This window comes from Triticum urartu, chromosome 2 (genome assembly GCF_003073215.2).
Source record: "Triticum urartu cultivar G1812 chromosome 2, Tu2.1, whole genome shotgun sequence".
Taxonomy (NCBI): Eukaryota; Viridiplantae; Streptophyta; class Magnoliopsida; order Poales; family Poaceae; genus Triticum; species Triticum urartu.
In genome coordinates, this window is record NC_053023.1 from 735,792,521 (window position 1) to 735,864,609 (window position 72,089).

General features: G+C 43.6%; 2 protein-coding genes across 2 annotated transcripts in view; both read right to left on the reverse strand.

The window, feature by feature from the left end:
- Positions 1–26,831: 26,831 nt before the first annotated feature.
- On the reverse strand, positions 26,832–32,353 carry LOC125534518 (trimethyltridecatetraene synthase-like). The gene is made up of 2 exons (XM_048697722.1): positions 31,249–32,353; positions 26,832–27,705 (listed from the first exon to the last, which is right to left on the reverse strand). The coding sequence occupies exons 1-2, from the start codon at positions 32,167–32,169 to the stop codon at positions 27,070–27,072; spliced, it is 1,557 nt and encodes a 518-aa protein (XP_048553679.1). The 5' UTR covers positions 32,170–32,353; the 3' UTR covers positions 26,832–27,069.
- Positions 32,354–68,709: 36,356 nt separating this feature from the next.
- Positions 68,710–72,089, reverse strand: part of LOC125540312 (WD repeat-containing protein 44-like) — a 6,443-nt gene continuing 3,063 nt past the window's right edge. The window contains exons 2-7 of the mRNA XM_048703917.1: positions 70,665–70,755; positions 70,397–70,554; positions 70,257–70,308; positions 70,057–70,139; positions 69,724–69,817; positions 68,710–69,502 (exon numbers count right to left, since the gene is read on the reverse strand). Coding sequence (XP_048559874.1) covers positions 68,910–69,502; positions 69,724–69,817; positions 70,057–70,139; positions 70,257–70,308; positions 70,397–70,554; positions 70,665–70,755 — 1,071 coding nt within the window. The 3' untranslated portion in view covers positions 68,710–68,909. The remainder of the gene's footprint in view (positions 69,503–69,723; positions 69,818–70,056; positions 70,140–70,256; positions 70,309–70,396; positions 70,555–70,664; positions 70,756–72,089) is intronic.

Sequence of the window (72,089 nt, forward strand, 5' to 3'; positions counted from 1 at the left end):
TGATCCACTTGATGTATGTTTTGGTGATCAACTTGCGGGTTCCGCCCATGAACCTATGCATAGGGGTTGGCACACGTTTTCATCTTGACTCTCCGGTAGAAACTTTGGGGCACTCTTTGAGGTTCTATGTGTTGGTTGAATAGATGAATCTGAGATTGTGTGATGCATATCGTATAATCATACCCACGGATACTTGAGGTGACATTAGGGTTTTGGTTGATTTGTTTCTTAAGGTGTTATTCTAGTATGAACTCTAGGGCTGTTTGTGACACTTATAGGAATAGCCCAACAGATTGATTGGAAAGAATAGCTTTGAGGTGGTTTCATACCCTACCATAATCTCTTCGTTTGTTCTCCGCTATTAGTGACTTTGGAGTGACTCTTTGTTGCATGTTGAGGGATAGTTATGTGATCCAATTATGTTATTATTATTGAGAGAACTTGCACTAGTGAAAGTATGAACCCTAGGCCTTGTTTCAACGCATTGCAATACCGTTTGTGCTCACTTTTATCATTAGTTACCTTGTTGTTTTTATATTTTCAGATTACAAAAACCTTTATCTACTATCCATATACCACTTGTATCACCATCTCTTCGCCGAACTAGTGCACCTATACAATTTACCATTGTATTGGGTGTGTTGGGGACACAAGACACTCTTTGTTATTTGGTTGCAGGGTTGTTTGAGAGAGACCATCTTCAACCTACGCCTCCTACGGATTGATAAACCTTAGGTCATCCACTTGAGGGAAATTTGCTACTGTCCTACAAGCCTCTGCACTTGGAGGCCCAACAACGTGTACAAGAAGAAGGTTGTGTAGTAGACATCAAGCCATCGTTCATAATTCTTTCATACATGTCACTCTTGATTCATTGCATATCCCGGTACACCGCCGGAGGCATTCACATAGAGTCATATTTTATTCGAAGTATTGAGTTGTAATTGTTGAGTTGTAAGCAAATAAAAGTGTGATGATCATCATTTTTAGAGCATTGTCCCAAGTCAGGGAAGGATGATGGAGACTATGATCCCCCCACAAGTCGGGATGAGACTCCGAACGAAAAATAAAATAAAATAAAAAGAGGCCAAAGAAGCCCAAATAAAAAAAGAGGCCATAGAAAAGGCCCAAATAAAAAAATGAGAGAAAAAGAGAGAAGGGACAATGCTACTATCCTTTTACCACACTTGTGCTTCAAAGTAGCACCATGATCTTCATAATAGAGAGTCTCCTATGTTATCACTTCCATATACTAGTGGGAATTATTCATTATCGAACTTGGCTTGTATAATCCAATGATGGGCTTCCTCAAATTTCCCTAGGTCTTCGTGAGCAAGCGAGTTGGATGCACACCCACTTAGTTCCTTTTGTTGAGCTTTCATATACTTATAGCTCTAGTGCATCTGTTGCATGGCAATCCCTACTCACTCACATTGATATCTATTGATGAGCATCTCAATAGCCCATTGATACGCCTAGTTGATGTGAGACTATCTTCCCTTTTTCGTCTCCTCCACAACCACCATTCTAGTCCACCTAAAGTGATATATCCATGGCTCACGCTCATGTATTACATGAAGATTGAAAAAGTTTGAGAACACCAAAAGTATGAAACAATTGCTTGGCTTGTCATCAGGGTTGTGCATGATTTAAATACTTTGTGTGGTGAAGATAGAGCATAGCCAGACTATATGATTTTGTAGGGATAACTTTCTTTGACCATGTTATTTTGAGAAGACATAATTGCTTAGTTAGTATGCTTGAAGTATTATTATTTCTATGTCAACATTAATCTTTTTTCTTGAATCTTTCGGATCTGAATATTCATACCATAATTAAGAAGAATTACATTGAAAATATGCCAAGTAGCATTCCACATCAAAAATTCTGTTTTTATCATTTACCTACTCAAGGACGAGCAGGAATTAAGCTTGGGGATGCTTGATACGTCTCCAACATATCTATAATTTTTTATTGTTCCATGCTATATTATATTCTGTTTTGGACATTATTGGGCTTTATTATACACTTTTATATTATTTTTGGGACTAACCTACTAACCGGAGGCCCAGCCCAGAATTGTTGTTTTTTTGCCTATTTTAGGGTTTCGAAGAAAAGGAATATCAAACGGGGTCCAAACGGAATGAAACCTTCGGGAACGTGTTTTTTGGAACGAACAAGATCCAGGAGACTTGGACCCTACGTCAAGCAATCAACAGGGAAGCCACGAGGTAGGGGCGCGCATACCCCCCTAGGCGCGCCCTCCACCCTCGTGGGCCCCCTGTTGCTCCACCGACGTACTCCTTCCTCCTATATATACTTACGTACCCCCAAACGATCAAATACGGAGGCAAAACCCTAATTCCCCGCAGTAACTTTCTGTATCCACGAGATCCCATCTTGGGGCCTGTTCCGGAGCTCCATCGGAGGGGGCATCGATCACGGAGGGCTTCTACATCAACACCATAGCCTCCCCGGATGAAGTGTGAGTAGTTTACCTCAGACCTTCGGGTCCATTGTTATTAGCTAGATGGCTTCTTCTCTCTTTTTGGATCTCAATACAAAGTTCTCCCCCTCTCTTGTGGAGATCTATTCGATGTAATCTTCTTTTGCGGTGTGTTTGTTGAGACCGATGAATTGTGGGTTTATGATCAAGTTTATATATGAACAATATTTGAATCTTCTCTGAATTCTTTTATGTATGATGGGTTATCTTTGCAAGTCTCTTCGAATTATTAGTTTGGTTTGGCCTACTAGATTGATCTTTCTTGCAATGGGAGAAGTGCTTAGCTTTGGGTTCAATCTTGCAGTGTCCTTTCCCAGTGACAGTAGGGGCAGCAAGGCACGTATTGTATTGTTGCCATCGAGGATAACAAGATGTTTTTTTTATCATATTGCATGAATTTATCCCTCTACATCATGTCATCTTGCTTAAGGCGTTACTCTGTTCTCTTGAACTTAATACTCTAGATGCATGCTGGATAGCGGTCGATGTGTGGAGTAATAGTAGTAGATGCAGGCAGGAGTCGGTCTACTTGTCTCGGACGTGATGCCTATATACATGATCATACCTATATATTCTCATAACTATGCTCAATTCCGTCAATTGCTCAACAGTAATTTGTTCACCCACCGTAAAATACTTATGCTCTTGAGAAAAGCCACTAGTGAAACCTATGGCCCCCGGGTCTATCTTCCATCATATTAATCTTCCAATACTTAGTTATTTTCATTGCCTTTTATTTTACTTTGCATCTTTATCATAAAAATACCAAAAATATTATCTTATCATATCTATCAGATCTCACTCTCGTAAGTGACCGTGTAGGGATTAACAACCCCTTATCGCGTTGGTTGCGAGGATTATTTGTTCTGTGTAGGTGCGAGGGACTCGCACATACCCTCCTACTGGATTGATACCTTGGTTCTCAAAAACCGAGGGAAATACTTACGCTACTTTGCTACATCACCCTTTCCTCCTCAAGGGAAAACCAACGCAGTGCTCAAGAGGTAGCATTGAGGCATACTAGTGACACTCTGTTTGTCTATGTATTCACACATGTACTAAGTTTCCGGTTAATTCAATTCTAGCATGAATAATAAACATTTACCATGATATAAGGAAATATAAATAACAACTTTATTATTGCCTCTAGGGCATATTTTCTTCAATAGATGCTACATTATTTGTTCACCCAACCCAACAAATGGACTATAGATTGTAAAAAAATGTGTTGAATATCTGCCACATTTCTGGGGGCTGACATGTGTGCCAATAGGTCGAAGCCTATGCAAAGCGTTGTCAACTTAGTCAACAAATGATTCTGACATCCATATCATTAAATAAATATTTAATACCACTAAAAATGTATTCATCTATGTTTTAAGCTCTAAACTCTAGTACCTTTTGCAAATCTCCGCTTCCCTCTATGAAGCAATTTTCTATTTACTTTCACATTATTTATTTTTATTATCGAGTCACCACCTTCTTATTCAAGCACCAACGTGGAGATTGCTATTGTCATTCTTATTTTAACATGCATTGAGTCTAGTTAATGTTGGATGTGAGCATGACTCGATCTCTTCTACTATGAATTATAATGTTTAGTCGTTGCTTGAACTTCAGAGATGCTCTGCATTTATGTTTTGCAGTCCCAGAAAGGCTAGCGAGATACCATATTATCATATTATATCAACATTATTTTGATAAGTTGTTGACATCTGATATATGTTATTATTGCTTACTAGTTGTGTTGGGGAACGTAGTAATTTCAAAATTTTCCTACGCACACGCAAGATCATGGTGATGCATAGCAACGAGAGGGGAGAGTGTCATCCACGTACCCTCGTAGACCGTAAGCGGAAGCGTTATGAGAACGCGGTTGATGTAGTCGTACGTCTTCACGATCTTACCGATCCAAGTACCGAACGTACGGCACCTCCGAGTTCAGCACACGTTCAGCTCGGTGACGTCCCACGAACTCCGATCCAGCAGACCTTCGAGGGAGGGTTCCCTCAGCACGACAGCGTGATGACGGTGATGATGATGCTACCGACGCAGGGCTTTGCCTAAGCACCGCTACGATATGACCGAGGTGGATTATGGTGGAGGGGGGCACCGCACACGGCTAAAATATCAACTGATCAACTTATGTCTCTATGGGGTGCCCCCCTCCTCGTATATAAAGGAGTGGAGGAGGCAGAGAGGCCGGCCCTCCTAGGCGCGCCCTAAGGGGAGTCCTACTCCCAGCGGGAGTAGGAGTCCAACCCTTCCAAGAGTAGGAGTAGGAGAGAGGGAAGGAGGAGAGAGGGGAAAGCAAAGGGGGGCGCCGCCCCCTCCTTGTCCAATTCGGACTAGAGAGAGGGGGCGCGGCCTGCCCTGGCCGCCCCTCCTCTTCTCCACTAAGGCCCAATAAGCCCATTACACTCCCCGAGGGGTTCCGGTAACCCCCGGTACTCCTGTATTTACCCGAACTTGCCCGAAACCCTTCTGAAGTCCAAATATAGTAATCCAATATATCGATCTTTATGTATCGACCATTTCGAGACTCCTCGTCATGTCCGTGATCAAATCCGGGAATCCGAACTACCTTTGGTACATCAAAACACATAAACTCATATTACCGATCATCACCAAACATTAAGCGTGCGGACACTAGGGGTTCGAGGACTATGTAGACATGACCGAGACTCGTCTCCGGTCGATAACAAATAGCGGAACCTGGATGCTCATATTGGTTCCTACATATTCTATGAAGGTCTTTATCGGTCAGACCGCATAACAACATACGTTGTTCCCTTTGTCATCAGTATGTTACTTGCCTGAGATTCGATCATCGGTATCTCAATACCTAGTTCAATCTCGTTACCGGCAAGTCTCTTTACTCGTTCCATAATGCTACATCCCGTAACTAACTCATTAGCTACATTTCTTGCAAGGCTTATTATGATGTGCATTACTGAGAGGGCCCAGAGATACCTCTTTGACAATCGGAGTAACAAATCCTAATCTCGATCTATGCCAATATTGGGGAACGCTATAATTTCAAAAAAATCCTACACACACGCAAGAGTCGTCTACGTACCCTCGTAGACCGTAAGTGGAAGCGTTATGACAACGCGGTTGATGTAGTCGTACGTCTTCACGATTGACCGATCCTAGTACAGAACGTACGACACCTCCGTGATCTACACACATTCAGCTCGGTGACGTCCCGCGAACTCACGATCCAGTAGAGCTTCGAGGGAGAGTTTCGTCAGCACGACGGCTGATGACGGTGATGATGATGCTACCGGAACAGGGCTTCGCCTAAGCACCGCTACGATTTAACCGAGGTTGATTATGGTGGAGGGGGGCACCACACACGGCTAAAAGATCAATGATCAACTTGTGTGTCCATGGGGTGCCCCCTCACCCGTATATAAAGGAGTGGAGGAGGGGGGGCGGCCCTCTCGATGGCGCGCCCCAGGGGAGTCCTACTCTCTCCGGGAGTAGGATTCCCCCCTTCCAAGTAGGAGTAGGAGAGGAAGGAAGGAGGAGAGAGGGAGGAAGGAAAGGGGGGCGGCCCCCTTCCCACTTCGGATTGGACTTGGGGGGGCGCACCTCTCAACTTTCCCTTCCCTCTCCTCTATTCCACTAAGGCCCAATAAGGCCAATATACTCCCCGGGGGGTTCCGGTAACCTCCCAGTCCTCCGGAAAAATGCCTGAACCACTCAGAACAATTCCGATGTCCAAATATAGGCTTCCAATATATCGATCTTTACGTCTCGACCATTCCGAGACTCCTCGTAATGTCCGCGATCAAGTCCGAGACTCCAAACTAACTTCGGTACATCAAAACACAAAAACTCATAATACCGATGGTCACCAAACGTTAAGCGTGCGGACCCTATGGGTTCGAGAACTATGTAGACATGACCGAGACTCACTTCCGGTCAATAACTAATAGCGGAACCTGGATGATCATATTGGTTCCTACATATTCTACGAAGATCTTTATCGGTCAAACCGCATAACGGTATACGTTGTTCCCTTTGTCATCGGTATGTTACTTGCCCGAGATTCGATCATCGGTATCTCAATACCTAGTTCAATCTCGTTACCGGCAAGTCTCTTTACTCATTCCATAATGCTACATCTCGTAACTAACTCATTCGCTACATTGCTTGCAAGGCTTATAGTGATGTACATTACCGAGAGGGCCCAAAGATACCTCTCCGACAATCGGAGTGACAAATCCTAATCTCGATCTATGCCAACTCAACAAGTACCATCGGAGACACCTGTAGAGCACCTTTATAATCACACAGTTACGTTGTGACGTTTGGTAGCACACAAAGTGTTCCTCCGGTATTCGGGAGTTGCAAGATCTCATAGTCATAGGAACATGTATAGTTATGGAGAAAGCAATAGCAACAAACTAAACAATCATCGTGCTAAGATAATGGATGGGTCAAGTCAATCACATCATTCTCTAATGATGTGATCCCGTTAATCAAATGAAAACTCATGTCTATGGTTAGGAAACATAACCATCATTGATTCAACGAGCTAGTCAAGTAGAGGCAAACTAGTGACACTCTGTTTGTCTATGTATTCACACATGTACTAAGTTTCCAGTTAATACAATTCTAGCATGAATAATAAAAATTTATCGTGATATAAGGAAATATATAAATAACAACTTTATTATTGCCTCTAGGGCATATTTCCTTCAGTCTGCCACTTGCACTAGAGTTAATAATCTGGATTACATTGTAATGATTCTAACACCCATGGAGTCTTGGTGTTGATCATGATTTGCTCATGAGAGAGGCTTAGTCAACGGGTCTACAACATTCAGATCTGTATGTATCTTGCAAATTTCTATGTCTCCCTCCTTGACTTGATCACGGATGGAATTGAAGCGTCTCTTGATGTGCTTGGTTCTCTTGTGAAATCTAGATTACTTTGCCAAGGCAATTGCTCCAGTATTGTCACAAAAGATTTTCATTGGACCCGATGCACTAGGTATGACACCTAGATCGGATATGAACTCCTTCATCCAGACTCATTCATTTGTTGCTTCCGAAGCAGCCATGTATTCCGCTTCACACATAGATCCCGCCACGATGCTCTGCTTGGAACTGCACCAACTGACAGCTCCACCATTTAATAAAAACACGTATCCGGTTTGTGTCTTAGAGTCATCTGGATCAGTGTCAAAGCTTGCATCGACGTAACCGTTTACGACGAGCTCTTTGTCACCTCCATATACGAGAAACATATCCTTAGTCCTTTTCAGGTATTTCAGGATGTTCTTGACCGCTGTCCAGTGATCCACTCCTGGATTACTTTGGTACCTCCCTGCTAAACTTATAGAAAGGAACACATCAGGTCTGGTACACAGCATTGCATACATGATAGAGCCTATGGCTGAAGCATAGGGAACACATTTCATTTTCTCTCTATCTTCTGCAGTGGTCGGGCATTGAGTCTGACTCAACTTCACACCTTGTAACATAGGCAAGAACCCTTTCTATGCCTGATCCATTTTGAACTTCTTCAAAACTTTATCAAGGTATGTGCTTTGTAAGAATCCAATCGAGCATCTTGATCTATCTATATAGATCTTGATGCCCAATATATAAGCAACTTCACCGAGGTCTTTCATTGAAAAATTCTTATTCAAGTATCCTTTTATGCTATTCAGAAATTCAGTATCATTTCCGATCAATAATATGTCATCTACATATAATATCAGAAATGCTACGGAGCTCCCACTCACTTTCTTGTAAATACAGGCTTCTCGAAAAGTCTGTATAAAACCATATGCTTTGATCACACTATCAAAACATATATTCCAACTCCGAGAGGCTTGCACCAGTCCATAAATGGATCGCTGGAGCTTGCACACTTTGTTAGCACCTTTTGGATCGACAAAACCTTTTGGTTGCATCATATACAACTCTTCTTTAAGATATCCATTAAGGAATGCAGTTTTGACACCCATTTGCCAAATTTCATAATCATAAAATGCGGCAATTGCTAACGTGATTCAGACGGACTTAAGCATCGCTACGGGTGAGAAAGTCTCATCATAGTCAACTCCTTGAACTTGTCGAAAACCTTTCGCAACAAGTCAAGCTTTGTAGACAGTAACATTACCATCAGCGTCAGTCTTCTTCTTGAAGATCCATTTATTCTCTATGGCCTGCCGATCATCGGGCAAGTCAACCAAAGTCCACACTTTGTTCTCATACATGGATCCCATCTCAGATTTCATGGCTTCAAGCCATTTTGCGGATTCTGGGCTCATCATCGCTTCCTCATAGTTCGTAGGCTCGTCATGGTCAAGTAACATGACTTCCAGAACAGGATTACCGTACCACTCTGGTGTGGATCTTACTCTGGTTGACCTATGAGGTTCGGTAGTAACTTGATCAGAATTTTCATGATCATCATCATTAGCTTCCTCACTTAATGGTGTAGGAATCACTGGAACTGGTTTCAGTGATGAACTACTTTCCAATAAGGGAGAAGGTACATTACCTCATCAAGTTCTACTTTCCTCCCACTCACTTCTTTCGACAGAAACTCCTTCTCTAGAAAGGATCCATTCTTAGAAACGAATACCTTGCCTTCGGATCTGTGATAGAAGGTGTACCCAACAGTCTCCTTCGGGTATCCTATGAACACACATTTCTCTGATTTGGGTTCGAGCTTATCAGGTTGAAGCTTTTTCACATAAGCATCACAGCCCCAAACTTTAAGAAACGACAACTTGGGTTTCTTGCCAAACCAAAGTTCATAAGGTGTCGTCCCGACGGATTTAGATGGTGCCCTATTTAACGTGAATGCAGCTTCTCTAAAGCGTAACCCCAAAACGATAGCGGTAAATCAGTGAGAGACATCATAGATCGCACCATATCTAGTAAAGTACGATTACGACGTTCGGGCACACCATTACGCTGTGGTGTTCCAGGTGACGTGAGTTGCGAAACTATTCCGCATTGTTTCAAATGAAGTCCAAACTCATAACTCAAATATTCGCCTCCACGATCAGATTGTAGAAACTTGATTTTCTTGTTACGATGATTTTCCACTTCACTCTGAAATTCTTTGAACTTTTCAAATGTTTCAGACTTATGTTTCATTAAGTAGATATATCCATATCTGCTTAAATCATCTGTGAAGGTGAGAAAATAACGATATCCGCCGCGAGCTTCAATGTTCATTGGACCACATACATCAGTATGTATGCTTTCCAATAACTCTGTTCCTCGCTCCATTCTTCCGGAGAATGGAGTTTTAGTCATCTTGCCCATGAGGCATGGTTCGCAAGTACCAAGTGATTCATAATCAAGTGATTCCAGAAGTCCATCAGAATGGAGTTTCTTCATGCGCTTTACACCAATATGACCTAAACGGCAGTGCCACAAATAAGTTGCACTATCATTATCAACTCTGCATCTTTTGGCTTCAACACTATGTACATGTGTATCACTACTATCAAGATTTAGTAAAAATATACCACTCATCAGGGGTGCATGACCATAAAAGATAGTACTCATATAAGTAGAACAACCATTATTCTCTGATTTAAATGAATAACCGTCTCGCATCAAACAAGATCCAAATATAATGTTCATGCTCAACGCTGGCACCAAATAACAATTATTTAGGTCTAATACTAATCCCGAAGGTAGATGTAGAGGTAGCATTCCGACGGCGATCACATCGACTTTGGAACCATTTCCCACGCGCATCGTCACCTCGTCCTTAGCCAATCTTCGCTTAATCTGTAGCCCCCGTTTCGAGTTGCAAATGTTAGAAACTGAACCAATATCAAATACCCAGGCACTACTGTGAGCATTAGTAAGGTACACATCAATAACATGTATATCAAATATACCTTTCACTTTGCCATCCTTCTCCGCCAAATACTTGGGGCAGTTCAGCTTCCAGTGACCAGTTCCTTTGCAGTAGAAGCACTCAGTCTCAGGCTTAGGTCCAGACTTGGGTTTCTTCACTTGAGCAGCAACTGGCTTGTTGTTCTTCTTGAAGTTCCCCTTCTTCCCTTCACCCTTTTTCTTGAAACTGGTGGTCTTGTTGACCATCAACACTTGATGCTCCTTCTTGATTTCTACCTCCACAGCCTTTAGCATTGCGAAGAGCTCGGGAATCATCTTATCCATCCCTTGCATATTATAGTTCATCATGAAGCTCTTGTAGCTTGGTGGCAGTGATTGAAGAACTCTGTCCATGGCACTATCATCAGGAAGATTAACTCCCAGTTGAGTCAAGTGGTTGTGGTACCCAGACATTCTGAGTATATGTTCACTGACAGAACTATTCTCTTCCATCTTGCAGCTGTAGAACTTATTGGAGACTTCATATCTCTCAATTCGGGCATTTGCTTGAAATATTAACTTCAACTCCTGGAACATCTCATATGCTCCATGACGTTCAAAACGTTGTTAAAGTCCCGATTCTAAGCCGTAAAGCATGGCACACTGAACTATTGAGTAGCCATCAGCTTTGCTCTGCCAGGTGTTCATAACATCTGGCATTGCTCCTGCAGCGGGTTTGTCACCTAGCGGTGCTTCCAGGACATAATTCTTCTATGCAGCAATGAGGATAATCCTCAAGTTATGGACCCATTCCGTGTAATTTCTACCATCATCTTTCAACTTATCTTTCTCTAGGAACGCATTAAAATTCAACGGAACAACAGCACGGGCCATCTATCTACAACAACATAGACATGCAAAATACTATCAGGTACTAAGTTCATGATAAATTAAAGTTCAATTAATCAAATTACTTAAGAACTCCCACTTATATAGACATCTCTCTAATCATCTATGTGATCACGTGATCCATATCAACTAAACCATGTCCGATCATAACGTGAGATGGAGTAGTTTTCAATGGTGAACATCACTATGTTGATCATATCTACTATATGATTCACGCTCGACCTTTCGGTCTCCAGTGTTCCGAGGCCATATCTGCATATGCTAGGCTCGTCAAGTTTAACCCGAGCATTCTGCTTGTGCAAAACTGGCTTGCACCCGTTGTATGTGAACATAGAGTTTATCACACCCGATCATCATGTGGTGTCTCGGCACGACGAACTGTGGCAACGGTGCATACTCAGGGAGAACACTTATACCTTGAAATTTAGTGAGAGATCATCTTATAATGCTACCACCGAACTAAGCAAAATAAGATGCATAAAGGATAAACATCACATGCAATCAACATAAGTGATATGATATGGCCATCATCATCTTGTGCTTTTGATCTCCATCTCCAAAGCACTGTCATGATCACCATCGTCACCGGCTTGACACCTTGATCTCCATCGAAGCATCATTGTCGTCTCGCCAACTATTTCTTCTACTATTATCGCTACCGCTTAGTGATAAAGTAAAGCAATTACATGGCGATTGCATTTCATACAATAAAGCGACAACCATATGGCTCCTGCCAGTTGCCGATAACTATGTTACAAAACATGATCATCTCATACAGTAAAATTTACCATCATATCTTGACCATATCACATCACAACATGCCCTACAAAAACAAGTTAGACATCCTCTACTTTGTTGTTGCAAGTTTTACGTGGCTGCTACGGGCTGAGCAAGAACCGTTCTTACCTACGCATCAGAAAGCACAACGCGGTATAGTGATTGCTTTTTGATCTTCAGAAAGAACCCTGTTCATTGAATCCGGTTCAACTAAAGCTGGAGAAACAGACACCCACTAGCCACCTGTGTGCGAAGCACGTCAGTAGAACTAGTCTTGCGTAAGCGTACACGTAATATCGGTCTAGGCCGCTTCATCCAACAATGCCGCTGAATCAAGAATTAACTAGTGACGGCAAGCAATATGTATATACCCACACCCACAACTCCTTTGTGTTCTACTCATGCATATAACATCTACGCATAAACCTGGCTCGGATGCCACTGTTGGGGAACGCAGTAATTTCAAAAAAATTCCTACGCACACGCAAGATCATGGTGATGCATAGCAACGAGAGGGAAGAGTGTCATCTAGGTACCCTCATAGACCGTAAGTGGAAGCGTTATGACAACGCGGTTGATGTAGTCGTACGTCTTCACGATCGACCGGTCCTAGGACCGAACGTACGGCACCTCCGCGATCAACACACGTTCAGCTCGGTGACGTCCCGCGAACTCACGATCCGGTAGAGCTTCGAGAGAGAGTTTCATCAGCACGACGGCGTGATGACGGTGATGATGATGCTACCGGAACAGGGCTTCATCTAAGCATCGCTACGATATAACCGAGGTGGATTATGGTGGAGGGGGGCACCGCACACGGCTAAAAGATCAATGATCAACTTGTGTGCACATGGGGTGCCCCCCTCCTCCGTATATAAAGGAGTGGATGAGGGGGAGGGTCGGCCCTCTCTATGGCGCGCCCTAGGGGAGTCATACTCCCTCCGGGAGTAGGATTCCCCATTCCAAGTAGGAGTAGGAGAGGAAGGAAGGAGGAGAGAGGGAGGAAGGAAAGGGGGGCCGACCCCCTTCCCAATTAGGATTGGGCTTGGGGGCGCGCCTCCCTCCTTTCCCTTCCCTCTCCTCTATTCCACTAAGGCCCATATACTCCCCGGGGGGTTCCAGTAACCTCCCGGTACTCCGAAAAAATGCCCAAACCACTCGGAACCATTCCGATGTCCAAATATAGGCTTCCAATATATCGTTCTTTACGTCTCGACCATTCTGAGACTCCTCTTTATGTCCGTGATCAAATCCGGGACTCCAAACTACCTTCGGTACATCAAAACACAAAAACTCATAATACCGATCGTCACCAAACATTAAGCGTGAGGACCCTATGGGTTCGAGAACTATGTAGACATGACCGAGACTCACTTTCGATCAATAAGCAATAGCGGAATGTGGATGCTCATATTGGTTTCTACATATTCTACAAAGATCTTTATCGGTCAAACCGCATAACAGTATACGTTGTTCCTTTTGTCATCGGTATGTTACTTGCCCGAGATTCGATCATCGGTATCTCAATACCTAGTTCAATCTCGTTACCAGCAAGTCACTTTTACTTGTTCCGTAATGCTACATCCCATAACTAACTCATTAACTACATTGCTTGCGAGGCTTATAGTGATGTACATTACCGAGAGGGCCCAGAGATACCTCTTCGACAATCGGAGTGACAAATCCTAATCTCGATCTATGCCAACTCAACAAGTACCATCGGAGACACATGTAGAGCACCTTTATAATCACCCAGTTACGTTGTGACGTTTGGTAGCACACAAAGTGTTCCTTCGGTATTCGGGAGTGGCATGATCTCATAGTCATAGGAACATGTATAGTTATGGAGAAAGCAATAGCAACAAACTAAACGATCATCGTGGTAAGCTAACGGATGGGTCAAGTAAATCACATCATTCTCTAATGATGTGATCCCGTTAATCAAATGACAACTCATGTCTATGGTTAGGGAACATAACCATCATTGATTCAACGAGCTAGTCAAGTAGAGGCAAACTAGTGACACTCTTTTTGTCTATGTATTCACACATGTACTAAGTTTCCGGTTAATACAATTCTAGCATGAATAATAAACATTTATCATGATATAAGGAAACATATAAATAACAACTTTATTATTGCCTCTAGGGCATATTTCCTTCAGCCAACTCAACAAGCACCATCGGAGACACATGTGGAGCACCTTTATAATCACTCAGTTACGTTGTGACGTTTGGTTGCACACAAAGTGTCCCTCTGGTACTCGGGAGTTGCATAATCTCATAGTCATAGGAACATGTATAAGTCATGAAGAAAGCAATAGCAACAAACTAAACGATCATCGTGCTAAGCTAACGGATGGTTCAAGTCAATCACATGATTCTCTAATAATGTGATCCCGTTAATCAAATGACAACTCATGTCTATGGTTAGGAAACATAACCATCATAGATTCAACGAGCTAGTCAAGTAGAGGCAAACTAGTGACACTCTATTTGTCTATGTATTCACACATGTACTAAGTTTTCGGTTAATACAATTCTAGCATGAATAATAAACATTTATCATGTTTTGAGGAAATATAAATAACAACTTTATTATTGCCTCTAGGGCATATTTCCTTCAAGTTGATTATGTCATTGATATGAGTAATGTGAGTTCTAAGTGTTATCATTCAAATGGTTAGTTCATGATCTTTGCTGGAAACTTGGTTAATAGTTAAGTTTATATACGGTAACAAAAATAAAAGAGTTTGTAAAAGTTTTCTTTATCACTTTCAGTTTATCAACTGAATTACTTGAGGACAAGCAATGGGTTAAGTTTGGGGGAGTTGATACGTCTCCATCGTATCTACTTTTCCAAACACTTTTGCTCTTGTTTTGAACTTTAATTTGCATGATTTGAATGAAACTAACGAGGACTGGCGTTATTTTCAGAAACACTACGAATTTGTTGTTTTTGTGCAAAAATAAAAGTTCTCAGAATCGGACAAAACTTTGAGGGAATTTTTTATTGAATAAATAAAAATACTGGAACGAAGATCCATCGAAGGGGGCCACCAGCTGTCCATGAGACAACAGGGCACACCCTGATGTTTTGTGGGGTCCACAAGGCTCCGCCTAACCTAATTCAAAGCCTATAAAATTTGTCTTCCTGAGAAAAAAATAAGAGAAGAAGTTTCATCGCGCTTTATGATACGGAGCCACCGCCACCCCATGTTCTTCATCGAGAGGGTTGTTCTGGAATCTGGTCGGGGCTCCGGAGAGGGTGATTCGTGGCGGTCTTCATCATCAACCCTTCTTCATCAACATTTTCATTATGCTCACCGCCGAGAGTAAGTAATTCCTTCATAGGCTTGCTAGACGGTGATGGAGTTGGATGAGATTTGTCGCGTAATCGAGTTAATTTGTTAGGGCTTGATCCTTAGTATCCACTATGTTCTGAGAATGATGTTGTTTTGACTTTGCTATACTTAATGCTTATCACTAGGGCCCGAGTGCCATTATTTCATATCTGAACCCTCTATGTTATCATCAATATATCTGAGTTCTTGATCTGATCTGCTAGTTGTATGCACTTGTTATTGTTCTGAACCATAGACCCCAAGGTGACAATAATTGGGATACTCTCTAGGATTGACTATATTTCGAGGAGTTCATGTATTCACCATGTATTAATGCTTTGTTTCAATTCCCTATTAAAAGGATGCCTTAATATCCCTTAGAGTTTCTTATGGACCCCACTGCCACATGAGGGTAGGACAAAATATGTCATGCAGGTTCTAATTATAAGCACGCATGACTATATATGTAATACATGCCTACATTGAATTGATGAATTGGAGCTACTGTGTATCGCTCTAGATTGTGACTGTTACATGATGAATGGCATCCAAACGAATATTCGTCGTTGATCCAATGTCTATGCTTTTCTCATATTGTTTTTGCTAAGTTACTATTGTTGTTGGTGTTGTTGCAATCACTACAAAACGGTTATTGTCACACTGTTACTGCTACTATCAAACTATCATATTACTATGCTACTAAACACTTAGTTGCGGAGAATTAACTTTCCATGTGTGGTTGAATTGACAACTCAACTACTAAGACTCATAAATATTCTTTGGCTCCCCTTGTGTCGAATCAATAAATTTGGGTGAAATACTACCCTTGAAGACTGTTGCAATCCCCTATACTTGTGGGTCATCAAGACTATTTTCTGGCACCGTTGTCGGGGAGCATAGCTCTATTTGTTGAGTGCACTTGGGAATTAAATCTCTGTTGATCACTATGAAGAATTTGGAAGACTCTAAAACCAAGATTGTACCGTCTAAGATGAGGGAAGTAAGGAACTGCCATCTAGCTCTGCACTTGATTCAATTTCTGTTTTCAGTCGACTTGTGACACCACCACCTGCTATTCAATCTGATGTCGCAAGTAATTGATGATAAATGCTTATGCTACGAATGATACTCATGATTATGCTACTACTTTGCTTGATGAAACTGTGCCACTAGGTGAATTTCTTGAGGAACAAATTGCTAAAGCTAAAGAACTTGAGAATGATGAAACTGATGAAAACTATTATTCACCTGTTATGCCTAGCTCTCCTACTAGAATCAAAATGCCTAATGTACATGAGGGTTATGTCATGTATGGGGAGATTGCTAAGGAATTTCTTGCTTGTAATGATAGGGAGGATCTAAAGAAATTACTGAGTAAGCTGAAAGAAAAGGATATGGCAGAAAGAATGAAATGTTGTCCTAAGTTTGCAACATCTCCTATCTTTGTTACTAATAAGGATTATTAATCCTATGTTGATCCTGAACTTATTACTTTGGTAGAATCCGGTCCATTTCATGGTTATGAATCTGAAACTGTTGTTGCACATCTTACTAAATTAAATGACATTGCCACCCTATTTGCTCAAGAGGAAAAAATCGCTACTACTATATTCTTAAGTTGTTTCCTTTCTCATTAAAGGGTGACGCTAAAGAATGTTATAATACCCTTGCTTCTAGTTGTGTGTGTAGTCCCCAGGATATGATATATTACTTCACCGGAAAATATTTTCCTGCTCATAAGAGACAAACTGCTTCACAACAAATTTATAACTTTGTGCAATTTGAGGAAGAGCATCTCCCTCAAGCTTGGGGGAGGCTTCTTTAATTATTAAATGCTTTGGCTGATTGTCCTCTTAAGAATAATGAAATACTTGATATCTTTTAGAATGGACCAAACCGATAATTCTAGGGACTACCTAGATAGTTGTGTTGGCTGTATTTTTAGGGAACGAACTATTGAGCGGGCTCAGGAGTTATTGAATAGTATATTGAGAAATGCCGATGATTTGACACTTTCTGAACCATCACCTAAGCCAACTTCGAAGAAAAGAGATATTCTATTCCTCGGTCCAGAAGATACGCAAAAAGCAAAAAAATCTATGAAAGAAAATGGTATTAAATATGAAGATGTTAAGAATTTACCACCTATTGAAGAAATACATGGACTTGACATCCCGGCACAGGCAGTGAAGGTAAATTCTCTTTATATATTTGATGAAGGTGATATTCCTTATAATAAGTCGCCTAGCCAATGTTTGGATGAATTTGATAATTTCATTGTTAAGCAAGGAAAGTTCAATAGGCAAATAAGTGATTAATTGAAACATAATGCTATCATGATTGAACGAATGAGTGATATGATGTTTAGAATTGCTAATGACGTTAAAGGTTTATGTAAGCACTCATCTACGGTTCAGACTCAGTTAGAACAAGGTTTAAAATCACAAAATGATTTTCTTAATGAAATGAACAATCATTTTGTTAGAGTAATAACTAGAGGTGGCAAAATGGCTATATGTCATTGAGACTGTCTCTCTACCCCTCCCCACCCCTACCCCTGCGCGCTCATGTCAACGAGACGTTGGTGCACTCTAGCGACAGAAGCAACTCCACCCGCTTTAGATGTGCACTTCATGATGCACAAAGTGAGGCGGTGGTGCTACTCCAGGAGGTCGGTGATGAGAGCATCTCCTCCCACTTTAGATGTGCACCAAGACAGTCGAGTGAGGATAGGTGACCGATCGGATCTAAACCGACACAGAGGAGAGAGACAATTTGCCGCTTTCGATAAGCCTCTGCTGAGATGAGGTCCAATACCAAACCCTCGAGTTCATGAAGACATGGGCATTCAAAGCGAAGACCTCATGCTGACCGATGCTGATTGCACCGATGACATGGAGGATATTCATGGCGTGGAGAGAGAGGGGGGGGGAGACACACACACACAAAGAGAGAGATAGAGAGAGAGATGCCACGTGGTCATATTCCACCTTGCCGTGTGGCATTTGACACCCCCTCTCTGTAAAATGCAAGGGTTCTTATGGTTGCTTTCTGAGAATAAGATCATGGCTTGTGACAACCTGGGAAAAGGAGGAATGCCGAAACCTCTTGAATGTGTGCATTGCAAGGAGATTGGGTCAGTATATCACCTCTTCTTTGAATGCATTGTAGCTAGGATAATTTGGCAAAATGTGTAGTGTCTGTTTAAAGTAGATATAGTGGATTTTAAATCACTTGCTTCATCGTGGCTCTGTAATAAGAAATTCTTGCATTTAAATGTAGTTTCATAAGCAGCCCTGTGGGGCTGTGGAATGCCAGGAACGACTTAGGGTTTAATAAATGTTCTTGGATATCTATCAAGCAGGTGTTGAACCTGATAGTGGGCTATCTAGGGGATCAGATGAAACTGTTAAAAGAACCTCTGGCTGGGGAGATGCTCAACTACGATGTGCTGGAAATTCACAGCTCTACTCCTCAGGAAATTGAGATCTCCCCTGGAGCTGCAACCAGATTGACCAGATGTGCTGAAAGCTAAACTTCTTTGTCTTGGAAGGACACTGCCACATCTTCCCACGATGGAGCCGCAGCCTTGGAGTACCCAGTGATGGAGCCACAACGTTGGAGGTGCGTGATGAAGCATCTAGAGCAGGAGGACAAAATCCATGTCATCAGGACCTAAGTGATGTGTGTGTATCCTGTGTACTACGTAGAGCTGATGTTTTATGCCTGGGATGTTATAACGTTGCTATCATGCCGTATCCCTAGTTTTATAGCCGGAGAAGTTTGGTTCTTAGTTGAGATAGTGAGAGCAGTACTTGTTAGTTTTTAGTTGTTGAATCTGGTGAACATATCAAACCTAAGGGCATCTCCAAAGCGAACCCTTAAACTTTCACTATATATCCGGGTCACAGTGTCTGGACCACTTTTGCCATTCAATGAGGACTGTATCCGCTTAGCAGTCTAGACATACGGATTCTGGTATCCTAGAGACAAACGTGGAGGGCTTTGTTGGAGTCCGGACATACACTTGACCAACACAAAAGCTTCCACGTGGTTTTCTTCTATTTTCTCTCTCTTCATATACATGGTCCCCCTCTTCTCTCTCTACTCTCAACCAGCACCACACCACAACATTCCAACCGGTTTATTTTGTGAATAGCATTGGATGGCTTCCTCGCGCATCATGTCCATGGATCATGTCCGGACATAAAAACAGACATATACAGAAGACATTTGCAAGTTAGCTTTGGAGATGCCCTAAGCGAAAATCCATTTCTGCACCCGTGCCGATGAAAAAAATCAAAACAAATACTAGAAAAATTAAAAAAAAATCCAATTTTCTTTGTGCTGTAGACAATTTGATGCGTGAGATCCGCTCCAATTTTCAAATCATGTGGATATCTGACGAGCTCTCAGCAAAAAAGACAAATTGGATGTCTATAAAAATGTTTACTGTTCATGCACTGTTTTAGCCTGATTTGTTTTTTTTGCTAAGAGCTGCTCAGATGTTCAAATGACTTAAAATGTGGAGCGGGCCTCACGCATGAAATTTTTTTCCGCACAAATTTTTTTGAATTTGTTTTGAATTTTTTTAAGAATTTTTTTCTAACCGAATGCAGATGAGCCCGGGCACCGAACCGCCCCACTCATGTCCTAATTGACTTTATAACTACGGTTGATGTTAATGCAAAACGGCTCCTGAGAGCAGATGCTCCCAGTGTAATAAACAATTTCACAAATGTCAAACGAACCGGGAAAAATAGACACGTGTTTTTGCTTGTGTGTTTTTGGTTGTCTCCGAAATATTGTGGTAAAACAGAAAATACAAATATAGTGGCCTGTACAAAAAAAGATATACTGCTTCGAAAATGGCCTTTTCGAACACATATTTTCCTTGGGCCCAGATCACAGCTTATGCCATTTCTTGGCTAAACTTTGCATGCGGATAGAAGATATGAACATGTATGTTGTTAAAAGAATTATTTTTACAAGAAAACTTCCAATTTATTCATCTTCAACCATGACAGTATAATGAACACCAAAAATAATGAAAGTTATATTCAGATCTGACGACTATCTATCGACAACTATAAGAACTGAAGCGAGCCGAAGGCGTGCCGCCGTCATCACCACTCTCTCGTCAGAGTCGGGCAAAACTTATTGTAGTAGACAATCGGAAAGTCGTCGTGCTAAAGCCCCATAGGACTAGAACAACAGAACAGGAACCCGCCGCTGATGAAGGGTAGCGTAAACTGGAAGGATCCAACCTGAAGACACACGAACGTAGACGTACTATGACCAGATTTGAGTAAATCCACCAAGGACAGCTCCGCCGGAGACACGCCTCAACACGCCCAACAACGATAATAGACACACCACCAGGATGGGGGCTAGGTGGAAAGAACCTTATTTCATCTTCAAGGAGCCACCGCCGTCTCGTCTTCTTGAGCAGAACACAAACCCTAACAAAACTCAAAGGAACATAAAAAAAAGCCCTTCCACCGGCAAGGGCAGGGATCCACCACGCTGCCATGGCCTTAAGGCCACTGGAGACGAGGCGGCGCCGATGAGAGACAGAGGAACCCTAAATTTTTGTTAGGGGAGGAGGTGATTGCGTGCCATGTTTTGGTCGTGTGTTTCCATGCCCCGACATATGGGAGTTTGTTAGGTTGTCAAAAGAAATTACTCCATCTAATCTAAATTAATTGACACAACTTTAATACAACTTTGTACTAAGGTAGTACTCCCTCCGTAAAGAAATATAAAAGTGTTTAAAACACTACTTTAGTGTTCTAAATGCTCTTATATTTCTTTACAGAGGGAGTACTAAAGTTGCGTCAATTAATTTGGACCAGGGAGTAAGATTTTTGAATTTAAAATATATACTTTTATGGTTTTACTGTTCATATGCTCCCGGGAAGCAAAAAGGCATCCCTGCTGACGGAAAGCAAAATGGCTTCTGGGAGAATTCAAAAGGAGACCGCGTGCAAAATATTTCTTCGCAAAAAAATGAATTTTAATTTTCCACATGAAAAAGTTAGTTAATACTTAGTTGCATGGTTTCCAATAATCTGTCCACGATACCATAGATTGAATTGTAGTTATTTGCAAAAAACTGAATCATACATAGATTGAATTATATTTGTCACAGAAAAAGTTGAACAATAGTTCTTCACGTGGAAAACAATGCGTAGAGCATTTCAGGGAGCAAAGAACCGGGGGACCCCCCATAGGCGCCTTCAGCAACAGTCGGGGAACCCAGCGCCCACTGCCTCACTTGCATGCATGGGCCTGGCCCAGCAATGCTCGTTCACTACCGCCGCTCGATCGCTGACTCCTGCTCGATGGCTGACTCCTGCTCGATGGCTAACTCGCTCACTTGTTTTTTTTTCTCCTCTAAAAATAATGCTGCAATACGAATTTTCATAGAAAAAAACCCACCGGTTTCCGACAGTATGTACTGTTGTTCTTAGAAAAAAGTGGTTGGTCATTGTTGACTGTTGACTTTTACATAAGAGTTCACAAAAATTCATCAAAAAAAAGTTCATTGAATCAGAGAAAAAGTTCATCGCATATAAAAAAATCATGAAATTTGAAAAAATATCATTGCATTTAAAAAAAATTCATATAATCTTAAAAAAGTTCATCGAGTTTGAAAAAAGTTCACCGCATTTGGAAAATGTCATCTAGTTTGAAAAGTTCACTGAATTTGAAAAAGAGATTATCAAATTTGAAAAAAAAATCATCCATTTGGAAAAGGAGTTCATCAAATTTTAAGAAAGATTCAACGAATTTGAAAAATATTTACTGAATTTTTAAAAAATCATCAAATTAGAAAAAAAATCATAGATTTTGAAAATAAAATCACCGATTTTGAAAAAAGTTCTCCAAATTTGAAAAAACCATCAATTTTGAAAAATGTTCATGCATTTTTATAAAAGACAAAAAATAAAGAAAATAAAAATAAAAATAGAAAAAGAAAAAGAAAAGAAATAGAGTAGAAAAAGAAAGGGAAAAAATAACACTATACAGAAAAAACCAGATCAAAAAAAAGAAAAAAACCCGGCTAGGAACCGAGGCTTCGGGCAAACTGAAGAAATAATAAAAGGAAGAAACGTACTCCCTCTATCTCAAAATAAATGACTTAATTTTGTAATAACTTTGTACTAAACTTAGATGTGCGGCCGTTCTCAACCGTGTAGTTCATAACCGGCGCAACGGGCCCGTGTAGGAAATGCCAAAGAACCGGTAGGAGATAGAAACAACAACGGTTTTGCTAAAAAAAGATACAACAACGGTTTAATTCCCGAGCATATTCTCAGCGTAGAACCAAACAGAACGTTCACCACTTCATGCTAGGCCTACATGGACGTTTCAGGCTTGGACGTTAATTGGTGTATTTAATCTCAGCCATTTAAACATAATAAATTATAGTGGGTCTACCAGATTAATGTGAGATTTTCTAGCTAATCGGCAATTTTTTTCTTCCGTTACAATTAGAAGTCTCAGTTACTCATCATCATTTTGTATTATGCTTACAGATGAATACTATAATGCAATTAGAAGTCTCAATTACTCATCATCATTTTGTATTATGCTTACAGATGAACCATACTATAATGCATGTGTGTTAAAGTCAAAGCTGCGTGCGGAGGGGCACATGCGGCAACGATGACTCCATGAGGGTGGTTTCGGCGGATGGTGCTCTCCGCAGGTCGCGTTAGACTAGGTCGGTGCGAGGCTTACAAATTTCTCCTGTGAAGCTCATCAACAAAATCAGAGCTGCCGGTCCTCGACGTCTGCGGCCGATTGTTTGGCTTCGGCTGACGAGGCCCTCGGGTGCCGTTCGTTCGGATGGGTCTTGATGGTCATCAGTGAGGAAATCGGAGTCGCCTGCTCGCGGAGAGGCGATGACGATGACATTGTTGGTAGCCGTGACAGTGTCCTCTCCTCGGCGGTGTATGGGGTCTTGTGAGTGCCAGGTCGGTCGGATTGCCCTATTCGATGGGTGAGTTGTAACGGTTTTCGTCTGGTTTTCCATTAATTAACCATGCAACTCTCTTTTTCTTAATCAATGAAAATGGTAAATATTTTGCCTCGTTTCAAAGAAAAACTATGGAGTATCTCTAACCGATCCCTTAAAAGGTGTTAGAGAGTAAAATTTTGGTTTTGAGTGCCTAAATTGCACCTAGCCGAGCCCTTATCGGCGTTAGAGGAGTAAAAAATTTACACGCCACCCCGACTGTCAAATATACTCAGCTGCCCACTCGGCGACTATAATTTCCCCCCTCCATCCCGCGCCGGCACCCTCCCTAGCACGGATCGAATCTTCATCGTCGTTGCCTCCGTCGACCCCCCCTTCCTTTGCCTCCAGCCACACCCCAATGCCTCTGTCGCCCGCCGGCCCCACTCCAAGACAATCGCCAGTTGTTGTCAATGCTGGAATCAAGCTCTATCGCTGTCGCCGCCGCCTCACTAATCGCATCTTCGTCCCTCGATCCCCTCCGTCGACAGTCAGCCATATCGGAGCCCCAACGACCACTGCCATCTTGGGCATCGTCTGAACGTCGCCGACTGACCATGACACCTCCTCCATCCTTCAAGTATTCATTGGATTGCCTAGGTGAGTTTGTTTGTGCTTTTTCATCTTGTTTTCTTTATGACATTGAATTGAACCTAGTAATTCTAGTGTAGATAGAAAGGTTGAGGGAGATGATCTTCGATGGCTCTTCGGCGACGGAGGAGGAGGAAGAAGATGGTGACCTTGAAATGGTCGTTGCCATGATCTTCAACGAGGATTTTCAGCGACGAATACTAGGATCACAATTCGTCTGCTGGCACATCAACCGAGTAGACCGGATGGCCATGCCTAGATTGTAAGATATTACTTCAACCCCAAAGCAACCTACCCACATAAGTTTTTACGCCGACAATTTTGGATGCATACAAGTCTCTTCCTCACCATTGCAAAAGATGTGGAGAAGCATGATGATTGGTTTAAGTTAAATGAGGAGTGCATCAAGGGAGATAAGTGCAAGCCCACTGACGAAATGTATCATAGTTGCTCGTGTGCTTGCGTATCGGTGTTCGGGCGACACCATTGACAACTATGTTTGCATTGGGGAGGATGTAATCTTGGAGTCCGTTTGAAGGTACACACATTTCATGATTGAGATCTTTGAGACAGAGTACTTGAGGAAACCCACCGATGAAGACACCGATAGGCTCTTGGGATTTAGTGAAAAACAAGGTTGGCCTGAGATGCTTGGATCAATTGATTGCATGCATTGGATATGAAAGAATTATCGCGCGGGATGGAAAGGTCAGTACAAAGGCCACTGCAAAGATCCACCAATCATTCATGAGGTTGTTGCATCAGAGGATCTATGGATTTGGCATTCAATCTTTGGATTGCTTGGATCTCATAATAACCTGAATGTGCGTTCGAGATCACTATTGTTCACAAGGCTTGTTGCTAGAGATGCTCCTCCTTACAACTATGTTATCAATGGCCATGAGTTGACGATGGGTTACTAACTTGCAGATGCATCTATCCTCCATGGGCTTCCTTTGTCAAGATAATCTAGCATCCTCAAGGGAACAAGAGAGCTCGCTTTGCAATGTCTCAAGAGTCGACAAGGAATGATGTGGAGAGAGCTTCCGGTGTGCTTAAGCGCTTTGGCATTATTCAGGGCCTGCCGAGTATTAGAACCCCAAGGTCCTAAGACAAATAATAACATGTTGCATCATCTTGCAGAACATGATCACTGAAGTTGAGAGAGGCATGCCAAAGAACTTTTGGTACATCTCCAATGGTAATCATGTTCGGCCGGAGCACAATACAAACATGATACACAGATTCCTCGCAGTGCATCGAAGCATCGAGAACGGAGAAGTTCATACCCAGCTCCAAGATTATATTGTTGAGTACGTGTGGCTACTCCACAACACTTCATAGTTGTGCTTTTATCATGCTCTTTACTTCATTTGAACCCTTTCGTGTGTTTGAATTTAAATAATTTGGTTTGTAAACTTTGAATTTGTAATACCGTGAATTGTGTGAACCTCAATTATTATGTTTCGATTTAGGGTTAATTGGATAAATGCCACTAGAATTCTGGCGTTTCCGAGAAATGCCACTGCAATTTCCAAACTTTGAAAAATGCCACTGTAAATTTTGTAAACTTTGAAAAACGCCACTGCTGACTTTGAAAAATGCCACTGGAAATGGCATTCTCCAAAGTTTGGAAATTGCAGTAGCGTTTCTCGGAATTGCCAGAATTCGAGTGGCATTTATCCAATTTACCCTTGGATTTAATATGTGTGTAAATATGTAGTTGAAATGTAGTATGTAAACTAAAACTAGGAAATTTTGTGGAAAAGAATTAGGGAGTTAAGTTTAGGGGATCGACTAGGTACCGCTTTTGTTTAGCAGACTAAATATAATGAGTTAAAGGATAAGGGAGCGTTTGATATGCTAACTTATAAGGGATCAGTTAGAGATGCTCTAAGGCTCTACTAAACACGTGACACAAACCACTACATGTAATTTTTATTATTTTGTCCCCACAAAAAGTAGAATTTTATTACTTCGGTAGTGTTGCTTAAATTTAATATTTTTCAAGAACAAGTGTTGTGAAAATACTAACTAATGTCCTATTAAATTTTGTGACCACATGTTTTTCTTCTAGACATCATTATACTTCGGTTTGCTCGCGCCCACATACTGGATGCCAAATCACAACTGGCCCACGGAAAACTGAACAATAGTACTCAGCCCACAAAAAAAAGCCCACGAAAAAATGAACAATAGCGCTCAGCCCACGAACAGAGAAGCAGAGGCTCTCGGCATGTTGGTACACGGCTAACTTTGCCACAACTAATCTTATGCAAATTTTGTCCGCCCCAAAAAGTGGTGAACAAAATAACCACCACAAATGTGGCCTAATTTGGCAAAAGAATGTAATTATGACATGTGGACCATATAGCTAAAAAACTATGGCAAGCAACAAATGTTGCAATGAACCAAACACATGACTAAATTGTTGTGGCATGACTAAGCTTAGGGGTGGCAATCTTAGGCTACCAAACATGCCCTCTATTAACGAGTTAACAACAAGAATAATAAATTAAAAAGTGGATTGGCAGCTAATTTAATTAATACTTTCTCCGTTTCATAATATAAGAGTATTTTTTTTACACTAGTGATATAAGAACGTTTTTGACAACCAACGAAAAACGGTGCGGCAAGATGCACGTATGCTCCTACTACTTGACCAAGCCGGAATTCCAGAGTTATCATGAACGTACCTGACCGAGACATGTGCCACATGTGCTATATTTTTAAAAGTCACGAGCGTTAAAGTCTAAAATCGAGGAGGCAAATATCTATGTGGAAGAACACTGTGGCTAGTTTACCATCTGTCACAAATCATATTTATTAGTACTATATGCGCGGATAGCATAAGAGTCATAGAAATTTTTTATGCACACATGAGCAATCCATACATAGAAACATCCGCAAGTTTTAGATAAGGAAGCTTTTACTAAACTCTGATCATTACATCAAGACGATACAATCATGCTGAGATCAGTTCCGGCCTCTGCATACCATAATGCATACAACCCATAAACATCCGAGGTGAAAGTAAACCAGTACGTGTACATACACTCGAGCACACATCAAACTAAAGCTAGTAGTAACGTTTCATGGCCCGAAATAGAGGTGATCCAAAAGATTGGGCTCAGGGAAAGCGTGGAGGTGGTGCATGCGAGACACAGATATGCCAAACTTCTCCTCCATGCTCAGCGCCTCAGCCGCCACGCCGTCGGGGAGCCTCCACGCATAGTCGTGCAGTAAGTTTGCCAGCACCAGCTGAACCATCTTGAGCCCAAGGCCGTGGGCTGGGCACATCCTGCGCCCAGCACCAAAAGGTAGCAGTTCCAGGTCGTGGCCCTTGACATCCACCTTGCTCCCAAGGAACCGCTCCGGCTGAAATTCCGCGGCCGTCTCCCCCCACACAGTCGGGTCCCGGCTGATAGCCCAGACGTTGACGAGCACGCGTGTGCCCACCGGGATTTCATAGCCTGCTACGGACGTGTGCTCACGAGACACCCGCGGTATCAGAAGGGGTACCACAGGGTGGAGCCGCATGGTCTCCTTCACGACGGCTTCCAGGTACGGGAGGCTGGAGATGTCACCCTCAGCGACTAGGCGGTCGCGGCCGACCACACGGTCCAACTCCTCAGTGACCTTGGCGAGGACATGGGGCTTCCTCAAGAGCTCAGACATGGCCCACTCCACAGTCACGGCCGAGGTGTCCGTGGCGCCGGCGATGAGCTCCTGCATGGATGCAAGTTGTATTTGATATAGGAGGACCAAAAGTAAGTTTAGATAATTATAGTATATGCGACTTCAACTAACCAAAGTGGAAAATCAAGTGGTGCCGATACCTACTGGTAGATCTGGCACCGAGATTTGTCTCGGCATCAAGATCCATGCATTGATTTAAGGCATAAGGACATTTTTAAAGCAGACCCTCAAACCACATGTAACCATTCAGATTGTATAATTCAAAACTATTTTGTCATCCAACACGGACCTAGAAGTCTGGACAACAGCTACATAGTGCTTTGACACGCCCAACCCACCCATAACCCCTCCCAGATCCCGTGCCTCCATCATTCCATCTTTCTTTACATCTAATTTTACTCTTGTCGTCGCCACTCCACCATCCTAGCAGCCCCGTCCCATCCTTCCCAGAACTCCACAACTCTGTGACCTCCACAGCAATACCCGGGCGTGACTCCAATTTCCCTCCGCTGCTCGTCCACACCTCTTCTTCGTCCGCCGCACAAGTATCATATGCCCCCGCGGTAGTCACCATGTCCGGCAAGTGTTCGGTGAAATGTCCGTGCTAATTTTTTTTCTCCCTTCTTTATTGAAGCAATGGACTCGTATATGGAGTACATAGACAAGCACTATGGCGAGTCGTCTGATGACTTATCTGACGAGGAGGACTACACGAACGAGACGACAATGATGCAGGCAGTCCTCGCAGACATGAAACTAGTGGCAGAGAATGTTCTCAATTTCAACGGATCAATCAAGAGTTATCGAGTGCTCAACAACAACAGGGCGTGCGACCATTTGACACTGAAGGGCGACTACTTTGCCCCTGATGTCTTATTTGCTGACATTTTTTGCCGGTGCTTTCGGATGCGGAAAAATGTCTTCGATCATCTATACCATGGCGTCGCCTCCTTTGAAGACTACTTCATCTTGAAGAAGGATGATGTATGAAGGACTGCTTACCAAAAGTGCACGACGGTATGGATGCTTGCATATGGCATGGCCGCTGACTCATGGGATGAATACCTATGGATGTTTGAGAGCACATGCGGAGATGCCATGTTAAGATTTGTTGCTATCATGGTGTCGGTGTTTGGACCTCAGTACCTGAGGGAACCAACTGTCACAGACACCAAAATGGTCTTGGAAATGTTAGAAGCAAGAATGTGGCCAGGTTTACTCAGATCTCTTGATTGCATGCATTGAAGATGGAAGAATTGCCCAAAATTTCTACAAGGACAATATCATGATCATGTTAAGAAACTCGTCATCATTCTTGAAGCAGTTGCATCACAAGATCTTTGGATTTGACACGTTTTCTTTGGCATGCCCGGGTCTCACAATGACATCAATGTACTGCAGTGATCACCATTGTTTGCTAGGCTAACTGAATAATGGGAAACTCCTCATTGCCATTATACTGTCAATGGGTATGAATACAACATGTGCTACTATCTGGTCAACAGCATCTATTCTCCATGGGTTATCTTTGGCAAAACCATCTCTAGCCAGTTGGTTCAAAAATGTCTCACTTTGCCCAAAAATAAGAAGTGGCTAGAAAGAATGTTGAGAAGGCATTTGGAGTTCTGCAGGTTTGTTTTGCAGTTGTTCGTGGGCCTGCTACACAATGAGATACGGAGACCTTGTGGGAGGTGATGACATGTTGTGTGAACATACACAACATGATCATAGAGGATGAGGGTGAAGATGTTGCCGCGGGTTTGGATTTGAGAACATGAGTGAGACTATTGAACTACTAGAGCATAATCCGGTCACATTTGATGAGTTTGTTAAAATGCATCAACAAATTTGACATCGAGCAATTCATGACCATCCGAAGGAATATTTGATTGAGTATCTGGGACGGTTAAAGGGGACAACTAGTACATATGTGCTAGTTAAATTCATGTTTGAACTATTATAATTTGAATACTTTGTCGGATTGTAATATTTAAATTAGAACTACTGCTGCATTTGAACATATTAACAATTTTTAGCTAAACTGAAACTAGATATGCGGCTACTTTGAGCGTGCGGACTGGAAAAAAATTGCGGGCAGATGTATACGGCTACCTTCGCATGACCAACTCTCACATCAGTATCTGCGAACTGATCTCCAGTCCACAAACGGATGCAGTGTACGGTTTGGATGTCAACGCACGGACAGTACGAGACTGGAGAGATGGGTGGGTGATTGCATGCCAATATGGCTCTCTCTCTCTCTCTCTCTCTCTCTCTCTCTCCAACCTACTAAAATTTTGCCATTTATTGTCACGGTGACATTTGAATTGCTCATAACTTTTCAACAGAATTGCTGTTTTTGATATTTGTTTTGTACATATTTTAATTGAAGTCGACAAAATCATTAAAACAAGACCAATCTTTGATATATTTTAAACGAGTTTAAAAATCATGAAACATATTTAACTCATTTCTAAAAGAAACAAATTCCACTCATTTCTTAAAAAACGAGAATGTGGAATATATTCAAAACACTGATTTCACTAATTTCAAAACAATGATTGCACTCAATTAAAATAAATTTCTATTGTTTTCAAAAAGAACAATTTAACGCATTACAAACAACGGATTTCAATAATTTCTAAATCACTGATTTCACTTAATTCAAAACACTGATTCCACTCAACTCAAAAAAGAATTTCACTTATTTCAAAGATGCGATTTCACTAATTTCGCACGATTCAAGAAAGGGTTTCAATTCACTCATTTTTAAATGATTTTCTCATTTCAAAACGCCGATTTCAGTCATCTAACAAGATTTTTTTTTTCCCACTCTCATTTTAGATAGCAGATTTCACTCATTAAAAAAATTCACTCTTCTGTAAAAACTAATTTCATTAAAATAAACTTTCACTCCTTTTCAAACACAGGTTTAGCTCGTTTCAAAATAATAATTGTACTAAAAACGAAAAACACATTTCGCGCATTGGTCTTGTTCTAAGCAGTTCCCGACACTGAAATAGATTAAGTGGGCTAATTGAATTGAAATGTCAAAATTTATACATGTTTGAAATATATCTAAGCTTGATCTTATTGTAAAGGTCTTGGCCCCAGGCATTCAACTATAAAAGAAATCAAATATGAAATTAAAGTTTATAAGATAGTATGCATAATCGAAATTGTCCAAGAGAAAACAAAATGCATGTGTGCCTTATTCGTACTTGTGTGTACAAAAAAATGGTCATGCATGTGTCCTTTATGTGACACATAGTGAGTCTTAGTACACGACATATATTTGTTTTTTGAAGGATTAGTACACGACATGTAAATCTGGAGAAAGGAGTGGAATATGAAATTATGGATGCTTGACCGTGGTGTCATGTCTTAGCTAGTTGCCACTGGGCGGCAAGCCCAGTTAGCTATCTCATACTTTGGAATTGATAATGCAATCATACTTCACAGGCTAGCTAGTTGCCGGTAGGTATCGGACCGTTTAGATGTGTCTTTCCGTTAACTTAACGTCCACACAAAGTCACAAATATAGGAATGGAAAACGATTATCAAATAACATACCAGAACGGATGCCTTGACACCGTCGCCAGTAATGGGGACCTCAAGGGTGGGGTCATCGGCGAGCTGTAGCAGCAGGTCGACCATGTCCATGGGGACGAACGCCTTGCCCTCTTGCAGCCGCCGCTCGTTGTGCTCGCGCAGCACGTGCTCGATGAATCGGTCGAACATCTTGCTCAGCCTCTTCATCCTGCTGACGTACCCTTGCGGGTCTAGCCAGCTAAGCCACGGGATCATGTCCCCGATGTGAGGCGCGCCGTTGAGGAAGAAGATCTCCTCGATCATCCACCTGAACTCCTCCGGCTTCGCCGCCGAGGCCGAGCTAGCCCCTTCACCGACGTACCTCTTGCCAAGCACCATGCGCGAGATGACGTTGAGGGTCACCATGAGAAGGCGGTCCTTGAGCACCACCGTGCGCCCGGTGGAGGTGCTCGGATGCAGGTCGCGCAGCATGGCGCGCACCTCCTCGCCACGGATGTGCTCTGTCAGCCTGAGCTGCCTCGCACTAAGAAGCTCCGTCAGCCATAGCTTGCGTAGCTGGCGCCAGTATGGACCATAGTGTGACCAGAGCATGCCGGAGAAGTTGTACACGGTGTACTTGCCGCAGGCCATCCGGGGCCGGTCGAGGAACGCTAGGTCGTGCGTCCTCAGGATGAACTCGGCCGCCTCAAGGGAGGAGCCGACGACGATGGGGAAGGAACCAAACCGGAGGGACATGAGCGGGCCATACCGCGCCGAGAGCGCATGGATGGAGCGGTGTGGCAGGGGGCCTATGAGGTTAAGATTGCCGATCACCGGCCATGGCCGAGGACCAGGCGGGATGTTGTACTTGCGCGCTTGCTGCCGGTGGCGAAGGAGAACGGCCACGAGGAAGAGGGCGGTGGCCAGCAGGACCGCGAGGGAGGGCGCCCATGGTACCTCCATCGAAGCCTCTGCAGGTGGTTGTGCAAGAACTGATGAAGACGATCGAACGTGGCAACTTGGAAGATCCTTAAGGCAAAGCGAGTGCGGCCAGGAAGCACTGCAACAACACCAACACGCGCGTTGAGATTAATTGTGGGCAAAGATGCTACCCGCCAAATAATAAATAAACAAACAAGAGAGCCCGTATGAGCTGCAATACTATGCATCACTGGCTAATTTTCCGTGCGTTGCAAAGAAGGTTTCAAATTAGGCCACTTAAAAGCAACTCTAGCAAACCCCGCAAAACGCTCGGCCCGTAAAAATTCCAGCGAGTATGCGGGCTCGGGTCAATTTTGCGGCCAGAACAGACCCCGCATACTCGCCCGACCCGCAAAAACTTTTGCCGCAGCCCGCAAACCCACCCCCCCCCCCTAGCGCTATAAGTGCGGTTCCGCGACCCTTTTGCGGGTCCAAACCCTATCCCCCCGCCGCCGCGAGCCACCTGATTCCCCTTTCTCCTCTCCCAATTTCTCGCCGCCGGCGACCCTTCGCCCCGCCTCCAGCCGCCATGTGGGGGCGAATGTGGAGCTCCGGACGCGGCTCCGACAGCAAATCCGGCCGGGGGAGGGACCCGGAGCGCGAGCGGCGCGTCCGGTCCGACGGCGCGCGGAAGTGGACCAACCGCGGGCTTTCGCCGCCGGCGAGCTTCGACCGCCGCGAGACGGTGGAGTACGACCACCGGCGCGCGTCGTTCTCCTCCGCGCGTTCTTCGTACGCCGGATCCTCCTCCTCCGCCGCCGCGGGCTTCCTCCCCATGAAGAGGGAGTGGTCGGACGAGGAGGAGGAACCGGAGCCGCCGGCACCGTTCGCGTTCGTCCCATGAAGGAGGAGCCCGCTCTGCTCGGCCACCGCGGAGTCATCGGGCCAGAGGACTACGTCGCGGAGTTCGACGCCGTCGCCGCTGCCATCGCCGAGCGGAGCGTGCGCGAGGAGGAGGAGCGCCGGCACCACGCCGAGGAGCTCGAAGCCCTCGAGTGGCGGCAGGCGGTAGCCGACAACGTCGCCGCCACCGAGAAGGCGGACGAGCGGCGCCGCATCCACAAGGAGCAGTCGGAGAAGTACGTCGATCTCTGCAGCTCCGGCGAAGAGGATTGAGCGTCCGGCTTCTCTCCAGCGTCGTCCAGTTGTCGCGACCTTGCCGCTGTCAGATCCGACCCCCTAGTACTAGTTTCATGTAGTATGTAGTATAACTAGGCTTGTAGTTTGTGATGAACTATGTAGTATGCCATGAACAATGTAGTATGTGATGAACTCTGTTCGTGCAATTTCTCCCGCGAAACAATTTTTTCAAATTATGCAGGTTTAGATACGGATTCTGCTGGGGCGCGTATGTTTTTGACCTGCAAAAACGATTTTCGTGAATCCGCAAACACGTTTTACGGGTCGTATTTTTGCGGGGTCTGCTAGAGTTGCTCTTAAGCGTCCGGCAGAAGTGGTGTTGAATTATTTTAATATGGGAATTATGCTAGATAGGATTAATGACACGGCTATTGTTCTAATCCTAAAAGTTCAAACACCCGAAAGAAGTGAAGGATTTTCGGCCGATTAGTTCGTGCAACGTGATTTACATATTTGTGTTAAAGTGCTTGGTTAACCGTCTTCGCCCTATATTGTCATATCTTATTTTGGAAAACCAAAATGCTTTTATTCCAGGACATCTTATATCTGATAGTTCTATAACTGTGTTTGAGTGCATTGACTATATTCACTTTTTTCACCGGCATGTTGTGCTTACAAGCTTGAGCGTATGATCTTGTGGTTGATGCTTTGATGATACGGTCATGTTCCTGTAATGGACAGCGGTTAGAGGAACACTTCTGGCCAACGTGTGTGAGATTTTGAAGATACGGTCATTGAATTTGCTCGCTGTACTCCTCCCACCCAGTGGCACTGAAAATTAACCAAAGGGCGGCTTCAGTCCGTAATGATATGATACACAAATAGTAACAAACAGCTAGTTGTTCACTAACCCTGATGGTTACATGCGGTTGACTTGGCAGCGGCCATATACATAAGCTGGAGCTAGCTATTTTGTACTCCTCTGTTTCATAATATAAGAACGTTTTTCAAATTAACATAACATAAGAACATTTTTCAAGCTATAGCTTGAAAAACGTTCTTATATTATGAGACGGATGGTAAATACTACCAAGAGTCCTAGAGAGCAGCTGATTGATGTAGCCAGCTCCGTGTTTCCTTCTTTCCTGTTTTGTAGTGATATATGAGCATACGGTATGATCCACCGTACCAGTAGTAGATGGGGACGCCTGTTTTTCCGGTCATTGAGAGGTCACGCTGACGAAGAATGTCTCGTTTGTGCTTCGTCTTCTTCAACTCCGTTAGGGTTTTCTAGCTAGAAATGAATAAGTATACTTCCAGCGCTACAAATTTCCACTTTCTATTAGGGCACGCGGCGTCGAACTTGGTAGCATGAAAAAGAAACAGTTTTGCTAAAGTACATTTAGATGTGCTCTAAGTACTATACATCTAAATTCTATGTCATTGATTTTATGCTAAGATTCGTGCAAATATTTTTTTTGTTTTTTCTTAATTTGATTGATTCGCTTATATGTGCAATAATTAGGACAGAAAAATGCAGAAAAAAAGGCCGACATACATACACTCCAGGAAACGGCATACACTTCAATTGTGTCGTCTCTTTGACCAAGTCATTTGTCACGTCTGATCATTAGCTAGCTTTCAGATAGTTTTTTAGATAGTTGAGACGTCAAAGGTAACCCTGACGTGTATATTCTCCCTGCTTCTTCTGTTTTTAAATTTAAGTCTTTTTAGAGATTTGAATATGGACTACACACGGATGAATATAAATGTATTTTAAAGTGTAGATTCATTTATTTTGTATATAGTCCATATCATAAGGCAAGTACGACGCGCCGGCCCAAATTTAGGCCGGACGTTCCATGCTAGCCCGATGCGCTGCGTTCTAGCCGTCAGATCATGGTGTGCTTGGTCCTCAAGCGTGCTCTTCTTTGGCTTTTGCCCCCAAATCACGCGAGTGCAGTGCGGGACGAGAACGAGACAACCGACCTCCGAAGCTCGCCGGACCATCGTCGCTTGCTGGATCACTGTCGCTGGCCGAACCACCACGCTCGAAGGGTCACCGTCACTAGTCGATTCAACCGCTGCTCATCGGATCGCCACCGCTCGCCGGCTTGCCGCCCTCGCTACCATGTTGCGTCAAACCCCCCCCCCCCCCCCTCCCGACTGCCGTTCCAGCAGCCTCGGCGACTTTGTAGCGCGTCTCGCCGCAGTGGTCGGCACAGTTCACAATGGTGACCCCATCACGACTCTAAAAAAACTTCGGTTGTCGCAGTTTTGGAATTGCTGGTTCCAGCATCTAGATGCTGGTTGAAACAAATTATTTCGCGGTTGTATCTAAAATTGCATGTCGATCGCAACGAAGAAAAAAGCCATCACTGCCGTGGACAAACACCGATGTGAGTGGATGTAGCGAAATTTGTCTTTGGTTTCAACAAAATCAAAGCATGGTTGTAGCAAAAACAGACTGGAAAAGCAGGCTATGTCATGCAGATGGATGTAGCAAAATCTACAAAACACCAATAGTAACAAAAATAAAAAAATAGTTGTAACAAAATAGTTCGCTGGTTCCAGCAAAAATCACTGTGATAGCAGATTTTGGATGGGTGGGTGGTAGCAAACACATGGGCTGGTTCCAGCAAAATCAAGGCATGGTTGTAGCAAAATCCTGCTGCAGCGGCCATGGAGAGTAGTGCAACCAGCTGCGGGTGGCCATGGCGACGAGCTCTGGCTGCAGCACCGTCTTGATTGGAGCTCGCTCAGCTCCGGCCACCACTCACAGTAGTGGGTGGCTATGTTCTCAGCATGCAACAAATAGGGGGGGGGAGAAAAGGAGAGGAGAGAAGAACGACCTGGAAAAAAAATCCATGGCGCTCTGGCAGCGCCATGGAACAGAGCAGTCAGGCAATGGGAGAAAGAAAACGTTATGGCGAAGAAGATAAGTCGTGAGTGGTCCACGAGCTTCGGGGATGCATGGGAACCAAAAGAAAATAGGTGGGATTGGATAGAGCGGTGGGGGGGCGGGGGGGGGGGGGTGCGTGGCAGCAGATGGGCACGCGGTTTCAGTCTAGATCCACGACTCGCGTGCGTCCGACGAAACATTTCAGCCGGCGCTCCGGCTGAAAATGTTTTTCATATTAGAATCTCTAAAAAATATGTAAGAGTATTTAGGAACGGAGAGAGTAATTTATAGGAGGGCTTTGGCACGCATGCAAACCGGCCGGCAGTTAGCGTGTGGAATGCCGAGTTGTAGTATATTTTATTGAACTTCCAGGCTTGAATGCGTGTTTGGACATTGAAACAGAGACTTGTTTTTTTCCTACCGTCAACGAAAGTGAGGGTGATTAACCAGTAGTAGAAGAAGGGCTCACGCTCAATTAAGAACATGGTTCAGGGTTTTTTGCGCATATTTTAAAGTGGAGGAGCTGGCCACGCATGCTCATTCATCATACCCCATTGAAGGAGATCTAATGGTCAAGGATTCATTGGTGCAGCAATCAAGACGGATTGTTACTATGTGGGAGTATATATTTATGTCGCAGTGAGCTGAAATGCTTATTATTTTTACCGAGACACATAGATGCATATTTTAACAATCCCTTCGTTGAATTATATTATTACATTAGAGAGATACTCTCATATTTTTTTCATAATTTTTGATAACTTTTAAACCGTTAAAACTTTAGCGACTCTTAACTAGTTCTGTGACAAGCTATGGTAGACATATTTTTACATATATATATATATATATATATATATATATATATAGTGGCACTATTCTAATCCCGAGATTAGAATAGTTATTTGGATCACAGAGCGCCTATATAGGGGCCGAGGGGATCCTCCTGAGATCGCTAGCAACCCACCCTGACCAGTACAAAAAAAAGCCCATCCACCCCTCCCACGATCCCCTCATCGCACCTCCCTCGATCCCCAAACTGCATCACACCGCCAGGGCCGCCTCCCACCCTGGCTCGCGCCGCCGGCTAGCCCCGGCCAACCGCCCCGCCGTCGCCGGGCCCTTGGCCACCAACCACCCCGCTGCCGGCACCCCCACCTCCCACCTCCACCCACTCGCCGCCCTCGCGCAACTTCCCAGCATGGAGGCGCCCCAGGCCACCAACCCCACCCCCGCCGGCACCGGGCCAGGTGACGCGCGCCGCCGTTAACCAGGATCCCGCGCCGCCGCCGGTCCCCGGCCACCTCCCGCGCCGCTGTGGGGCCCCTCCCCTGCTTCAACCACGAATCCGTCCGTCGTGCGCACCCTGCCCTGGGATCCATCCACCGCCGTCCCCGGATCCGGCCACCGCGATGGCGTGCCTTCCCACAGCGCGCTGCCGCCCCACCTTCACAACAGCAATGATGGTCGCCTTCCCCATCGCGCCGCTGCCTTCTCCCACCGCCTGAGTCGCCCCACCAGCCCCTCTATGGACTAGGGGGCCGGCCCCCCTTTCCTCCTTTTCCTCCCTCTCCTTCCTTCTCCTTCTCCTCCTTCCTTTCCTCCTCCTAGTAGGAGTAGGAAAGGGGAGTCCTACTCCTACTAGGAGGAGGACTCCTCCTGGCGCGCCCATAGAGGGCCGGCCGGCCTCCCCCTTGCTCCTTTATATACAGGGGCAGGGGGCACCTCTAGACACACAAGTTGATCAGTTGATCCCTCACAGCCGTGTGCCGTGCCCCCCTCCACCATATTCCACCTCGGTCATATCGTAGCGGTGCTTAGGCGAAGCCCTGCGTCGGTAGCAACATCATCACCGTCACCACACCGTCGTGCTGACGGAACTCTCCCGTGAAGCTCTGCTGGATGGGAGTTCGCGGGACGTCATCGAGCTGAACGTGTGCTGAACTCGGAGGTGCCATGCGTTCGGTACTTGGATTGGTCAGATCGTGAAGACGTACGACTACATCAACCGCGTTGTGCTAATGCTTCCGCTTTCGGTCTACGAGGGTACGTGGACAACACTCTCCCCTCTCGTTGCTATGCATCACCATGATCTTGCGTGTGCGTAGGAAATTTTTTGAAATTACTACGTTCCCCAACAGTGGCATCCGAGCCAGGTTTTATGCGTTGATGTAATATGCACGAGTAGAACACAAGTGAGTTGTGGGCGATATAAGTCATACTGCTTACCAGCATGTCACACTTTGGTTCGGCGGTATTGTTGGATGAAGCAGCCCGGACCGACATTACGCATACGCTTACGCGAGACTGGTTTTAACGCCGTGCTATGCACACAGGTGACTAGCGGGTGTCAGTTTCTCCAACTTTAGTTGAACCGAGTGTGGCTACGCCCGGTCCTTGAGAAGGTTAAAACAGCACCAACTTGACAAACTATCATTGTGGTTTTGATGCGCAGGTAATAACGGTTCTTGCTAAGCCCGTAGCAGCCACGTAAAACTTGCAACAACAAGATAGAGGACGTCTAACTTGTTTTTGCAGGGCATGTTGTGATGTGATATGGTCAAGACGTGATGAGATATAAGTTATTGTATAAGATGATCATGTTTTGTTGAAGTTATCGGCAACTGGCAGAAGCCTTATGGTTGTCTCTTTATTGCATAAGATGCAAGCACCAAATAATTGCTTTACTTTATCGCTATGCGATAGCAATAGTTGCAAGAGCAATAGTTGGCGAGACGACCATGTGACGACACATTGATATAGATCAAGATGATGGAGATCATGGTGTCATGCCAGTGACGATGGAAATCATGACGATGCTTTGGAGATGGAGATCAAAGGCACAAGATGATGATGGCCATATCATGTCACATATTTTTTTTGATTGCATGTGATGTTTATCTTTTATGCATCTTATCTTGCTTTGATTGACGGTAGCATTATAAGATGATCTCTCACTAAATTTCAAGATAAAAGTGTTCTCCCTGAGTATGCACCGTTGTCAAAGTTCGTCGTGCCCAGACACCACGTGATGATCGGGTGTGATAAGCTCTACGTCCATCTACAACGTGTGCAAGCCAGTTTTGCACATGCAGAATACTCAGGTTAAACTTGACGAGCCTAGCATATGCAGATATGGCCACGGAACACTGAGACCGAAAGGTCGAGCGTGAATCATATAGTAGATATGATCAACATAAGTGATGTTCACCATTGAAAGCTACTCCATTTCACGTGATGATCGGTTATGGTTTAGTTGATTTGGATCACGTGATCACTTAGAGGATTAGAGGGATGTCTATCTAAGTGGGATTCTTAAGTAATATGATTAATTGAACTTAAATTTATCATGAACTTAGTCCTGGTAGTATTAGCATATCTATGTTGTAGATCAATAGCTCGCGATGTTGCTCCCCGTTTAATTTTCATATGTTCCTAGAGAAAACTAAGTTGAAAAATGTTAGTAGCAATGATGCGGATTGGATCCTTGATCTGAGGATTATCCTCATTGCTGCACAAAAGAATTATGTCCTTGATGCACCGCTAGGTGACAGACCTGTTGCAGGAGCAGATACAGACGTTATGAACGTTTGGCTAGCTCAATATGATGACTACTTGATAGTTTAGTGCACCATGCTTAAACGGCTTAGAATCGGGACTTCAAGACGTTTTGAACGTCATGGACCATATGAGATGTTCCAGGAGTTGAAGTTAATATTTCAAGCAAATACCCGAGTTGAGAGATATGAAGTCTCCAACAAGTTCTATAGCTAAAAGATGGAGGAGAATAGCTCAAGCAGTGAGCATGTGCTTGGATTGTCTGGGTACTACAATCGCTTGAATCAAGTGGGAGTTAATCTTCCAGATAAAATAGTGATTGACAGAATTCTCTAGTCACCATCACCAAGTTAGTAGAACTTCGTGATGAACTATAGTATGCAAGGGATGACGTAAATGATTCCTGAGCTTTTCATGATGATGAAATTGATGAAGGTAGAAATCAAGAAAGAGCATCAAGTGTTGATGATTAACAAGACCACTAGTTTCAAGAAAAGTGAAAGGGAAAGGAAGGGAACTTCAAGAAGAACGGCAAGCAAGTTGCTGCTCAAGTGAAGAAGCCTAAGTCTGGACCTAAGCCTGAGACTAAGTGCTTTCTACTGCAAAGGGACTAGCTCATGATGCCCTGTTGGGGAACGTTGCAGAAAACAAAAAAATTTCCTACGGTTTCACCAAGATCCATCTATGAGTTCCATCTAGCAACGAGTGATTAGATGCATCTACATACCTTTGTAGATCGCGAGCGGAAGCGTTCAAAGAACGGGGATGAGGTAGTCGTACACGACGTGATCCAAATCACCGGAGATCCTAGCACCGAACGGACGGCACCTCCGCGTTCAACACACGTACGGAACAGCCACGTCTCCTCCTTCTTGATCCAGCAAGGGGAGAGGAGAGGTTGAGGGAGATGGCACCAGCAGCAGCACGACGGCGTGGTGTTGATGGAGCTGCAGTACTCCGGCAGGGCTTCGCCAAGCGCTATGGAGGAGGAGGAGGTGTTGGAGAGGGAGAAGGAGGCAACGAAAGGCGTGGATGAAAAGCCCTCCCTCCCCCACTATATATAGGAGGGCCAAGGGGGGGGGCGCCAGCCCTAGGAGATCCAATCTCCTAGGGGAGTGCGGCCAAGGGGGAGGAATCCCTCCTCCCCAAGGCACCTAGGAGGTGCCTTCCCCTCCTAGGACTCTTCCTCCCTTGAAACCCTAGGCGCATGGGCCTCTTGGGGCTGGTGCCCTTGGCCCATGTAGGCCAAGGCGCACCCCCTACAGCCCATGTGGCCCCCCGGGGCAGGTGGCCCCACCGGTGGACCCCCGGGACCCTTCCGGTGGTCCCGGTACAATACCGATGACCCCGAAACTTGTCCCGATGGCCGAAACAGGACTTCCCATATATAAATCTTTACCTCCGGACCATTCCGGAACTCCTCGTGACGTCCGGGATCTCATCCGGGACTCCGAACAACATTCGGGTTACTGCATATACATATCCCTACAACCCTAGCGTCACTGAACCTTAAGTGTGTAGACCCTACGGGTTCGGGAGTCATGTAGACATGACCGAGACGACTCTCCGGTCAATAACCAACAGCGGGATCTAGATACCCATGTTGGTTCCCACATGCTCCATGATGATCTCATCGGATGAACCACGATGTCGAGGATTCAATCAACCCCGTATGCAATTCCCTTTGTCAATCGATATGTTACTTGCCCGAGATTCGATCGTCGGTATCCCAATACCTCGTTCAATCTTGTTACCGGCAAGTCACTTTACTCGTACCGTAATGCATGATCCCGTGACCAGACACTTGGTCACTTTGAGCTCATTATGATGATGCATTACCGAGTGGGCCCAGTGATACCTCTCCGTCATACGGTGTGACAAATCCCAGTCTTGATCCGTGTCAACCCAACAGACACTTTCGGAGATACCCGTAGTATACCTTTATAGTCACCCAGTTACGTTGTGACGTTTGGTATACCCAAAGCACTCTACGTATCCGGGAGTTACACGATCTCCATGGTCTAAGGAAAAGATACTTGACATTGGAAAACTCTAGCAAACGACTATACGATCTTGTGCTATGTTTAGGATTGGGTCTTGTCCATCACATCATTCTCCTAATGATGTGATCTCGTTATCAATGACATCCAATGTCCATAGTCAGGAAATCATGACTATCTGTTGATCAACGAGCTAGTCTACTAGAGGCTTACTAGGGACATGTTGGTGTCTATTATTCACACATGTATTACGATTTCCGGATAACACAATTATAGCATGAATAAAGACAATTATCATGAACAAGGAAATATAATAATAATGCTTTTATTATTGCCTCTAGGGCATATTTCCAACAGTCTCCCACTTGCACTAGAGTCAATAATCTAGTTACATTGTGATGAATCGAACACCCATGGAATTCTGGTGTTGATCATGTTTTGCTCTAGGGAGAGGTTTAGTCAACGGATCCGCTACATTCAGGTCCGTATGTACTTTACAAATCTCTATGTCTCCATCTTGAACATTTTCACGAATGGAGTTGAAGCGACGCTTGATGTGCCTTGTCTTCTTGTGAAACCTGGGCTCCTTGGCAAGTGCAATAGCTCCAGTGTTGTCACAGAAGAGTTTGATTGGCCCCGACGCATTGGGTATGACTCCTAGGTCGGTGATGAACTCCTTCACCCATATTGCTTCATGTGCTGCCTCCGAGGCTGCCATGTACTCCGCTTCACATGTAGATCCCGCCACGACGCTCTGCTTGCAACTGCACCAGCTTACTGCCCCACCATTCAAAATATACACGTATCCGGTTTGTGACTTAGAGTCATCCAGATCTGTGTCGAAGCTAGCGTCGACGTAACCCTTTACGACGAGCTCTTCGTCACCTCCATAAACGAGAAACATTTCCTTAGTCCTTTTCATGTACTTCAGGATATTCTTGACCGCTGTCCAGTGTTCCTTGCCGGGATTACTTTGGTACCTTCCTACCAAACTTACGGCAAGGTTTACATCAGGTCTGGTACACAGCATGGCATACATAATAGAACCTATGGCTGAGGCATAGGGGATGACACTCATCTCTTCTATATCTTCTGCCGTGGTCGGACATTGAGCTGAGCTCAATTTCACACCTTGTAACACAGGCAAGAACCCCTTCTTAGATTGATCCATATTGAACTTCTTCAATATCTTATCAAGGTATGTGCTTTTTGAAAGACCTATGAGGCGTCTTGATCTATCTCTATAGATCTTGATGCCTAATATATAAGCAGCTTCTCCAAGGTCCTTCATTGAAAAACTCTTATTCAAATAGGCCTTGATGCTGTCCAAGAGTTCTATATCATTTCCCATCAAAAGTATGTCATCTACATATAGTATGAGAAATGCTACAGAGCTCCCACTCACTTTCTTGTAAACGCAGGCTTCTCCATAAGTCTGTGTAAACCCAAACGCTTTGATCATCTCATCAAAGCGAATGTTCCAACTCCGAGATGCTTGCACCAGCCCATAAATCGAGCGTTGGAGCTTGCACACCTTGTCAGCATTCTTAGGATCGACAAAACCTTCCGGCTGCATCATATACAATTCTTCCTTAAGGAAACCATTAAGGAATGCCGTTTTGACGTCCATTTGCCATATTTCATAATCATAGAATGCGGCAATTGCTAACATGATTCGTACGGACTTCAGCTTCGCTACCGGTGAGAAAGTCTCATCGTAGTCAACCCCTTGAACTTGTCGATAACCCTTAGCGACAAGCCGAGCTTTATAGATGGTCACATTACCATCCGCGTCTGTCTTCCTCTTAAAGATCCATTTATTTTCTATGGCTCGCCGCTCAACGGGCAAGTCAGTCAAAGTCCATACTTCGTTTTCATACATGGATCCTATCTCGGATTTCATGGCTTCTAGCCATTTGTCGGAATCCGGGCCCGCCATCGCTTCTTCATAGTTCGAAGGTTCACCGTTGTCTAACAACATGATTTCCAAGACAGGGTTGCCGTACCACTCTGGTGCGGAACGTGTCCTTGTGGACCTTCGAATTTCAGTAGGAGCTTGATCAGAAGTATCTTGATCATCATCAATAACTTCCTCTCTAGTTGGTGCAGGCACCTCAGGAACATTTTCTTGAGTTGTGCCATTTTACGGTTCAAGAGGTAACACTTCATCAAGTTCTACTTTCCTCCCACTTACTTCTTTCGAGAGAAACTCTTTCTCTAGAAAGAATCCATTCTTGGCAACAAAGATCTTGCCTTCGGATCTGAGGTAGAAGGTATACCCAACAGTTTCTTTAGGGTATCCTATGAAGACGCATTTTTCCGACTTGGGTTCGAGCTTTTCAGGTTGAAGTTTCTTGACATAAGCATCGCATCCCCAAACTTTTAGAAACGACAGCTTAGGTTTCTTCCCAAACCATAATTCAAACGATGTCGTCTCAACGGATTTCGACGGAGCCCTATTTAAAGTGAATGCGGCAGTCTCTAAAGCATAGCCCCAAAAAGATAGCGGTAAATCGGTAAGAGACATCATAGATCGCACCATATCTAATAGAGTGCGATTACGACGTTCGGACACACCATTACGCTGAGGTGTTCCAGGCAGCGTGAGTTGTGAAACTATTCCACATTTTCTTAAGTGTGTGCCAAATTCGTGACTCAAGTATTCTCCTCCACGATCTGATCGTAGAAACTTGATTTTCCTGTCACGTTGATTCTCAACCTCACTCTGAAATTCCTTGAACTTTTCAAAGGTTTCAGACTTGTGTTTCATTAGGTAGATATACCCATATCTACTCAAATCATCAGTGAGGGTGAGAACATAACGATAGCCACCGCGAGCCTCAACACTCATTGGACCGCACACATCAGTATGTATGATTTCCAATAAGTTGGTTGCTCGCTCCATTGTTCCTGAGAACGGAGTCTTGGTCATCTTACCCATGAGGCATGGTTCGCACGTGTCAAATGATTCATAATCAAGAGACTCTAAAAGTCCATCTGCATGGAGCTTCTTCATGCGTTTGACACCTATGTGACCAAGGCGGCAGTGCCACAAGTATGTGGGACTATCATTATCAACTTTACATCTTTTGGTACTCACACTATGAATATGTGTAGCATTACGCTCGAGATTCATTAAGAATAAACCATTCACCATAGGAGCATGACCATAAAACATATCTCTCATATAAATAGAACAACCATTATTCTCGGATTTAAATGAGTAGCCATCTCGAATTAAACGAGATCCCGATACAATGTTCATGCTCAAAGCTGGCACTAAATAACAATTATTAAGGTTTAAAACTAATCCCGAAGGTAAATATAGAGGTAGCGTACCGACGGTGATCACATTGACCTTGGAACCATTCCCGACGCGCATCGTCACCTCGTCCTTTGCCAGTCTCCGCTTATTCCGCAGCCCCTGCTTTGAGTTACAAATGTGAGCAACTGCACCGGTATCAAATACCCAGGAGCTACTACGGGTACTAGTAAGGTACACATCAATTACATGTATATCATATATACCTTTTGTTTTGCCGGCCTTCTTGTCCGCTAAGTATTTGGGGCAGTTCCGCTTCCAGTGACCACTTCCCTTGCAATAAAAGCACTCAGTCTCGGGCTTGGGTCCATTCTTTGGCTTCTTCCCGGCAGCTTGCTTGCCGGGAGCGGCAACTCCCTTGCCGTCCTTCTTGAAGTTCTTTTTACCCTTGCCCTTCTTGAACTTAGTGGTTTATTGACCATCAACACTTGATGTTCCTTCTTGACTTCTACCTCTGCTGATTTCACCATTGCAAATACCTCAGGAATGGTCTTTTCCATCCCCTGCATATTGAAGTTCATCACAAAGCTCTTGTAGCTCGGTGGAAGCGACTGGAGGATTCTTTCAATGACCGCATCATCCGGGAGATTAACTCCCAGCTGAGTCAAGCGGTTATGTAACCCAGACATAGTGAGTATGTGCTCACTGACAGAACTATTTTCCTCCATCTTACAGCTGAAGAATTTGTCGGAGACTTCATATCTCTCGACCCGGGCATGAGCTTGGAAAACCATTTTCAGCTCTTCGAACATCTCATATGCTCCATGTCTCTCAAAACGCTTTTGGAGCCCCGGCTCTAGGCTGTAAAGCATGCCGCACTGAACGAGGGAGTAGTCATCGGTACATGCCTGCCAAGCGTTCATAACGTCTTGTTCTGCAGGGAGAACAGGTGCGTCACTCAGCGGTGCTTGTAGGACATAATCTTTCTTGGCAGCTATGAGGATGATCCTCAGGTTCCGGACCCAGTCCATATAGTTGCTGCCATCGTCTTTCAGCTTGGTTTTCTCTAGGAACACGTTGAAGTTGAGGACTACGTTGGCCATTTGATCTACAAGACATATTGTAAAGATTTTAGACTAAGTTCATGATAATTAAGTTCATCTAATCAAATTATTTAATGAACTCCCACTTAGATAGACATCCCTCTTCTAGTCATCTAAGTATAACATGACCCGAGTCAACTAGGCCGTGTCCGATCATCACGTGAGACGGACTAGTCAACGTCGGTGAACATCTTCATGTTGATCGTATCTTCTATACGACTCATGCTCGACCTTTCGGTCTTCTGTGTTCCGAGGCCATGTCTATACACATGCTAGGCTCGTCAAGTCAACCTAAGTGTTTGCATGTGTAAATCTGTCTTACACCCGTTGTATGTGAACGTTTTGAATCAAACACCCGATCATCACGTGGTGCATTGAAACAACGAACTGTCGCAACGGTGCACAGTTAGGGGGAACACTTTCTTGAAATTATTATGAGGGATCATCTTATTTACTACCGTCGTTCTAAGTAAACAAGATACAAAACATGATAAACATCAAATGCAATCAAATAATAATAGTGACATGATATGGCCAATATCACATAGCTCCTTTGATCTCCATCTTGGGGCTCCATGATCATCTTGTCACCGGCTTGACACCATGATCTCCATCATCATGATCCCCATCATTGTGTCTCCATGAAGTTGCTCGCCAACTATTACTTCTACTACTATGGCTAACGCGTTTAGCAATAAAGTAAAGTAATTTACATGGCGTTTCTCAATGACACGCAGGTCATACAAAAAATCAAGACAACTCCTATGGCTCCTGCCGGTTGTCATACTCATCGACATGCAAGTTGTGATTCCTATTACAATAGCATGAACATCTCATACATCACATATAGATCATTCATCATTCATCACAACTTTGGCCATATCATATCACAAAGCACTTGCTGCAAAAACAAGTTAGACGTCCTCTAATTGTTGTTTCATGTTTTACGTGGCTGAAGTAGGGTTCTAGCAAGAACGTTTTCTTACCTACGTGAAAGCCACAACGTGATTTGTCAACTTCTATTTACCCTTCATAAGGACCCTTTTCATCGAATCCGCTCCAACTAAAGTAGGAGAGACAGACACCCGCCAGCCACCTTATGCAACTAGTGCATGTTAGTCGGTGGAACCGGTCTCACGTAAGCGTACGTGTAAGGTTGGTCCGGGCCGCTTCATCCCACAATACCGTTGAAGCAAGATAAGACTAGTAGCGGCAAGAAAGTTGACAACATCTACGCCCACAACAAATTGTGTTCTACTCACGCAAGAAGAACTACACATAGACCTAGCTCATGATGCCACTGATGGGGAACGTAGCAGAAAACAAAAATTTTCCTACGGTTTCACCAAGATCCATCTAGAAGTTCATCTAGCAATGAGTGATTAGATGCATCTACATACCTTTGTAGATCGCGAGCGGAAGTGTTCGAAGAACGGGGATGAGGTAGTCGTACACGACGTGATCCAAATCACCGGAGATCCTAGCACCGAACGGACGGCACCTCCGCGTTCAACACACGTACGGAACAGCCACGTCTCCTCCTTCTTGATCCAGCAAGGGGAGAGGAGAGGTTGAGGGAGATGGCACCAGCAGCAGCACGACGGCGTGGTGTTGATGGAGCTGCAGTACTCCGGCAGGGCTTCGCCAAGCGCTATGGAGGAGGAGGAGGTGTTGGAGAGGGAGAAGGAGGCAACCAAAGGCATGGATGAAGAGCCCTCCTTCCCCCACTATATATAGGAGGGCCAAGGGGGGGCTCCGGCCCTAGGAGATCCAATCTCCTAGGGGGGTGCGGCCAAGGGGGAGGAATCCTTCCTCCCCAAGGCACCTAGGAGGGTGCCTTCCCCTCCTAGGACTCTTCCTCCTTGAAAACCTAGGCGCATGGGCCTCTTGGGGCTGGTGCCCTTGGCCCATGTAGGCCAAGGCGCACCCCCTACAGCCCATGTGGCCCCCCGGGACAGGTGGCCCCACCCGGTGGACCCCCGGGACCCTTCCGGTGGTCCCGGTACAATACCGATGACCCCGAAACTTGTCCCGATGGCCGAAACAGGACTTCCCATATATAAATCTTTACCTCCGGACCATTCCGGAACTCCTCGTGACGTCCGGGATCTCATCCGGGACTCCATACAACATTCGGGTTACTGCATATACATATCCCTACAACCCTAGCGTCACCGAACCTTAAGTGTGTAGACCCTACGGGTTCGGGAGACATGTAGACATGACCGAGATCGCTCTCCGGTCAATAAACAACAGCGGGATCTGGATACCCAAGTTGGCTCCCACATGCTCCTCGATGATCTCATCGGATGAACCACGATGTCGAGGATTCAGGCAACCCCGTATACAATTCCCTTTGTCAATCGATATGTTACTTGCCCGAGATTCGATCGTCGGTATCCCAATACCTCATTCAATCTCGTTACCGGAAAGTCACTTTACTCGTACCGTAATGCATGATCCCTTGACCAGACACTTGGTCACTTTGAGCTCATTATGATGATGCATTACCGAGTGGGCCTAGTGATACCTCTCCGTCATACGGAGTGACAAATCCCAGTCTTGATCCATGTCAACCCAACAGACACTTTCGGAGATACCCGTAGTATACCTTTATAGTCACCCAGTTACGTTGTGACGTTTGGTATACCCAAAGCACTCCTACGGTATCCGGGAGTTACACGATCTCATGGTCTAAGGAAAAGATACTTGACATTGGAAAACTCTAGCAAACGAACTATACGATCTCATGCTATGTTTAGGATTGGGTCTTGTCCATCACATCATTCTCCTAATGATGTGATCTCGTTATCAATGACATCCAATGTCCATAGTCAGGAAATCATGACTATCTGTTGATCAACGAGCTAGTCTACTAGAGGCTTACTAGGGACATGTTGGTGTCTATTATTCCCACATGTATTACGATTTCCGGATAACACAATTATAGCATGAATAAAGACAATTATCATGAACAAGGAAATATAATAATAATGCTTTTATTATTGCCTCTAGGGCATATTTCCAACAGCTTTGGAGATGGAGATCAAAGGCACAAGATGATGATGGCCATATCATGTCACATATTTTTTTGATTGCATGTGATGTTTATCTTTTATACATCTTATCTTGCTTTGATTGACGGTAGCATTATAAGATGATCTCTCACTAAATTTTCAAGATAAAAGTGTTCTCGCTGAGTATGCACCGTTCCAAAGTTCGTCGTGCCCAGACACCACGTGATGATCGGGTGTGATAAGCTCTACGTCCATCAAATACAACGGGTGCAAAACAGTTGCACATGCAGAATACTCAGGTTAAACTTGACGAGCCTAGCATATGCAGATATGGCCACGGAACACTGAGACCGAAAGGTCGAGCGTGAATCATATAGTAGATATGATCAACATAAGTGATGTTCACCATTGAAAGCTACTCCATTTCACGTGATGATCGGTTATGGTTTAATTGATTTGGATCACGTGATCACTTAGAGGATTAGAGGGATGTCTATCTAAGTGGGATTCTTAAGTAATATGATTAATTGAACTTAAATTTATCATGAACTTAGTCCTGGTAGTATTAGCATATCTATGTTGTAGATCAATAGCTCGCGATGTTGCTCCCCGTTTAATTTTCATATGTTCCTAGAGAAAACTAAGTTGAAAAATGTTAGTAGCAATGATGCGGATTGGATCCTTGATCTGAGGATTATCCTCATTGCTGCACAAAAGAATTATGTCCTTGATGCACCGCTAGGTGACAGACCTGTTGCAGGAGCAGATACAGACGTTATGAACGTTTGGCTAGCTCAATATGATGACTACTTGATAGTTTAGTGCACCATGCTTAAACGGCTTAGAATCGGGACTTCAAGACGTTTTGAACGTCATGGACCATATGAGATGTTCCAGGAGTTGAATTTAATATTTCAAGCAAATACCCGAGTTGAGAGATATGAAGTCTCCAACAAGTTCTATAGCTAAAAGATGGAGGAGAATAGCTCAAGCAGTGAGCATGTGCTTGGATTGTCTGGGTACTACAATCGCTTGAATCAAGTGGGAGTTAATCTTCCAGATAAAATAGTGATTGACAGAATTCTCTAGTCACCATCACCAAGTTAGTAGAACTTCGTGATGAACTATAGTATGCAAGGGATGACGTAAATGATTCCTGAGCTTTTCATGATGATGAAATTGATGAAGGTAGAAATCAAGAAAGAGCATCAAGTGTTGATGATTAACAAGACCACTAGTTTCAAGAAAAGTGAAAGGGAAAGGAAGGGAACTTCAAGAAGAACGGCAAGCAAGTTGCTGCTCAAGTGAAGAAGCCTAAGTCTGGACCTAAGCCTGAGACTAAGTGCTTATACTGCAAATGGACTGGTCACTGGAAGCGGAACTGCCCCAAGTATTTGGCGGATAAGAAGGATGGCAAAGTGAACAATGCTATATTTGATATACATGTTATTGATGTGTACTTTACTAGTGTTTATAGCAACCCCTCGGTATTTGATACTGGTTCAGTTGCTAAGAGTAGTAACTCGAAACGGGAGTTGCAGAATGAACAGAGACTAGTTAAGGGTGAAGTGACGATGTGTGTTGGAAGTGGTTCCAAGATTGATATGATCATCATCGCACACTCCCTATACTTTCGGGATTAGTGTTGAACGTAAATAAGTGTTATTTGGTGTTTGCATTGAGCATGAATATGATTTGATCATGTTTATTGCAATACAGTTATTCATTTAAGTAAAAGAATAAATTGTTGTTCTGTTTACATGAATAAAACCTTCTATGGTCATACACCCAATGAAAATGGTTTGTTGGATCTCGGTTGTGGTGATACACATTCTCATAATATTAAAGCCAAAAGATGCAAAGTTAATAATGATAGTGCAACTTATTTGTGGCACTGCCGCTTAGGTCATATTGGTGTAAAGCGCATGAAGAAAATCCATGCTGATGGGCTTTTGGAATCACTTGATTATGAATCAGTTGATGCTTTCGAACCATGCCTCATCGGCAAGATGACTAAGAATCCGTTCTCCTGAACAATGGAGCGAGCAACAGATTTGTTGGAAATCATACATACTGATGTATGTGGTCCGATGAATATTGAGGCTCGCGGTAGGTGTCATTATTTTCTGATCTTCACAGATGATTTGAGCAGATATGAGTATATCTACTTGATGAAACATAAGTCTGAAACATTGGAAAAGTTCAAAAACTTCAGAGTGAAGTGGAAAATCATCGTGACAAGAAAATAAAGTTCCTACGATCTGATCGCAGAGACAAATATTTGAGTTACGAGTTTGGCCTTAAGTTAAAACAATGTGAAATAGTTTCACTAATCACGCCACCTGGAACACCATAGTGTAATGGTGTGTCCGAACATCGTAACCGTGCTTTATTAGATATGGTGTGATCTATGATGTCTCTTACCGATTACCACTATCGTTTTGGGGTTATGCATTAGAGACAGCTACATTCACGTTAAATAGGGCACCATCTAAATCCGTTGAGACGACACCGTATGAACTGTGGTTTGGCGAGAAACCTAAGCTGTCGTTTATTAAAGTTTGAGGTTGCAATGCTTATGTGAAAAAGTTTCAACCTGATAAGCTCAAACCCAAATCGGAGAAGTGCATCTTCATAGGATACCCAAAAGAAAATGTTGGGTACACCTTCTATCACAGATCCGAAGGCAAGATATTCATTGCTGAGAATGGATCCTTTCTAGAGAAGGAGTTTCTCTCGAAAGAAGTGAGTGGGAGGAAAGTACAACTTGATGAGGTAACTGTACCTGCTCCCTTATTGGAAAGTAGATCATCACAGAAATCTGTTCCTGTGACTACTACACCAATTAGTGAGGAAGCTAATGATGATGATCATGTAACTTCAGATCAAGTTACTACCGAACCTCGTAGGTAAAACAGAGTGAGATCCGCACCAAAGTGGTACGGTAATCCTGTTCTGGAGGTCATGTTATTTGACCATGATGAGCCTACGAACTATGAGGAAGCGATGATGAGCCCAGATTCCACGCAATGGCTTGAGGCCATGAAATCTGAGATGAGATCCATGTATGAGAACAAAGTATGGACTTTGATTGACTTGCCCAATGATCGGCGAGCCATTGAGATTAAATGGATCTTCAAGAGGAAGACGGATGCTGATAGTAGTGTTACTATCTACAAAGCTAGAATTGTCGCAAAAGGTTTTTGACAAGTTCAAGGTGTTGACTACGATGAGAGTTTCTCACTCATATCTTAAGGAAATATGCCCTACAGGCAATAATAAAGTTATTATTTATTTCCTTATATCATGATAAAAGTTTATTATTCATGCTAGAATTGTATTAACCGGAAACATAATACATGTGTGAATACATAGACAAACAGAGTGTCACTAGTATGCCTCTACTTGACTAGCTCGTTAATCAAAGATGGTTATGTTTCCTAACCATGGACAAAGAGTTGTTATTTGATTAACGGGATCACATCATTAGTTGAATGATCTAATTGACATGACCCATTCCATTAGCTTAGCACCCGATCGTTTAGTATGTTGTTATTACTTTCTTCATGACTTATACATGTTCCTATGACTATGAGATTATGCAACTCCCGTTTGCCAGAGGAACACTTTGTGTGCTACCAAACATCACAACGTAACTGGGTGATTATAAAGGAGCTCTACAGGTGTCTCCAAAGGAACATGTTGGGTTGGCGTATTTCGAGACTAGGATTTGTCACTCCGATTGTCGGAGAGGTATCTCTGGGCCCTCTCGGTAATGCACATCACTTAAGACTTGCAAGCATTGAAACTAATGAGTTAGTTGCGGGATGATGTATTACAGAACGAGTAAAGAGACTTGCCGGTAACGAGATTGAACTAGGTATTGAGATACCGACGATCGAATCTCGGGCAAGTGACATACCGATGACAAAGGGAACGACGTATGTTGTTATGCGGTCTGACCGATAAAGATCTTCATAGAATATGTAGGAGCCAATATGAGCATCCAGGTTCCGCTATTGGTTATTGACCGGAGACGTGTCTCGGTCATGTCTACATTGTTCTCGAACCCGTAGGGTCCGCACGCTTAAGGTTTTGATGACAGTTATATTATGATTTTATGAGTTTTCATGTACCGAAGTTAGTTCGGAGTCCCGGATGTGATCACGGACATGACGAGGAGTCTCGAAATGGTCGAGACATAAAGATTGATATATTGGACGGCTATATTCGGACACCGGAAGTGTTCCGGGTGATTTCGAAGAAAACCGGAGAGCCGGAGGGTTACCGGACCCCCCCCCCCCCGGGGAGAAGTAATGGGCCATATGGGCCTTAGTGGAGAGAGAGAGAGAGGGGCAGCCAGAGGTGGGCCGCGCACCTCCTCCCCCCTGGTCCGAATTGGACTAGGAGAGGGGGGGCGGCGCCCCCCTTTCCCTCTCCCTCCCCACTTCTTTCCCCCTCCTAGTAGGAGTCCTACTCCTACTAGGAGGAGGACTCCTCCTTGGAGCGCCATAGAGGGCCGGCCGGCCTCCTCCCCTTGACCCTTTATATACGGGGGCAGGGGGCACCCAGCCCCGACACAAGTTGATCCACGTGATCATATTCTTAGTCGTGTGGCGGTGCCCCCTTCCAACCATAGTCCTCGATAATATTGTAGCGTGCTTAGGAAGCCCTGCCGATGGTAGTACATATTCAAGATCGTCACCACCACCGTCGTGCCTGAACGGAACTCTTATCCCGACACTTGCTGGATCGGAGTCCGGGGATCATCGAGCTGAACGTGTGCTAGAACTCGGAGGTGCCGTAGTTTCGGTGCTTGATCGGTCGGCCGTAAGACATACGACTACATCAACCAGTTACGCTTCCGTCGGTCTACAAAGGGTACGTAGATCACACTCTCCCCTCTCGTTGCTATGCATCACCATGATCTTGCGTGTGCGTAGAAAATTTTTGAAATTACTACGTTCCCATCAACAGTGGCCATCCGAGCCTAGGTTTTATATGTTGATGTTATATGCACGAGTAGAACACAAGTGAGTTGTGGGCGATATAAGTCATACTGCTTACCAGCATGGCATACTTTGGTTCGGCGGTATTGTTGGACGAAGCGGCCCGGACCGACATTACACGTACGCTTACGCGAGACCGGTTTTCCCGACGTGCTTTGCACATAGGTGGCTTGCGGGTGACAGTTTCTCCAACTTTAGTTGAGCCGAGTGTGACTACGCCCGGTCCTTGCGAAGGTTAAAACAGCACCAACTTGACAAACCATCGTTGTGGTTTTGATGCGTAGGTAAGATTGGTTCTTGCTTAAGCCCGTAGCAGCCACGTAAAACTTGCAACAACAAAGTAGAGGACGTCTAACTTGTTTTTGCAGGGCATGTTGTGATGTGATATGGTCAAGACATGATGCTAAATTTTATTGTATGAGATGATCATGTTTTGTAACCGAGTTATCGGCAACTGGCAGGAGCCATATGGTTGTCTCTTTATTGTATGCAATGCAATCGCGCTGTAATGCTTTACTTTATCACTAAGCGGTAGCGATAGTCATGGAAGCATAAGATTGGCGAGACGACAACGATGCTATGATGGAGATCAAGGTGTCGCGCCGGTGACGATGGTGATCACGACGGTGCTTCGGAGATGAAGATCACAAGCACAAGATGATGATGGACATATCATATCACTTATATTGATTGCATGTGATGTTTATCTTTTATGCATCTTATCTTGCTTTGATTGACGGTAGCATTATAAGATGATCTCTCACTAAATTATCAAGAAGTGTTCTCCCTGAGTATGCACCGTTGCGAAAGTTCTTCGTGCTGAGACACCATGTGATGATCGGGTGTGATAGGCTCTATGTTCAAATACAACGGGTGCAAAACAGTTGCACACGCGGAATACTCAGGTTATACTTGACGAGCCAAGCATATACAGATATGGCCTCGGAACACGGAGACAGAAAGGTCGAGCGTGAATCATATAGTAGATATGATCAACATAGTGATGTTCACCAATGAAACTACTCCATCTCACATGATGATCGGACATGGTTTAGTTGATTTGGATCACATAATCACTTAGAAGATTAGAGGGATGTCTATCTAAGTGGGAGTTCTTTAAGTAATATGATTAATTGAACCTAAATTTATCATGAACTTAGTACCCTGATAGTATCTTGCTTGTTTGTTGATTGTAGATAGATGTCCGTGCTGTTGTTCGTTGAATTTTAATGTCGTTCCTTGAGAAAGCAAAGGTTGAAAGATGATGGTAGCAATTCCACGGACTGGGTCCGTAACTTGAGGATTATCCTCAATTTACTGCACAGAAGAATTACGTCCTGGAAGCGCACCGCTGGGTGCCAGGACTCTGGCTGACCACAGATATTGTGCATAAGTCTGGCAGAACAAGCTGATGAACTACTCGATAGTTCTAGTGTGCCCATGCTTTACGGCTTAGAACCGGGACTTCAACGCGTTTTGAACGAACGTCCATGGAGCATATGAGATGTTCCAGAGTTGAGTAATATTTAAAGCAAAAATGCCCGGATTGAGAGATTATGAAGTCTCCATAAGTTCTATAGCTGCAGATGGAGGAGAAAGTTCTGTCAGTGAGCATATACTCAATGTCTTGGGTATATAATCACTTGATTCAATTGGGAGTTAATCTCCTGATGATGCGTCATTGACTAGAATCTCCAATCACTGACCAAGCTAAAAGAGCTTCGTGATGAACTATAATATATCAAGGATGAAATAAGACTATTCCCGAGCTCTCACAATGCCTGAAAGCTGGGAGGAGGGTAGAAATCAAGAAGGAGCAATCAAGTTGTTGATGGTCACAAGACCAACTAGTTTTTCAAGAAAAAGGGCAAAGGGAAGAAGGGGAACTTCAAGAAGAACAGCAAGCAAGTTGCTGCTCAAGAGAAGGAAAACCCAAGTCTGGACCTAGCCTGAAACTGAGTGCTTCTAACTGCAAGCAGAACTGGTCACTGGAAGCGGAACTGCCCCAGTATTTGGCAGATAGAAGGATGGCAAGGTGAACAAAGGTATATGTGATATTACATGTTATTGGATGTGTACCTTACTAATGCTCGCAGTAGAACCTGGGTATTTGATACTAGTTCTGTTTGCTAATATTTGCACTCGAAACAAGGGACTAACGGAATTAAGCGAAAGAATTGGCTAAGAACGAGGTGACGATGCGCGTGGGGAAACGGTTCCAAAGTCGATGTGATCACGGTCGGCACGCTACCTCTACATCTACCTTCGGGATTAATATGAACCTAAATAATTGTTATTTGGTGCCCAGCGTTAAGCCATGAACATTATATCTGGATCTTGTTTGATGCGAGACGGTTATTCATTTAAATCAAGAGAAATAATGGTTGTTCTATTAATATGAGTAATATCTTTATGGTCCATGGCACCCTTGAAGAGTGGTCTATTCTTATTGAATCTCGATAGTAGTACACACATATTCATATGTTGAAGCCAAAAGATGCAGAGTTGATAATGATAGTGGCAACTTATTTGTGGCACTTGCCGTTTAGGTCATATCGGTGTAAGCGCGTGAAGAAACTCATACTGATGGACTTTTGGAACCACTTTGATTATGAATCACTTGGTACTTGTGAACCGTGCCTCATGGGCAAGATGACTAAAACGCCGTTCTCCTCCGGTACTATGGAGAGAAGCAACAGATTTGTTGGAAATCATACATACAGATGTATGTGGTCCGATGAAATATTGGGCTCGTGGAGGATATCGTTTATTTTATCACCTTTCACAGATGACTTAAGTAGATATGGTATATCTACTTATGACATAAGTCTGAAACGTTTGAAAAGTTCAAAGAATTTCAGAGTGAAAGTTGAAAATCCATCGTACAAGAAAATAAAGTTTCCTAACGATCTGATCGTGGAGGAGAAATATTTGAGTTACGAGTTTGGTGTAACATTTTGAAACAATGCGGAATAGTTTCGCAACTCATGGCCACCGGATACCACAGCGGTAATGGTGTGTCCCGAACGTCGTAATCGTACTTTACTAGATATGGTGGCGATCTATGATGTCTCTTAACTGAATTTACTGTTGTCGTTTTGGGGTTATGCTTTGGAGACGGCCGCATTCACGTTAATAGGGCACCATCAATCGTTGAGACCGACGCCTTATGAACTATGGTTTTGGCAGAAACCAAAGTTGTCGTTTCTGAAGTTTAGGGCTGCGATGCTTATGTGAAAAAAGCTTCAACCTGATAAGCTCGAACCCAAATCGGAGAAATGTGTCTTCATAGGATATCCAAAGGAGACTATTGGAGTACACCTTTCTATACAGCATGAAGTGCAAGACTTTTGTTGCTAAGTTCGGACTTATCTAGAGAAGGAGTTTTCTCTCGAAAGAAAGTGAGTGGGAGGAAAGTAGACTTGACGAGGTAAACTGTACCTGCTCCCTTATTGGAAAGTAGTGCATCACATAAAACTGTTTCAGTGACCCTACACCAATTAGGTGAGGAAGCTAATGATAATGATCATGAAACTTCAGAACAAGATAACTACGAACCTCGTAGATCAACCCAGAGTGAGATTCCGCACCAGAGTGGTATCGGTAATCCATGTTCTGGAAGTCATGCTACTAGATCATGATGACCTACGAACTATGAAGAAGCGATGGTGAGCCCAGATTCCGCAAAATGGCTTGAAGTCATGAAATCTGAGATGGGATCCATGGTATGAGACAAAGGTGTGGACTTTGGTTGACTTGCCAATGATTGGCAAGCCAATTGAGAATAAATGGATCTTCAAGAAGAAGACTGACGCCGACGGTAATATTACTGTCTACAAAGCTCGACTGTCGCAAAAGGTTTTCGGTAAGTTTCAAGGGGTTGACTACGATGAGACCTTCTCACCCGGTAGCGATGCTTAAGTCTGTCGATCCATGTTATCAAATTGCCCGCATTTTATGATTATAATTTGGCAAGCAGAATATGTCAAACTGCAATTCCTGAATGGATTTCTGGAAGAAGAGTTGTATATGATGCAAACCGGAAGGTTTTGTCGATCCAAAGGGAAGCTAACAAAGTGTGCAAGCTCCAGCGATCCATTTATGGACTGGTGGCAAAGCCTCTCGGAAGTTGGAATAAACGCTTTGATAGTGTTGATCAAAGCCATTTGGATTTATACAGACTTTGGAGAAGCCTGTAATTAACAAGAAAGTGAGTGGGAGCTCTGTAAGCATTTCGATATTATATGTGGATGAACATATTACTGATCGGAATGAATATAGAATTTCTGGATAGCATAAAGGGATACTTGAATAAGAGTTTTTCAATGAAAGACCTCGGTGAAGCTGCTTACATATTAGGCCATAAAGATCTATAGAGATAGATCAAGGACGTTTAATTGGAGACTTTCACAAGCACATACTTTGACAAGGATTTTTGAAAGAAAGTTCAAAATGGATCAGCAAAGAAAGGGTTCTTGCCTGTGTTTACAAGGTGTGAAGTTGAGTAAGACTCAATGTCCGACCACCGCAGAAGATAGAGAGAAAATGAAATATGTTCCCTATGCTTCAGCCATAGGCTCTATCATGTATGCAATGCTGTGTACCAGACCTGATGTGTGCCTTGCTATAAGTCTAGCAGGGAGGTACCAAAGTAATCCAGGAGTGGATCACTAGACAGTGGTCAAGAACATCCTGAAATACCTGAAAAGGACTAAGGATATGTTTCTCGTATATGGAGGTGACAAAGAGCTCATCGTAAATGGTTACGTTGATGCAAGCTTTGACACTGATCCGGACGATTCTAAATCGCAAACCGGATACGTATTTTTACTAAATGGAGGAGCTGTTAGTTGGTGCAGTTCAAAACAAAGCGCCGTGGCGGGATCTACATGTGAAGCAGAGTACATAGCTGCTTCGGAAGCAGCAAATGAAGGAGTCTGGATGAAGGAGTTCATATCCGATCTAGGTGTCATACCTAGTGCATCGGGTCCAATGAAAATCTTTTGTGACAATACTGGTGCAATTGCCTTGGCAAAGGAATCCAGATTTCACAAGAGAACCAAGCACATCAAGAGATGCTTCAATTCCATTCGGGATTTAGTCCAAGTGGTAGACATAGAAATTTGCAAGATACATACGGATCTAAATGTTGCAGACCCGCTGACTAAGCCTCTTCCACGAGCAAAACATGATCAGCACCAAGGCTCCATGGGTGTTAGAATCATTACTGTGTAATCTAGATTATTGACTCTAGTGAAAGTGGGAGACTGAAGGAAATATGCCCTAGAGGCAATAATAAAGTTATTATTTATTTCCTTATATCATGATAAATGTTTATTATTCATGCTAGAATTGTATTAACCGGAAACATAATACATGTGTGAATACATAGACAAACATAGTGTCACTAGTATGCCTCTACTTGACTAGCTCGTTGATAGAAGATGGTTAAGTTTCCTAGCCATAGACATGAGTTGTCATTTGATTAACGGGATCACATCATTAGGAGAATGATGTGATTGATTTGACCCATTTCGTTAGCTTAGCACTTGATCGTTTAGTTTGTTGCTATTGCTTTCTTCATGACTTATACATGTTCCTATGACTATGAGATTATGCAACTCCCGTTTACCGGAGGAACACTTTGTGTGCTACCAAACGTCACAACGTAACTGGGTGATTATAAAGGTGCTCTACAGGTGTCTCTGAAGGTACTTGTTGGGTTGGCGTATTTCGAGATTAGGATTTGTCACTCCGATTGTCGGAGAGGTATCTCTGGGCCCTCTCGGTAATGCACATCACATAAGCCTTGCAAGCATTGCAACTAATAAGTTAGCTGCGGGATGATGTATTACGAAACGAGTAAAGAGACTTGCCGGTAACGAGATTGAACTAGGTATTGAGATACCGACGATCAAATCTCGGGCAAGTAACATACCAATGACAAAGGGAACAACGTATGTTGTTATGCGGTCTCTGGCTATTTTCTAGAAGCATCTTATACATCCTCGGTTATACTCGTAGGTCCAAGGCGATAACCAATAAGACCGGAGACGTGTCTCGGTCATGTCTACATTGTTCTCAAACCCGTAGGGTCCGCACGCTTAATGTTACGATGACAGTTTCATTATGAGTTTATATATTTTGATGTACCGAAGGTTGTTCGGAGTCCCGGATATGATCACGGACATGACGAGGAGTCTCAAAATGGTCAAGACATGAAGATCGATATATTGGACGGCTCTATTCAGACACCGGAAGTGTTTCGGGTGATTTCGGAGAAAACCAGAGTGACGGAGAGGGTTACCGGAACCCCCCCCCCCCCGGGAGAAGTAATGGGCCACATGGGCCTTAGTGGAGAGAGAGAGGGGCAGCCAGAGGTGGGTCACGCGCCTCCTCCCCCCCTGGTCCGAATTGGACTAGGAGAGGGGGGCGGCGCCCCCCTTTCCCTCTCCCTCCCCACTTCTTTCCCCCTCCTAGTAGGAGTCCTACTCCTACTAGGAGGAGGACTCCTCCTTGGCGCGCCATAGAGGGCCGGCCGGCCTCCTCCCCTTGATCCTTTATATACGGGGGCAGGGGGCACCCCTTGACACACAAGTTGATCCACGTGATCATATTCTTAGCCGTGTGCGGTGCCCCCTTCCACCATAGTCCTCAATAATATTGTAGCGGTGCTTAGGCGAAGCCCTGCGACGGTAGTACATCAAGATCGTCACCACGCCGTCGTGCTGACGGAACTCTTCCCCGACACTTTGCTGGATCGGAGTCCGGAGATCGTCATCGAGCTGAACGTGTGCTAGAACTCGGAGGTGCCGTAGTTTCGGTGCTTGATCGGTCGGGCCGTGGAGACGTACGACTACATCAACCAAGTTAACGCTTCCGTTATCGATCTACAAGGGTACGTAGATCACACTCTCCCCCTCTCGTTGCTATGCATCACCATGATCTTGCGTGTGCGTAGGAAATTTTTTGAAATTACTACGTTCCCCAACAGTATCTATGCTTAACTCTGTCCGAAACATGTTAGCAATTGCCACATTTTATGAAATCTGGCAAATGGATAAACAAAACTACATTCCTTAATGGATTTATTAAAGAAGAGTTGTATATGATGCAACAAGAAAGTTTTGTCAATCCTAAAGGTGCTAACAAAATATGCAAGCTCCAGCGATCCATCTATAGACTGGTGCAAGCATATCGGAGTTGGAATATACGCTTTGATAAGTTTATCAAAGCATATAGTTTTATACAGACTTGCGGTGAAGCCTGTATTTACAAGAAAGTGAGTGGGAGCACTACAGCATTTCTGATAAGTATATGTGAATGACATATTGTTGATCGAAGATAATGTAAAATTATTCTGCAAAGCATAAAGGAATGTTTGAAAGGAGTTTTTCAAAGAAAGACCTCGGCAAAGCTGCTTACATATTGAGCATCAAGATCTATAGAGATAGATCAAGACGCTTGATAAGTTTTTCAATGAATACATACCTTGACAAGATTTTGAAGTAGTTCAGAATGGAACAGTCAAAGAAGGAGTTCTTGCCTTTGTTACAAGGTGTGAAGTTGAGTAAGACTCAAAACCCGACCACGACAGAAGATAGAGAGAGAATGAAAGTCATTCCCTATGCCTCAGACATAGGTTCTATAAAGTATGCCATGCTGTGTACCAGACCTATTGTATACCCTGCCCTGTGTTTGGCAAAGGGAGTACAATAGTGATCTAGGAGTAGATCACTGGAAATTGGTCAAAATTATCCTTAGTGGAATAAGGATATGTTTCTGGATTATGGAGGTGACAAAAGGTTCGTCGTAAAAGGTTACGTCGATGCAAGTTTTGACACTGATCCAGATGACTCAAAGTCTCAATCTGGATACATGTTGAAAGTGGGAGCAATTCGCTAGAGTAGCTTAGTGCAGAGCATTGTTGACATAGAAATTTGCAAAATACTTACGGATCTGAATGTGGCAGACCAGTTGACTAAACTTCTCTCACAAGCAAAACATGATCACACCTCAGTACTCTTTGGGTGTTAATCACATAGCGATGTGAACTAGATTATTGACTCTAGTAAACCCTTTGGGTGTTGGTCACATGTCGATGTGAACTATGGGTGTTAATCACATGGTGATGTGAACTATTGGTATTAAATCACATGGCGATGTGAACTAGATTATTGACTCTAGTGCAAGTGGGAGACTGAAGGAAATATGCCCTAGAGGCAATAATAAAGTTATTATTTATTGGGAAAACTTTGTTTTTGCCACTCTAGCTTTTGCCCACTTTGCTTATGCCCCTCTAGAATTTGACATTTCACTTTTGCCACTCTTAGCTTTTGACAATATATCACTTTTGCCATTCCGTGGCAAAAATGATAATTTTTCATTTCATTTTTGCCACTCTTAGCTTTTGCAAAGTATCACAATTGCCACTCTGAAAATTTTGCTTTTGCCACGGAATGGCAAAAGTGATATATTGTCAAAAGCTAAGAGTGGCAAAAGTGCAATGTTAAATTCTAGAGTGGCATAAGTAAAGTGGGCAAAAGTTAGAGTGGCAAAAACAAAGTTTTCCCTTATTTATTTCCTTATTTCATGATAAATGTTTATTATTCATGCTAGAATTGTATTAACCGGAAACATAATACATGTGTGAATACATAGACAAACAGAGTGTCACTAGTATGCCACTACTTGACTAGCTCGTTGAATCAAAGATGGTTAAGTTTCCTAGCCATAGACATGAGTTGTTATTTGATTAATGGGGTCACATCATTAGAGAATGATGTGATTGACTTGACCCATTCCGTTAGCATAGCACTTGATCGTTTAGTTTGTTGCTATTGCTTTCTTCATGACTTATACATGTTCCTATGACTATGAGATTATGCAACTCCCGTTTACCGGAGGAACACTTTGTGTGCTACCAAACGTCACAACGTAACTGGGTGATTATAAAGGTGCTCTACAGGTGTCTCCAGAGGTACTTGTTGGGTTGGCGTATTTCGAGATTAGGATTTGTCACTCCGATTGTCGGAGAGGTATCTCTGGGCCCTCTCGGTAATGCACATCACTTAAAGCCTTGCAAGCATTGCAACTAATGAGTTAGTTGCGGGATGATGTATTACGGAATGAGTAAAGAGACTTGCTGGCAACGAAATTGAACTAGGTATTGAGATACCGACGATCGAATCTCGGGCAAGTAACATACTGATGACAAAGGGAACAATGTATGTTGTTATGTAGTTTGACCAATAAAGATCTTCGTAGAATATGTGGGAGCCAATATGAGCATCCAGGTTCCGCTATTGGTTATTGGCCGGATACATGTCTCGGTCACGTCTACATAGTTCTCGAACCCGTAGGGTCCGCACGCTTAAAGTTTCGGTGACGATTGTATTATGAGTTTATGTGATTTGATGTACCGAAAGTAGTTCGGAGTCTCGGATGAGATCGGGGACATGACGAGGAGTCTCGAAATGGTCGAGACGTAAAGATCGATATATTGGAAGACTATATTCGGACATCGGAAAGGTTCTGAGTGATTCGGGTATTTTCGGGGGTACCGGGGAGTTACGGGAATACGAGGAAGAAGTAATGGGCCTCATGGGCCAAGTGGTGGAAGAGAGGAGGCAGGGTGCGCGGTCCCCTTTGCCCAAACCGAATTGGACTAGGGGGGCGGCCCCCCTTTCCTCCTTTTCCTCCCTCTTCTTCCTTCTCCTTCTCCTCCTTCCTTTCCTCCTCCTAGTAGGAACAGGAAAGGGGAGTCCTACTCCTACTAGGAGGAGGACTCCTCCTCCTGGCGCGCCCATAGAGGGCCGGCCGGCCTCCCCCATTGCTCCTTTATATACAGGGGCAGGGGGGCACCTCTAGACACACAAGTTGATCAGTTGATCAGTTGATCTCTCCCAGCCGTGTGCGGTGCCCCCCTCCACCATATTCCACCTCGGTCATATCGTAGCGGTGCTTAGGCGAAGCCCTGCGTCGGTAGCAACATCATCACCGTCACCACGCCGTCGTGCTGATGGAACTCTCCCGTGAAGCTCTGCTGGATCCGAGTTCGCGGGACGTCATCGAGCTGAACGTGTGTTGAACTCGGAGGTGTCGTGCGTTCGGTACTTGGACCGGTCGGATCGTGAAGACGTACGACTACATCAACCGCGTTGTGCTAATGCTTCCGCTTTCGGTCTATGAGGGTACGTGGACAACACTCTCCCCTCTCGTTACTATGCATCACCATGATCTTGCGTGTGCGTAGGAAATTTTTTGAAATTACTACGTTCCCAACAAAACACAACGTTGGTTTTTCCATTTATAAAACTGCTCTTAAACGATAAAAATTTGTAACGTGTGTCTACATGAAAAAGATGCTCCTATTCATAAGCTTTCCAATGGTATATTATATGCTATATTCCGATGAATGGTTTAAAAGTTTTATGTATACCTTTAAAAACACATTTTTACGCATTCAAAAAAATATTTTGAACCGCCACGAGTATGAAAAACTAAACAACACGAAAAAGTTGCATGTTTGCAACAGCTTTCCATCGGCATATCATTTGCTCAATTCCGGTAAGTGGTTTGTGAGTTACAGGCAAAAACATCACGTCAAAAACAGAGTTAAGTTCAAACAGACAAGCCCGGGAAGTTCAACTACTTCACACGGTGCATTTCCATTCGCGATGAAGGCAGAAATTATGATCTCGTCATTTTCTAATTTACTTCAAAACAGCTGGAATATCATTTGTGTAAGTTCAAGTCCTCGTCGGAGAAATTTAAAAAAATTATCGTGAGAGGGGTTTGTACAAAAATAATATCATTTATGTAACACTGACGATTGAATGAGAAAATTACAAACGAAAATACGTCACAGAAGTTTAATGTGAAAACAATAGGAAGTTCGACTACGATGATGAATGAATGAATTTGAGATGAAAAACTTTTAAAATTGTCGCGAGTATGAAAAAACGATCAACACGGGAAAGTTGCGTGTTTACAACAGCTTTCCATCGGTATATCACTTGCTCAATTCCGGTAAGTGGATGGAGAGCTACGAGCTGTGGATGGAGAGCTACGGGCAAAAAAAGCACGTGAAAAACAGAGTGAAGTTCAAGTAGACATGCCGAGAAGTTCGAGTTCTTCACGCGGTGCATTTTCGAAGAATCTGTTTCGCAATAAAGGCAGAACGAACAATCTCGCCATTTTCGAAATTACTTGAAAACGGCAAGGAAACACAGAAACCATCAACATGAAAAAGTTTCGAATTTTTTGTAGCCTTTCAACGGTATATTATTTGCCCTATTCCGATAAAGTTTGTAGAAATTACGGTAAAAATACGTTTTTGGCCATTTTCAAAACTGACATAAAACCGTAATGAATTAGGAGAAACAATATATACAAAAATGTTTCGCATTTCTTCAAGCTTTCCAACGCCATATCATTTGCTGCATTTGGACGTATGGTTAAAAAATTAGCTCAAAAATACGAACTCGATGGAACTTGTACCGTTTTCTAAATACTTTTAAACCGTTACAAATTAGAAAAAACTTTTAACATGAAAAAGGAGCGCATTTTCATAAGCTTTCCAACGCCATATTATTTGACTCAATTGGATTAGCCGTTTAGAAATGGCATCGAAAATACAAACTCGGGTGTTCCATTTGCGAAATTCTACGATTTTCTGAATTACTCTTTAACCATAGGGAATTAGAGAAAACTTTCAACATGTGGAAGGAGCGGTTTTTCAGCAGCTTTCCAACGCCATATTATTTGCCTCATTCCGATAAACGGTTTAAAAATGCGATCGAAAATACGATTCATGTTTTTTGTATGAAGAAAAAACGGTTTTCAAAACTGCTCTTAAACCACTTATATTTTGCCAAAAATTTAACTTGGGTCATGAGACTGATGTCCATAGCTTTCCAACAGTATAGCGCAAGCCCCATTTGGACACCTTTTAGCTGAAGTTCAACCTACTACTCGGGGAAGGTCGGGCGCGTTACTCGGAAAGTTCATGTTGTGATCAGAATATTATTCTGATCCCGTGATCAGAATAGTGTTTATATATATATGTGGCAACGTATCGGGTGAAAACGCTTGTTCGGTGAAAATCTGAAAACTTTCCCTCCTATCCATGAGATCTAAAATGAACAAATTATATGAGAGGTGCGATTCCCCTTAGCCACTTAAAGGGGTTTGACAGATAACCCCTGCGATGTCTTAATCTCGCTATACAACTTCATCTCCTACCTCCGATCCGATCTAATGCATGTCAAAACAAATCACCGCAGGGACGCCCCGAAAACCTGGCGCTCGCGACACCGGGCAATGTGCTCGAGCCTGCAACTTTCCTGTCCTGCTTTTGGGGCTCCGCCTCGACGCCAACCAACTTGTAGAATGGCAATTCTTGGAAACGGCGGTGACCGGCGAGCAAGTGCTACATGACAGGCTGTTCTAAACGGCGCCGAGTGAGACACGCCCTCGCTGCTTCCTAGGGACACCACGTTATCGATTCATACTTGGCGTGACCCCTGGACCCCACGTTGTCGATTTCCGAGCAATAACACCAAAAAAAGATGTAGGCTGCCCTACGGCCAGTTCAGTCGGGAAAATATCTGGTGCTACCGGCTCTTAGGTGCTACCGTGATACGGGCATCCGAGAGCCGTTGGATCTCATATCCAATGGCATCTGAGAAGCTATTGTATCTACGTGTAATTTTCAGACTTTAGGATGACGTTTTCGTAAAATGTTCAAGAGCTTCCGGGAACCATCTGATCTGAGATCCAATGGTTCAGGAGTCCGTATCATGGTAGCACCTAATGGCCAGTAGCACCTGATACTTTCCCCAGTTCAGTCCTCGCCTCGTAACCAACAAGATTTCATTGCATGGTTTCCAGAAAAAGTTGGCTGGTTTTCTGTTAATAGTGCATATAATCTAGCTACTGCAGCACATTATGACATTTTTACTGGAGGGGCATCCAGCACCCACCTAGAAGGGGACTGATAATTATGGGGTTCTATCTATTGTAGAAGGCAAACGTTCCTCTAGTGCCAGCGTCAGATGTCGATGCAACACTGGTTGATGTAGCGTTGCAACCCGTCCTTCTGGAGCAGATTGAGCTACTCCGCGCTGAGCTTCGCAACTACATAGCGCGAGTTGTGAGTGTTTTGGCAAGTGCAGAGGCCGCTCTCGCCAAGCTTCAGGTTGTGTCCGTTGTGTCTCTGCTGCCCGATATCCAAGTTGGTTCTGCCGATGGGGAAGCGGGCATGTAGGGAGATCTCTCCCCTCGTGCTACATCTCGTTCGTCGTCGCAGCCTGTCGTGCCGATTGCTTGCTTCTGGGAGTGAAACCGTTGCTGAGGTCATTGCTCCGGTGCTGCAGATTATGCCTGGCTGCAGAAGCTTTGTGAGGAGCCCACTTCGCCTATTCGATGGTGCTTCCTAAGGAGATGGAATCGCTTGGAGGGGCCTTGGCAATGCCGATTGCGACCTCACCGCCGTCGTTGGAGCCCAGTCAGCCGATCACCTTTGTGGACCATGGGGGTTTGGATGCTGCTATTGTTGTCCCAAATGTGGTTGTTGGCCAGGTGGCATTTGTGGTTGCCGAGATTGATGAGGTAGGTGCTTAGGCACCTAATTATGAGGCGTTGAAGACCATCCGATCGCTGGTCTTTGACCATGAAAGTGCGATGGCACGCATTGACGAGGTGATCTTCACGAAAAAGCTTTGCCACTTGCCCCCTGGTTTGGAGGCAGGTAGCCCTGGGTCTGGCAAGGCGATTGCCGGCCTCCTAGCGGAGGAGGCTTCTACGAGCAAAATCAAGAAGGTGAAGAAGCCTCTCAGGAGCATAGGCAAGAAGAGTGGCGCCATTGGTAAAGCGTCCGCGGCAGCTTAATGGATGATACTCAACCTCTTCGACCATCTCTGATTGGCTCGTCTCCGTGGATTTGGTGGTGTCCGTTGTATTCAAACCTTGATTTTGTTGGGGGTTTCATTGCGACATAGGAGTGCGAGGGATCATGGTTGTTGCGTGTTATGTGTGTTTGTTGGTTGATCTGGGGTCATGGAGTTTCTTTCTTAGCGAGTAGTCCGCATGTGGTTTTTACGTATCGATTTTTGCCCGGTTTTCCGTTAATTAACTGGGCAATTTTCTTCTTCTTAATTAATCGATGAGGCAAATCTTTTGCCTCCGTTTCAAAAAAAAAATCAACTTAAGTATAAGCAAGGTAGGTGCCCGATCTGTGGTATTGAGCATACAGTTAGCTTCCACACTCATTACGTTTTCCTGCCGTAGTTCGATCTCAGGCACACACACTAAAATCGTATTGCATATATTATTATATTTACAATAAAATTAAGATTGTTCCAATTCCCACAGCCACACTAGACAAGGCTGTGGGAAAAACTAGGAGGAGCAGACACATATAGTCCCTCGGTTCACTTTTGTAAGTTGTTTAAGATAGCTCAAATTAAACTGTTTTAGAAGATGTCTTAAATATCTAAAACATCTTACAAAAGTGAACGGAGGGAGTACTATTTTTCACCATCAACTCACAGTATCTATCTCGTCTCTTGTATAAGGAAACAACCAAGATATGAACAAATAAATGTATTGGCCGTTAACCACACAATTACACAAGCTTGTATCAAAGAATAGTGTGGTTTTTTGAGTGAGCTCTCAAGGCATCAAAACAGAGAAAACTTTCAACTAGTTCAAATCCTAGGTGAACTGCTCAGGAACTAAAGATATCTATACAGTAATGAAACCAACAACTCCCCACTCTCAACGCTTTGCTTTACACTTGAACTGGGAAACCAAAATTTTGAAACACTTTGATTTCTCCTCCCTGTCCTGCCGTGACGATCACCAAACCCCACGCGGACCGGCGCTGGACATCCATAGCTCCGATGCAAAGGTCCGATGAACTGTGGCCAGGACTGCTCTTCGCAGACGGTAATTGCTCGTCAGGCAAGGATGGGGACGCTGCTTCAACCGGATGATTGCTGGTGCTTGTGCTTGCACCACCTTCGCAAACTGGGCTCTCAATGTATCTGTGACTGTGAGCAGTTCCATTCGATCCATGCTCGTTGTTTCGTATAGGAGTTTCAGGGACAGAGTTCACTGCACCATCCGAATCGCTGTGTCTGCTGCTACGACACCCGAGCGATCCACGGGCTTCAGCACCGGGCCATGTGATTGCCACAGTTACATCACGGCAGTGGAAATGTTCATACGAGTTGGTTACATCAACTGCACTCCTGCTTCTGCTGGGATGAGAACTGTTGTCATGTCTCCAGACATACACATGAGAGTCCTCACTGGCACAGACTACATATTTTCCATTTGGAGCTACAGAAGCTGAGATTTGGCTACTAGTATTGCGGAACCCTGGTGAAAATATCAAACATCAAGTAAATGAAGGCCCAAACTAACACTAATGTACTGCGGATCACAGAAATAAGGATCTTACTCCCTCCAAGGGAAACAGGTTAGCACAAATCACATTACACAGAATGAACATGTGCTCTAGATTTGTGCAAAACAGAACTTCATTGTTATCAGCAAACATATCGTAGACAATTTACAATGGGAGGAGAATGAAATGTTACCTTTAAATTTGTGAACAAGCTCATCGCCATTAACAACACGGATTCTTGAATCTGCAGAAGTAATCAGGACTTCCAAGGAGCTTCCTGGAGCAAACTGTTGCATGAAACACAGATACTTAGGTGGTATTGGTTGCATCACATTAGCATATGAATTATTTTTCTAGAATAAGCATATGAATTATTTTTCTAGAATAAGCATATGAATTATTTTTCTAGAATAAGCATATGATTTATTGAATTTTATACTCCAAATCTTTAAAATGCCATAAGCATGTTGTGTTTCTAAATAAAGTATCAAGTCCCCTAAAATGCTTGCACTGTGCAAATATGTACCTGGAAGCCAGTAATCTTCTTCTGGCCAGACTTCTTTTTCCTGATTCTTAGGTCTATTTGGCTTTTGTACAGAAGCTTCTTTTCTGCAGTCATCGATGAAACAGAACACTAGGTAAGGTTACTTTATCTGATTACTTTTTATATCAGGATACTGTTACAAAGATAAACAGATGCTTTTAACTACGATTAGAGTGGCATACCAGTTGTATCAAACAAATGGCAGCTTCCCTTGTGAGATCCCACCATTGCAACCTTTAAAAGTAACAGAGCATAAGCTCATCTAGGTTCATGGTCAGTTGGTCACTACACATGTTCACTACCATAATGAAAATAAACATACCTGTCCATCGGGGGAATAACATGCAGCGGTAACCATCTCATGTAGATCATTCCAATCTTCAATCTTGCGGTCATGGACATTCCAAATGCGAACTTTCTCATCCAGTGACCCACTAATGAAGAAGTTATCGTCTACCGGATTGAATTGGATGCAAGTCACTGCAACAAAATGGGTGCACAGAAGGAAGTCAATTGTCTGGTTTCACCAAGCATATATAGTTAATGGCCAAAAAGGTGTTATGCAGAAATGATCCTGCAACTAGACTGACCATAGTCCGTGTGTGAGAATGTCTTCAAACAGGTACTGGATGTGATGTCCCATAGCCTAACAGTTTTGTCCATTGAGGACGAAAGCAAGTACTGCATGAGAGACAAACAACTGGTTAGTGCCTTTACATAATACTGTTCATTTTAAACCGGGGCCCCACAAAGGTCAAGTCTAGACTGGGGTTTGTTTAACAGACTTAACTACTTTAGTTTGGGCAAAAAAATGTATTCAAGAAATTGTTCACATAAAAGGTTTTTAGCTGTTAATAACACCATGGGTTATATTCAACTATGACTGAATCATGACAATTGTATATTGGAATGGAGAACACATCTGAACACAAGCCATACTGACCATGCTGCACGATTGAAAGCCAAAATGAAGCAGAGGACAAGATAAATATGCATATGGTGAACATGTCAAACCTAAGTCACTTTATAACTACATCTGACAGAAATGCAAAACGGCTCCCAGGAGCATACGCTCCCAGTGTAATAAACAATTTTGCAAATGTCAAACGAATCAGGGAAAAATAGGCATGTGTTTTTGCTTGTGTGCTTTTGGTTGTCTGCCAAATATTATGGTAAAAACAGAAAATACAAATATTGTGGCCTGTACCAATAAAAAGAACAAATATACTGCTTTGAAAATGGCCTTTTAGAACACATTTTTTCCTTGGGCCCAGATCACAGCTTATGCCATTCCTTGACCAAACTTTGCACGCAGATAGAAGATATGAACATGTATGTTGTCAAAAGAAATTAAGAATTTTTAAATTTTTAAAATATTTTTTTATGGTTATACTGTTCATATGCTCCCGGGAACCAAAAAGGCATCCCTGCTGACGGAAATGCAAAATGGCTTCTGGGAGGATTCAAAAGGAGACAGCGTGCAAAATATGCAGAAGTATAGCATGCATGAGTGCCAAAGAAAGCTCACAGTGGACACAGAAGGTCAATTTACTAGTGATGCATTTGTTGGTATTATTTTGCAAACATGTAGGGTCCCAATATGTTATGTTTGATATTATTAAATGCAAAGAAGATCAATTATTTTGCGTGGGAGGGAGAAGTGCATAGTACGACAGGAGGGCTATTGTTTATGACTGCCTACTGTCTTGCTTGCCTGATCATGAACTACAATCATATGCTGTACACGTCCTTTGGGATATCTAAGCTATGTATAAATGATAAGCATTTTTCTTTAGGACAGACATTTACGAGCCGAATATAAACGTACCATTCAATCATATGCAACCATTAGTGTTCTTTACCAGTTTATCGAATATGAAAATGGTACCTGGTTTTCAGGTCATAACCATAGTTAATCACACATAAACAACTATTTAAACTATCTTTAGATCTGCAGTCTAAGGATTAACTAATAGTGTTATTCACAAGTTTACAGAGCATTAAAATAATGACAC

Excerpts from the sequence above, each read along its gene's own strand:
- LOC125534518 (XM_048697722.1), bottom strand. The coding sequence starts at position 32,169 with ATGGAGGTACCATGGGCGCCCTCCCTCGCGGTCCTGCTGGCCACCGCC. Across the intron at positions 27,706-31,248 it reads GTGTCAAGGCATCCGTTCTG|GAGCTCATCGCCGGCGCCAC; the intron begins GTATGTTATTTG and ends GCATCCATGCAG.